Source organism: Choristoneura fumiferana, chromosome 5, assembly GCF_025370935.1.
Source record: "Choristoneura fumiferana chromosome 5, NRCan_CFum_1, whole genome shotgun sequence".
Taxonomy (NCBI): Eukaryota; Metazoa; Arthropoda; class Insecta; order Lepidoptera; family Tortricidae; genus Choristoneura; species Choristoneura fumiferana.
In genome coordinates this window covers 16,818,061-16,883,798 of record NC_133476.1, presented here as the reverse complement: position 1 = coordinate 16,883,798, position 65,738 = coordinate 16,818,061, and the positions used below count along the sequence as shown (strand labels likewise).

Below are 65,738 nucleotides of genomic sequence, written 5' to 3'. Positions count from 1 at the left end.
CCTGTTCTACCTATCGCTCACAACATATCCTAGTGTGGGTAGTTATTCTGTATATCCCCATTATACTATAGCAAAAGGAAACATTATCTTATTCTCATTTGTTGTTTTATCAAACTGTTTTCATTTGGCTTATTTTACTGTTTTTATTTTACACTGTGTTTTTACTAATCCTGTGTTCTTCCCTTCTTAGCATTTTAGAAATCTTGGTTTGTTATTATAGCTAGGTGTTTAAAAGTCATGATTTTAATAAACTTCACAGACCTATATAATCACTAGGTTAATCTCCTTAAATCATAGATATTACTATGTTCTACCATAAGCATTTATTAATGCGCTTTATTTCAGAATGTCATACCTTATAGCTATACTTGTTTCTCTCAAGTAATCATGGATACAACTTGCCCTGTTCCCCTAACAGCATTCCATAACACACTACAGCATTCTATGTTCCTAGTCAAATTAGTTATTTTCTAGTAATGTGTTCTTAGCTGCGTTATAGGTAGGTAGATAATTAGTTGTAAATTCAGACCAACCAATCTTTACTTCTTCACTAAAAGTACCGTATGGGTTACCTAGGACGGACACAACGAAGGGTCAATCATTTTATTTAGGCACTAGACAACCACTAGACGATCACATGGCCAATTCACATCTGCACGCTATCATTTAGTAGGTTTCAGACATCTCAGTAGGGACTCATAAGCTCTTTTATATAGGTAGGCTGTACATAGGTAGGTCATAGCTTTGAGCTTAGGAGTTTTGATTTAAGTAGCAGTTAGCTTTAGATTCAGGAGTTTGAACTTTTAGCTTCAACTTCAGGTAGGTTGAGCTTAGTAGCTTTAGGTTTTGAGCGGGTAGAGTTGCGTTAGGTTAGCTGAGAGAAGGAAAAAGTTTTTTTATCGGGGGGGGGTTCGTTACATGGAGCTGCCGTTTCCAGGATTTATGATCAGTTGAATTACTTAGCAGTAGGTTTACCTTTAGTCTTATGTAGGTTACTATTAGGTGTATTGTTAAAATCTGGTAATCATTATCTTGACTTTTTATAAAATTATTTCTAGAATTTATTAAGTTATTCAATCTCTTATGGTAACAGATATTCATATTTTCTAGACAGGCTGGGAAGAGATCGCTAGGGCACAGGGTGATTAGGCAACTTATTGCTTACCTTCTCTACCTCGTTTTCAGTTTTGCTTATATACTCAGCGGCACAAAATTTGGCCCACCCTTCGTACAAAATTACCGATTCTGCATACATTTGAGGGCCAGATTTTTGCCGCTCAGTATAATATTGTGATGTTCAATAATGAGTCACTGTATTGTATTCGTTATTAGCTCGCATGTCATTTCTATTCCTCCTATTATCTATTGTTCTATGTATAGCTCTCTAAGAACAAGGAAATTAATAATCTCCTCGTCGACTTGTAAATCAAACACAATTTCTGATCCATTTACCACTTCAATTCTCTTCGTAATAAATCAGGCACGTCTCTCTTTGAATTTGAACGTTCGAAACAAAAGAACGCTCGCAAACGGTGAAAAACGACTTATTGGTAGTAAAGGCCACCTGCCGGGCGATCGCTGTGTTAAAATACATTACGGAGAGCGCGGCAGGAGCCTGTCTCATCGGTTTAACGAAAGGCTGCTTATGATGTATCTTTTATTGCCATCTCGTTTTGAGAAATGGACACGGATTCATTAAAGCACCGATGGCAAAGTAAGGGCCGTTACAGACGGACTGCTTTCTAACTGAAACGTAACTGCAACTATTAACTTTCAATCGCAACTAGGGTTCAGTTTGTTTGCAGTTTTGCCGACTATACCTACTGCACTCTGTAGGCAAAAGGCGGTATCTCAAAAAAAAACTTTTTAATTACCTACCTACTCATATCATTGTGTAAATACTGTACTTACCTAGTCATTCTACATCAGATGGTATAGAAACTTAAAAATGTTTTTTTTTAGATACGCTATTTGCCGCCTGTTACCTTGAAGGCATTATAAAATGTAACTGCCGTGGAAAAAAATTGTGCAGTCGGCAGGGGACAGTTATTATGCATATGGAATGCAGTCGTTGTGCAACTGCCCTAACATAACATTTGATGCTTACATAATATATATATATGCAAGAATTGTTTTAAATATAAAGTGTGCAAAATTTTACTGCCGTCGTAAATGTCGTCGAACCGATGGCTATTCACTGATGACACGTAGTAACCTGATGTTTTACGTGCGCGCACGCACCATGTTAGTAAGATGAGATCATTTTACAACGCTTTTATGGAGCTTAATTTTCAATTTCTTGTACAAGAAAAACATATTTTTTTGTGTAAAACTTATATTTCTAAATGGATAAACAAAAAATAAGTTTTCATCTTTGTCAACGAAGTTATTTTTTGCGGTTCGGAAGTTTTCAGAGTTTGCTCAGCCTGTTTTGCAAGCCTCTTGGCAAAATTTCACAATTCTATGTCACGAGATTCTTTTATACAGAAATAAGCTTGTGTTTGACCACAATCACGCCTGATGGTATGCGAAGATGTGGGCTAAGATGGAGCTCGCTTGCCCAATAAATGCCGATTCACCCTAGATTTGAAGACGGCCAGATTGTAGCGATCAGGGAACACAGACGCAGGCGGGGCATTCCACTCCTCAGCTGTCCGGATAATTATCTGGGTAAGTAACCATAGCGTGTGTCGTGTGTTAGCATGATAAGTCCTGTTGGTGGTATTTTGGCTATAAGTAACCATAGGTTTTGGTTTCCACTGTTCGGAAGAAACTATCCTTTCAAAATGCTCTAATCTTTTGATAGAACCTAGGAACTCAATTTTTTTACCACTTTATGTAATTTCCCCTTGGAACGTAGCGCAGTTCCCAAAGGAATACCGTGAAACGGGATGAAAAGTTTAAATAAAAAGTAAGAATATAATTGTGTGCAGCAGTCAACTTTCCAAGACACGACCTAATTACTTTAAAAATCCTTCCAACTGCAAAATTTTCTCGGTAGTAAGATTGGTTGCAATTTCTCCCGCGGAACATAATACCGTTTAATATTCTTCCGGGCTGTCTGAATGGAGACAAGTGAAATATACTTAGCTGCAGAGCTGCATTCTTATTTCTAAGACTGTTTTAATAATTGACAGTATAAAATCTTTGTATAATGATGAACCAAGGACGTCAAATAACACAAAAATTAAGGACTATAATATCTGACTCGTCAGTGACTGCAATAAAAAACCAAAACCAAAATGAAAGATGGGAAATGCGGCTGGCATTATGGGCACCTTTGAGCCGGGTACGACGCGGAGTGGTGGTTTTTAGGTTGTAGTTTAGGTCTTAGTTTGTAGGTTATATTATAGGTTTAGGTTGATTTTATTTTGTTTATTTTAGTTGACATGTAATTTAATTATTTGTAATTATAATATTTTTTTGTAATTTGATTTGATAATTGTGATTCTTTGTAGTGTTTTTTTGTATTTGTGTGGCATGATAATTATAATCCGAGTTGGTTGAATTAAATAAATGGAATGATTAAAAGTAATAAAAATAATATAAATAGATGAAAAAAAAACAAAATAAAACTCTGGAATGATATTATCTTGTTTTAATAATCCATCCACGTTAACATTATAAATGTAAGCGTACCTAACTTCGTTTTTCTCTCTGCCTGCTACTACGAATTTCTAAAATCGAAGTTCGTGTCGTTCCGTCCCTCTGACGCTTATACTAATTAATTCGAGAGTGAGAGGGACGGTACGGTGCGAACTTCGATTTTCCCGAAATTATGAACATAATAAATTATAAACAGTCATAAGCTCTTCACGATAAAACAGCTGAATTGATTAAATCCAGCTAAAATAAGCTTGTACTTTGGGAATAAAATAGTCTTACTACTATCAGGGAAAATGACAGATTTCCAGCATCGTCATCGTGATCATATCATCCATAGGACGTCCACTGTTGGATATAGGCCTCTCCCCAACATATCATTCATAGATTTATCATGGCATTATATTTCCAGCCCAGCATAGGGATAGATGAACCAATCACGTCTACATAGCTAGTGCCAATTTTTTCACGGCTAACTGGCTTTACAGTACTTTAATCTATGTTACTCTAAATAAACTAGCAAATGTATACCGTGCCTTTAAAACGCATTCAATTCTACAGCAGGAACACTAGGGTTCCAACATCGCGTGACCACAATGCAGTTCCCAGTGGATTCGCTAATGACACCCACAAGTCTCCCAGATCTAGTTGCTCTGTACAATCTTGATAGCTGTGCGAGCGACTAGCCGTGGCTTGGAGTATTAAGCCAAACAGAGGCTCGCCTGGCAGCTCGCCCTCTCTTCGGTGAGCTGTAAAAGCCATCTAAGGCTAAAAGTAACAGTATTTATATTAATCGATACACACAGATACAATGAGAAGGAAAATTTGTAAAAGAACATCGAATAGTTGAAATTAAGCTCCACTCAGCATGTGTAGCGCGGCGCGCGACAAAAACACGCGACTGTAGTCGACTGTAGACTGTATATTTAGATTATTTTTCATTAACTGCAAAATTATATTTAACTTGCTTTTAAAACAACAAAATAAATTGGGTTTGTAAATAACTGACGTCGTAACTAGCTACTGCCATACAAAATCTATGGGAGGATCGTCTTTTGATAGGTCATAAAAAGTACACGTCAGTTGATTGTTGGCGTCGTCATTATACCTATTTTAACGGGGGACGAAGCAGCGTTTATTATTAGTTTTTAACCACGTCTTTGTGCGCGCAAACGACTAAATTACCATGTATTAACTTGAGCCTTATTATGTAAACTCATAAATTAGTCACACATACACACTGTCGGATTTCTTTTAATATAATATTAAGCCCGTCATTGATCTCTCCGGTTGGGTTAATACTCTAAGGATGGTAGCGTTCTACGCATGGATTGCTCGCTGGTATAAAATTACATTGAGTTATGTCTATTGTGTGTTCTCATTGACAGAATTATATGCAATATGTAATACCGGTAGCGTGGCGCCATCATAACTCGATTCTGACCGGGTCGCCTAAATGTTTTACATGACATCAGTGATGACGAGCACGGCAAAGGTTGTGAATACTAACAAAAAAGTGTCGTCGTTGTGTATCCGAAGACATACCTAACTCACGCTTCTCCCACTTTTGGGTATGCTAAAGGAAAATATTCACTCTACGTCACTGGTACTGGTACTGCTCTACAGCTGACCAACTGGCACCCGGTCGCAGGGACAAATGGCGAAATTCGGTGTCCGAGGCCAAGATCCAGTCCGTATAGGTGAGCCAGCGCGGTAAGTTTGTATACATACAAACAAAAGTCTTACTTATTTTATTATATTTATCTTTTTGTATTTTTTATTTCAATTCCAAATTTTTTTGTTACTTTTACGGTCATCCCGTAAAATCTATATCGAAAATACAAACTGAAATATAGATGCACAGAAAAACCAGAAAAATAAGACCAGCGCTGGGAATCGAACCCAGGTCCTCGGCATTCCGTGCCGTGTGCTATACCGCTACACCACCGCTGGACAACGATACAGACACGAATTTCTCCTATGCACCTCATATCTCAGCTTGTGTTGTTTCTTATTTAGCCACTTAACATAAACTCAAAAAATATTCAGCAAACCTTATTACCGTGGCAGTAGACCGCTTGATCTATACATATTTTAGAGACTTTATGCTAGTAATATATGTCCCAGATAAAGAAACTGGTTAAATTTTTCGTTTCTATTCTTACATACACATATAGCTTATGTACAGTTCAGTTGTTCATGAGATTTTTATTTCGTAAAACACCAGCAAGTTTTTACATAGTTAGGCAGACAAGTGACGCAAATGGTGTAAAACCACAATTAAAATAAAATTGCGCAGCTTAATAATAGAGCTGAAAGTACTCGTTAAGTTCAACGTTGTTTTGCATGTCAGATTAAGTATACACTATAACAAACAGTGTCGTAATTTATATTCGAGCTTGCGAACCCTGTCGATACTTTGAGTGATAAGTGGTCAAGACTGTCAGTACAACGAGGTATAAATTACTCGATGTAGCGGACAGACTTGCCAAGTTGCGAACCGCCATGGCCCGCGGTGAAAGTACAGAAAGGTAATAACAGTTGAAATGTTGTTGCTTCCACTTTCTCATTTGTATCCAGCATATCAGATCAGATAAGGGAGCAATTAGATCCATTAGCAGAACTTTACGATTCGCTATCGGCCACGGCAATGAGTTTTCTTTTCCCACCGATTCGTTTTCATGAGAAATATGTAGCCGAAATACTGTTGGTATAGACCGGCGCCCCGGGTTATTGCTTGGACGTTTTACATGTTTAACCGAGGTAAGCTTTTTGGCTTTAATTGCTGCCTCAGGCTTAATAACTTTTAAAACGCTTATGACACTTGGTATGTGTAGCGTGATGAATTAAACGACTATTAATTTCTTCCGTGGACACTCTATCATTTTTATGGAGGTTACGCAATGCGTGGACTAGTTACATTGGTAATCGGAGAACATTTATTATTATTTGTTGATTTACTTTCTTTTATTTCGGCTTTGTTTGATGTAGACTCTTTGTTCGATTACAGTTCTACTTTCGTACATTTAGGGGCTGTTTCACCATCTACTGATTAGTGTTAAGTGACGGTTAAATGCGATGCCGTCTCCGTCTATTCGAACAAAACAAAAAGACAGCATCGCATTTAACCGTCACTTAACACTAATCAATGGATGGTGAAACAGCTCCTTAAACTTAAAAGGAAAAGAAACCTTTATGCCGAATCATTTTGCTATCCGTCTGTTTGTCTGTTTGTTTGTCCTTGACCCTGGTTTCCAATAATATACATTTCTCAGGACTTCAAGTATTTTGAAGCTGTAAAATAATTGAGTACTTATCTAAATTACGCAATTAAAAGACGTATTGTACCTAAGTGTATTTTTGACTAACACCGTACTGATCAAAACCTAATGGGTACGTTCCGTTGGCATAAAATTGTAAAATTTGACCAGAGGTTAGGTAATTGTATGTAGAGTGAGCCAAATTTTGTGCCGCTGACTTATTTTTCCGACGAAATACTTTGACATTAATATATTTTTTAACTGCAGTATGCTCAGTGCGAGAGTACCCGCACTCGGACATTTTTTAGGGTTCCGGAGCCAAAATGGCAAAAACGGAACCCCTATAGTTTCCCAATGTCGGTCTGTCTGTCTGTCTGTCCGTCCGTCGCGGCTTTGCTTGTAGGGACTATCAATGCTAGAAAACTGTAATTTGGCACGGATATATTATGTAAGCTATGACGACAAAATGGTACATGTAACCGAAACTTACGAAATCCTTAGAAAAATATTAAATATTTTTTCGTAATGGCTACGGAGCCCTATTTCGGGCGTGTCCGACACGCTCTTGGTCGGTTTTTTATTTTTCTTGCTAATGCTACCGTATAATAAGTAATCGATAAAGACACAATATTATTTGACTAACATAGTGAAGCTTAAGGTTTTTTAAAGAGGTAAGGCGTTATTACCCTTTTTATTGAAGCAATAAAATAAATACTTACGAATTTACGCCCCATACTTATTTGAATTCCTATTTTATCGTCTTAGTTTGATATCTCACTCAACCATGTAAGTACATAAGCCATGCAAATAGTGATAATATACTGGGTTTTAAGCTTGAGAAAGGTCGTTTAAAAGCCATAAAAGTACTGATTTGTAGTTAGGTAACCTGTGGAGAAGAGTCCGATAGCTTATGTTCCGATTCTAATTCCGAACATCAAAATGTCTGCGTTATTTTCCACAGTTAGTTTATTTTTATATTTTAAACGATAATATAATTTAAAGATGTAAAGCAAACATTTAACTTAATCATGTTTAAAGTTTTCAAGCAATGAAATATAAATGGCTTGTTAGGTTAATGACAAACGCTTATTGGAAGATTGCATGAAGTTTATGAACCAATGTTATTTTCTGTTAAAATTACTAGCTCAGTTTCATGTATCATATTTTATAAATGGAAACAAGTCTCGAAATAACGCATTCTTTAAGTCTTTAACGGAAATATTATAAGGCTGGCAACGTACTTGTGACTCTTCTGGTGTTGCAGGTGTCCATGGGCGACGGTTATCCATTACCATCAGGCGATACATTTGCTCGTTGGCCCCCTATTCCATAAAAAAAACTGTATGTACTAATATAGGTACTCAAGGGCAAAAAACCACAATATCAATTCCCCTACTTATTTTTTCCCCGACACTATATCCTATGATCCTTCATACTTTATCTTAAAAGCCGTGTAGCCGTTTAGACTATAGAGAGGACCTAAGAAATAAACATACATACATACATACGCTCGAAAACCATAACCCTTATTCGGGCAGTCGTTTAAGAAAGGATATTCGGCCATTTTAGAACCCCATGTTTAATGGCGCCGGTTACTAACTCAAAGCGTAGTGGACATTACAGACGAATAAAGAGCACGAGTTATAGCTGCCATTGCGCATGCGCAGGCCACCGGCGCGTCGGTAAAACACTGGCAAACGAGGCACTGTGTTAAGGGGACTGAGGTGCAGTCAGTAAAATCATGTGCATGCTGAGTTGGAACTATTTCGTAATCGAGATTCTGATTTTATCTATTTTCATGCTAAAATTCACCATTTCCGTCGAGCTGTTTTAGCATAAAAGAGTAACAAACGTACACACATGCGCAGACACTCACACACATACACGCGCTCATGCACACAGAGAAAGAGAGACACATAAGTACACATGGTTGAATAATATCATCATTAATCGACCCTGTCACAACCCTGCTTGCTAATAACAATTATCATTTGCATTGGATAACTGGCATCGACAGTATTTGCACTATACAGGCTGATTTAAATATTCAGCGGTCCTGAGCTTAAGGCGCAGTACGATCAGTGAACTGAGCTTTTGAAAAAAATTCAGTGTGTTCATTTGTTAATTGGGTTTTAAAAAAATAGTAAGACCTTTTTGCTAAGTCCAGACTGATTCGAAATATAAGTTAAAATTTGACGCTCGATAAAATAAATTTTGCACAAGTGAAACAGAGATCACTGGTCAGTTTTAAATAGAATAAACACGTCTATCTATTTTCACATGTTTGTTGATAACCGGCTAACTAACTGATATGTTCGCTTCGCTCGCTCGGCTCGTGCGTTTTTGTCACAGTTCAACCTAACACTCCTCCCCGCTTCATCTGATGTGTTTTGAATCAAAAATGTATTTTTGGGACATGAAAACTGTTACTGATAATAATACCAAACGATCTACCAGTTTTTCTACCAATATATGTGTTCTGTTAACTGTGACAGTTATAAAATGAATAATCGACTGAAGCTTGATCTAGCTAATAAATTTTCTGACGACTAGTTCACGAAACGAGTAAGTTGTGTAATGAAATTATGACAAACGTTATTCTGTCAAAAAAAAAATCTGCGAATAATTGTCTGCGAAACGAAAATCGTCGACGAATTGATCGTTCACCTAAAATAAGATACACTTTTTTCAATAATTGGAAAAAAGTTCTGTTGTGACACAAAAATTACCCACACATTTGTTTGATTACCTGTCCGTCTCACAATAAAATGTTTCTTACTATTTTTAGCTGCCAGTGTCAAAATGTCCAACTTTATGAATTTCCAACTATATGTAGAACCTGCGGTAACTTAATGCAGGCATATAAACTAGTTCGCGGTCGCGCATTCTGCGGTGGCCAGTTGACCACAGGCATCGGTTATAGAGTACTTTACGGAACTTGAATATTCAAATGTAGCAAGGGTATTTTTTATGAAATAGGGTTGCAACTGTATAGGTAAGTGCGTCGCCATAAATTACGACACACCAATTTTGATCATTTTTGGGCCCCTTGTCAGTTGTAGTAATAGTGTCAGTTGTAGTAACATTTATGTAGTAATGCGTGTGTTCATCCAAAAATTACATTACTCTAATTTTTATCATTTTTTAGGCCCCCGCCTTTTCTTTGTCAGTTTTAGTAACATGTATACTTACTAGAGGGTGTTTGGCAGATGGATAGACATATGTATATAGGGGATATATGGGGCAATATGCAACGTGGTCGAGCATAAAAAAAATCCTTGTTTTATTTTATCTTTATCAAATACTCGGTTTTCATGAATTAAAATCTTTAAAAAAATCTTTGGGCCAAAGTGATTTTTTTTATGCTCGACCACGTTGCATATGGCCACATCTATCCCCTATATATACGTATTTATTATTTAACCTATCATTTAGGAATTTGGCACAAATTTGTGCCTCTGGGAGAGGACAGGTTGTGCCTCTAAGAGGACAGGTAATTAAAAAACTCAAAAACTTAAAATTTACGCAAATTAGTATCCCGTGTAATTCCAACCGTCAATTTATCTAATACAGCGTAATACAGTGAGTCCCCTAACAAATTGCACTCATCTTTCACTGGCGTCGTTAGTTTAGCAAACCATTTTAGTGTGACCTGCCTCAGTGGTAGCTCTCGACATGCGTTCTTCGTGAAAGCGGGTCAAGTTAGCCTGGTCATCTGATACAACAGGATAAAAATACAAAATGTCCTGACTGACGTCCTGCTCGTAGCCTCGGATTACGGAATAATGATGTGAAGTGCGTACCTCAGGAAGGGGACCATTTATCAGTCAGTGGACGTCGAATATAAACAAATAAAGATATAAATAAATAGCACCGAATTTTCAACGGCATTTTTTAGTTGGACGTCGTTCGTTGGTCCTAAATTGAATGGCAGTCTTAAAAGTAACAAGATATATTATAAAAAAGTATGGATTAGCATGGATGCATAGCCTAATGGTTAATAACACTAACTGTGAAACTAGAGGTCCCGGGTTCGACCTTGGTCAGGATGGATATGTAAATAGGACAATTAATACCAATTGACTTATCGCTAACCAAGCAAAGCTTACACAATGGGTACTAGGTACTAGGCCACAAATAAACATATATTTACATATTTAAATATATACATATTAAAAAATTGTTAGTATTTTTGTCTGCCCAATCTTTAAACAGAATAACATACCCTCAAAAGGCTACTCACAAAGATAATTACAACATTATTTACATGAAAAATTATGCCAACATACTTCTACAAAACATCAGAAAATCGCGAGCACATTTTGCCACCATCACACATTTACCTTTCCAACGTTATCCCGGGGAGACAAAATGAAAAATATTTTTCATTTAATCACTTTTATCACATATAATTGCACTGAAAAACGCTAGTTTTTATTTTCAGCTTGTACATTGAGCGAGAATTCTAAAGCTAGTTCGCGTTAATTACCTTTTGTTTTGAAGGTTTCATAAAGCTTACAACTGTCTAGACATAAGCTGCACGTTGGGAGATTACAAACAAAGCAATGAATAAAAAATGTAAAACAGATGCGTCTTCCGTTTTATGTTAGTCAATATGAAAGAAGAATACAGATATATTTCAGAGCAATGAAGACGATTCAGGTTCTGTAATAATTACTTTTAATAATCCGGAAAAAAAAAATGTTGAATATGAAACACGAATGTGCAATCCCCACTTACTAAAAATTTACAGTTCTTGTTCACTTTATCTGCTTGCTAGTCGAAAGTTAAATTCCAGCAACACAGAAATCGTTTACCGTTACAAAAGATATGTTAGTGCGTGACATTTCGGAAATTCAATTAGTTTTCATTGCTTTGAACTATAGGTAGTCTATAGACATTACTCATATTTTTTATCATACAAACGTGATGCTTTTGCATGATGGGGCTGATGCGTCTCATATTATACGAAACACGTTCTTCAATTAGATTTTAAATGATATTGAAATAACTAAAACTAGATTTCGGCTTGTAAATATTCCAGAGGAATAAAATGTGTGTAAACTTTCAATTAAGTGCCCCATCCAGACTTCTTTAGATTCGTATCACGTAGCAGACCTACTTAAATTTATGATGGCTAGTTATTTTATGATCAATTTATACTAAAAGCAATTTCAAGAGCTAAACTTAGGGTCTCCTCAAACCTATCGACGCGGAATCGACTTTAGCTGATCAAAAAACTTCATGTCGATGCAATAAGAGCGAAAAAGACGTCGATTGGCTCGGCCGACGCGAGACGACGTTTAACCGCAGGAAAATGTCTTTTCCGCTCTTATTGCGTGAACATGAAGCGATTTTTGGTAGGCTTAAGCCAATTCCGCGTCGATAGATGTAGGGGGATCCTTAGTTTTCTTTTGTATACTCCCTGTGTGTACTGATTTGTAGTGTTCGATAAAGTATAATAATTATAGTTTGTTTGTTTATTACTTAATCACTTCAAAACCGCTGAACAGATTTAGATTAAATTCGGTACACAGATAGTTCGAGTCCGGGGGCCTATCGGGATAAACCGGGATTAAAACTATCCTCTGTCCTTACATAAGATAGTTTTTATCCCGGGATATTGCATAGTTCCCGCGGGATAGCGATAAACGAATACTACGCGGACGGAATCGCCGGTAACGGGCTAGTCTAAAATAAATCATAAGAAATTGTAAATGGAACATTATGGAAAATCAATTCCACATTTGAAAAAGTTGGGCTTCGGGGTACTAACAAAAACCTCGAAGTGCTTGTGAAACTATTTGAACTAATGGTGCTCAATTTTACCTCGCGCCGTTATAAATTTTGAGTGATCCGATAATAAATTATAGGAAGCCGTGGAACAAGAGATGGGTATTTGGGCCCGTTTACCTTTACTTGCTCGAATTTCATTTGCCCGAATTTCACTTGCCATACCAACGTTTGCCATAAAATATATAGAACCGTGCTGTTTTCAGGTTTTGTTTTAATGTCATCATATAGAATGCAGTAGGTAAGGTTAGGTTAGTTTAATATAAACTCTGAAGAAATTACTATTTCAGAAATAAATTACTTTATGGCAAATGAAAATTCGAGAAAACGATACGGACATATGAAATTCGGGCAAACGATAGAGAACCATTTGGGCCAACATTATGCACTCCCCGTAAGTTTTAGACAACTTGTTTTTAAAGTTTGCTAGGTTTCGTCCTATTCTGTCTGCGTTGAATTCAGTTCCCATCAATACGTTGAACAGGTTATATGTTATTAAACGCGGTGAGATTCGCTTGTCAGTGTATTAATTTCAGCAAACAATGAGTTTAGATGGGAGAAATATCGTGTCCTGAAATGAGAAAGATTGTGAAGATGTTTGTTACTCAATCACACAATTACGTCTGGATGGATTTGAATGAAATTTGGCACACAGATAGTTCACAACTTGAATTTATTTATATAATTCTAATACTTACTAAAACTTCCTTACTGAACTTTTCATCCCGGAAAATTGCATATAGTCCCCTTGAGATAGCGAGTGATAAAATAATTTTCACAGATTAAGTACCAGGCAATAGCTAAGTGTTAAAAATAAAAATAAAGTTGTGTTAAATACTTGTGATGTCTACATTATCATTTAATAATATTGTAAATCTGTTAAAAAAATATACCTCGTTGAGTTTCTTGTCGGATTCTTCTCGGCAGAGGTTTTTCCGAACCGGTGGTACATTTTTTTTTTGACATTCATTGTTATGGCCTAAATTGAATAAAGATATTTTGACTTGACTTTTGAATGGATTTGTAAACTTTTCGACCATCGAAGGAAACGTATATTTACGTGCACAATAAACAATAAATAAAATGAATAAATAAATACTTGACACCAATTGACCTAATCCCAAACTAAGAGAAGCTGTGCTATATCCATAGTACAGGCAACTAGTACACAGTACTAGGCAACGGATAAACATACTTATATAGATAAATACATACTTATGAAACAGCCAAGACCCGAGAATAAACTTTCGTATTATTCATACAAATATCTGCCCCGGCCGGGAATCGAACCCGGGGCCTCAGGTTCTCTAACCACTTGGCCGTTCAGACAGACATTGAATGCAAACAAAAAAATTGAGTTTGGCCGTAACTTTGCTTTTACATTGAATTAACGTACATCTCAAACATTTCAGCAGACTAACGCTTTGCGCTTGCAAACAAACATCTAACATCGTCATCTCTCAAAGCAAATAACGCAGTAACTTGAACTGACAATTTTGTTACGTCTAATGCGGTAGAGAGCCAGCAGAAACAAGTTAATCTTACAACGTAAGACGTGCCTTGCCTGCTGGCTCCGTACCGCGGTACGCCATCACTCTCCTCTAATCCTGCCATCGTTTATTTGAAGAAACTGCACAGGGATTTTCGAAACTGCCACTCACGTCAATTTAGCAGGTAACGTCACTCGAATACTGCGTACCCTGAAGAGTTAGAGGTGATGGCTGTGGAATATTTGAATAGAAAACAGTTACGAAAGTTAAAAAGATCTGGAAGCTGTGTTTATCAAAAACATAGAAAATTTGTATAACAGAAAATAGCAGTCATTCCAGCCTACTTACATACGTCCCACTGCTGGGCACAGGCCTCCTCTCAGAAGGCTTGGGCCTTTCCCACGCGGGCCCATTGCGGATTGGGAACTTCACACACATTCACTACATAGCAGTGGTAGCCTAAAAAATTGTGATAGGTAGCTTAGTGATTTGACTTGACCTCAAGCAGAGGGTCGTAGGTTCGTGCCCGATCTCACAATATCTCATATAATCAAAGTATCTGTCGGCTGTCATTTACACATACTTGTCAATTTACTTTGCTGTACATTACTGGCAATTATAATTTTGTTAGAAAGTAACAAAGTTAAAATTTTGATTTATTAATTAAATTAATGTCATAGTTAAGTTACATAAATACGTTACTCTAACCTCCTTTAAAAAAGCCTGGCTGTCGTTACCACCCTGTATAATAGGTACTTACGTCGAACCTAGACCGAAGACGATGATGATCGACATATCCGGGGTAAACTAAAACACGATAACAAAGCTATTTAAACCCAGAAGGCTTCGTAAATATTAAGTAAGATTGGATACATAATCTATTTGCTATCTTGTTGTTTGATGTTCAGAATGAAAGTTAGACAATACCGAAATAGAATTAATATGCAAGCCACAGTAGCAAGCGCTGCATGTGTTTAACAGTTTATATGTAGGAATTGTTTTTGTTGAACGTTCCTAGCTTTATTTCGAATACTGAAAGCTAAGTAAACAATTTAGTTTCTACTGCAAGCTAGCATTTACGAACATTTAATTTGAGGAAAAAAACATTAAACAATACTGTACTCGTATTAAGATTTCCAAGTTATTATTTTGTCAGTTTTTTTTTGAAATTTCACGATTTCAACTCGCATGAAGATTTACATTTGGTTGGTCCTTTGTGCCTACTATTATTACAAATTAACATTATTATAAATAATAATGAGCAAAAATCTTAACTTCGGTTGCCATCAAAGTATGAGATATCAATTGACAGTAGATAAGCCGGGCTTGCGCGGAACAAAATTAAAAATATAACTCCGGTTTGTCTACTAATCTTGGATTAGTTAAGTAGTGTAAAAATGCATAGAACTGTCATCCATAAACCAGGGTTAATGATTTTTATTAACCGTAGACCGCGCAAGCGACCCTAAGGGGTTGTTTCAGCATCCATTGATTAGTGTTAACTGGCGGTTAGATGTGATGCCGTCTCTATTTGTTTTGTTCGAATAGACGGAGATGGCATCACATTTAACCGTCGGTTAATGCTAATCAATGGATGGTGAAACAGCCCCTAAGAGTCTTAAAAATTACAGAAGGGATTCGTGGCATCAGAACCTATTTACGCGATCAACCCTTGCCAACTTATTTAAAATAATTGAACGCGAAAAAAGTACAGGCCGACCAGAAGTAGGCAGGATCTCAACCCTTATTAACCCCCTGTTTCACCGTCCACTGATTAAATTTATCTGACGGATAAATGTGATGCCGTCTCTGTTTGTTTTGTTCGAATAGACGGAGACGGCATTACATTGATCCTCAGTTAAAATTAATCAATGGGTTCTGAAACAGCCCCTTAATGTTGTCAGTATCTCTAAAATTAGAAACAAAGAGTTCTTCTTTATTATCCGGATAACTAAGGAATGGAATGCCCCGCCTGCGTCTGTGTTCCCTGATCGCTACAATCTGGCCGTCTTCCAAATCTAGGGTGAATAGGCATTTATTAGGCAAGCGTGCTCCATCTTAGTGCACATCTTCGCTTATCATCAAACGTGATTGTGGTCTGGCCTATTTACACGACCGAATGGCCAAGTGGTTAGAGAACCTGATTGCGAAGCTTTAGGTCCCGGGTTCGATTCCCTGCCGGGGCATATATTTGAATGCATAATACGAATGTTTGTTCTCGGGTCTTGGACGTTTAATATGTATTTATTTATATACGAGTAAAAGTATGTTTATCCGTTCCGTAGTATCCATAATACAAGCTTTGCTTAGTATGGGACTAGGTCGATTATCGTGAATTGTCCCATGATATTTTTTTATATGTAAAAAAACGAACGCACGAACTGAACAAGCATTAAAGCAAGTACAATTTGTTTTAGAGCTCAAAGCAGATGGTCTAACTCACAATATGGAGCAGAGCGAGCGGCGAGTGAGCTGCGGAGATAAAACGGTTGTGCCTGTCTTCATATCACGAGATTGCAGGCTCTGCGGACGCCGCGGGCCAGGGCAATGCTCACAGACTGTATACACCTAGACTGGACAGATGGGAATAGAACGATCACAGGCCGGCCGCATTACTCATATTTGTATACCCGTAGATAAGTGACGGAAATAGATACGCGAAAATTATATAAAAGTGCCACCCTAATGGTCAAGATACTCGATGACACTAGACACTCAGACATTCAGTGTAGACATGAGTATTTACGTGTGTCCGTCGCCGTAACATCAATGTCCATGAAAGTTAAATCCGGGATTCCCGAAATAAATATACCTACAAGAATTGCTCGTTGTAATAAATTTAATTAGATAGATAGATTTTCATAAGTCTGACCAGGAGGCACTTTGGAATTATTATAGCATTGTTTATTTAGTTTTTTATGGGTAATCTAATGCCCTGTCTGATCTTAAGCCGTATTAGTTGCTCTTATAACACAGATGCTCTAATTCTACTTCCATCATTCATTCAAAGCGTAGTAATGAACGCCTTTGGGAGTCTAGTTTTGTGTAGTTAAATGCACAATGAAATTAGTTTAATCTCGGCTGTTTCCAGAGAACTAGTAAGAAGAATATAAAAAATATCACTGTTGCTCTCTCACAATCGATGTTGCAAATTTTTTCACCTTTTGCGCTTTCAATGGGCACTTTTTTTTCGTGTTTAATATTTAATTGGTTAACGTAATAATGGACGCCTTTGGGAGTCTAGTGTTGTGTAGTTAAATGCAGAGCATGTCGGGACGGGACCCTTGGATACCACAAAATATGGGACCTCATTGGAAAGTGTCAATTTGAATGTCACTAGCAGCAAGGAATAATATAGCCTCCTGAGACTCCACGTCAAATTTTTATTATGATGCGGGATTTACACTCTCGCCTCGTGCCTCACCTCGCGCCTCGTCTCGTATCTCGGCCGGCGGCTCGCGTGATCGATGGTAAATGCGCTTCCTGTTTATACACTCTCGTGGCAAGTTCAGTTGTCTTTGAGCTTACAACCTGCGCAGCACAAGGTTCAAACTCCAATAAAGCGAGTGCGCGAATGTAAATACCAAGCTCGCGTTCGTCGCGAGGTCCTTTGACTCGTGCCCAAAAACCGCTCTGCAGGGCTACTACGAAACTCGAAACTCGAAGTTCGTGTCGTGCGGTCCCTCTGACACTTACACTATTTAATACGAGAGCGAGAGGGTCGGTACGATACGAACTTCAAGTTTCGAGTTTCGTAGTAGCTCTGCTGGACGCGAGCGCTGCGAGGGGCGAGGCGAGGCGCGCTCACCTCGTACGTACGTCGCCTCGCGCCTCGTTTCGCGACGCGAGGCCGGAAGGGTGTGAGATATTTTTACACGCTCCGCTGTGGCAGATATTAATGCTGGTGACTGTACATTTAAGGCCTCTTTCACCATCTATTGATTAAATTTATTTGACGGATAAGTGTAATGCGGTCTCTGTTTGTTTTGTGCGAATAGACGGAGACGGCATCACATACCTATCCGTCGAATAAAATTAATCAATCGGTGGTGAAACATCCCCTTAAACAAACTTTTATTCTACGTCAAAATTATATACTCCTACAAAAACTAGCTCGACTTATTAAGTTCGACCACGTTATCCTCGTAAAACATAAATAAAAGCTAAGAAAAGGTCTTATTGAGTCATAATTTAATTATAATGTTAATATATCGTCTTCAGATTTTTTTTCGAGCACTCACCCCGTAAAAGCACTCCGCTGATGAATATTATCCAAAACATTACGTTACGAGACGAGGCACGCTGAAAACTGAAAAGATAACTGGAAAAGTTAATATCTTGATTTTTTTTAATTAAACGGAATGCTCTCGGTGGATGTTTTTATAATATTTTAGTAGAAAATTTCTCGCTCGAGACACAATATAAGGCCGCTTGTGATGTTTACCTCTTTATTACGTTTTATAATAGGTAGAGATGATTTAATCTTAACCCATAACTATATTAAGAAAGAAAAATAAGTATTGCCTCAGAATAAGTTATGTATTGCATGATAATATTTAAATAATTTTAATTCTACCAGTGTTTTCACATGATCTCCAGAATGTATGCATAATAAAAGCACCTAACACCTTCGCTCTAAGTAAAATCAACATTAATTCAAATAAGCATTTTTTTGCATTAAAAATTAGGTCAGGTAATTTGCAAATATATTCTTCAATAATCCACCAAAATTTATCACCGCGACAGTTACATTTTATAAAAAATAATCTTGAATAATTCTGTAAAAAACTGGCGAAATTTCTATAAGCCTATTTACTTCATAAGTTACTCGTTTTATTTATGTTCTTTGTAACACATGTAAAATCCACTTTGTTTTTAAAGGAACTTAAAAAAAGGCTTCATATTTTCTAAAGTAAAAATTAAAAATTAATTACGACAGTGGCATAAAAGGTAAGTATAGTATAAGTAGTTAAGGTTTACAGTGGATAATGGAATGGTATGTCTTTTTAACGTGCCTTGAGACTTATGTACTTATTTTTGCTGCTCAAATTATATCGGTTTAACAAAATACGTAATTTCCAATCATATCTACTCGTATTGTTGGATTTTAAAAGACAATTATTTAAAATCCAATTTCTTGATAATGTGACTTAAAAAATCTTAGTTTTTTTTTCCTTAATACAAATTAGAGATATTACGAAACAATCACTTTAGTGTTTTTTTTTTACATTTCCTGTTAGATATATTGGTGGATTCAGCTTGCGGGTCTAAAAACTGAATTATTCAGACATATTTTGGCAGTAAATTTACTGATAACATTTTTGCTAAAAAAACACCTATTTTAGGGTACAATATTTTTTACCATCTTCCGGAACCAAATTTTGGTGGATTTGAAAATATAGGTTCTTAACACGTAGGTAAAAGCCAAAAAAAAAATATCCTTATATCGAATTATTTCCAAAAAAACTGTAGAATGGCTAGGTGTAAATAAGAATTCGAACACTTGAACACAACTCCCCAAAACCTAGATTCCCCTAGCCACTAGAGGAAGCTAGGTTTTGGCGAGTTTGTGTTCGAGTTGTCTACGAATGAGCTATATTCGGGTAAATAAAATTATGCGAAATAAGTGTGTACTGACGACCCAAAATAACTGTAAAAGACAAGAAATAATAATAACCTAGTTTCTTGAGCAACATTTGCATAACCCATAAACCACTGTAAAATTGATATAAATAGTCGTGAGAAATTCCACCCTTGACTTCACAGCTCTCCCATAGAATCACCAAGTGGGCGGGCGCGGGTACAAACAAAATGTGCCATTGTGACGTCACAAAGAGTCGCGTGCCGTTTGCGAAGGGGGATTTTTCCCACAGGAAGCTTCGCCCTCAGGGAATGTATACTGCTATTTTGTGAACTGTAATAATAAATTTCAATGGCTATTGCTCTTTGATAAGGACGCGAGATGGGAAGATTTGTGATTGGATAGCCCCAAAACCATATTAGAAAATTGTTTTGAATGATTTGTTGGCCTTAGCTGAGGTAAAGAACACTTAGGGGTATTGAGTGTTCGAGACAAACGAAATCAAGGTGTTACGCAGTCACGTACACGGAAAAAAAGGATGTCTTATATTAAGACAATATACCCTTGGTCAAGACAAAAATATTTCGTATATAGCCGGACGCCATATTGTGTTGGATGAAGACAAATATTGTCTTGGGTTAAAACTATTATCTTACTTAAAGAAAATAGTTACTTGAATTTAAAGATTTAACAATATTCCTGAGACTATGAATATTCTTGGTCAAAGAATTCCTTTTTTTCCGTGACGTGTTGATTCTTCATATTTGTCAATCTTCAAATCTTGCTATGAGGCTATGTTATTTTGAGGTCCATGTTATTTTTAACCACTGACGTATTTAGAAAGAGGGGTGTTGAGAGTTTGACGTCGATGTCTGTCTGTGCTATCAAACTGGCGGACCGATTTCGATGCGGCTCTTTAACGTAAAAGCGAGTTTTCTTGCGGTGGTTCTTCGCTATGTTTTTCAACTTTTTTATGTTAGTTTTCTATGTAGGTTGTATCTTGTTGGTCAAATTATACAAGGAGACTCTACCCATAGGGCTTTAAATCCTTGGTTCGATTCGACTCGCATAACTGAGCGATTTTTGTTCTGTAATTTTATTAAAATATAATCTCTGTCAATTTAATGCTTTTCATAGAGATCAAATCTAAGTTTTAACGGCTTATATAGTATTGGTACGTCTAATTGCTGGACACAGGCTTCCTTTCAGAATGAGAGAGCTCAGGCCGCAGTCCCCATGCGGGCTCAGTGCGGATTGACTTCACAGGCTACATTGAATTGCTTCGCAGGTTTAGCAGGTTTCCTCACGGTATTTTCCTTCACCGTAACGCTTGTGTTGACATAGCCAAACGAATTAGCTCGATAAAGTGGCAATGGTTATTCCATATACCACGGAAAACAGATGGTCGTTGGGGCCGAAATTAAAGGTTCTCGAGTGGAGACCGCGGATCGGCAACCGCAGCGTAGGACGTCCACCAAGGAGATGGATATGACCTGGTTAACGTCGCGGGTTCTTGGTGGATGCACGACGCTTCCAACCGAGGCAACTGGAGGTTTATGAGGGAGGCCTATGTCCAACAGTGGACGTCCTAAGGCTGATATGATGATGATGCTGAACGCTTGTGCTAAATGTATTTTCGCACACGTATTTCAAAAAGCTCAGAGGTGCGAGTTTGGATTTGAACGCACGATCCTCCGCTTTGTTACGTACTTAATTTGTCACTAGGTCCAAAGATGATTCTCATATTGGAAACGAAGATAGTTCATAATCCGCAATCATAGATGAACTTTAAATAATACCCCATTTTAATTTAGATCATCCAAAAATTGAATGAAGTCTTAATAAAAACGGGGTATCATTTTAAGTTGCTATTTATTTATTTTATTCTTGATCTAAGAGTGCAATTTGTAACAATTTTCATTATCAACAGAAAATCCCGTCAAAAATGTTGCCAGCTCTGCAGCAACTGCGAAACATCGCTCCCAACTTGATTACCGATCGGGAATATTGCATCTGCATTTTAATAATTCCCATCGGCCGTCACAAATATCAGATCAGACGGGCGTCCGTTTAATTAAATTCGGTAACGGCGGTGGATTGTTCAACTCGGCGGATATTAAAGCGTCATCGGGTATCAATTTCGTTTGTGAGGGATTGTGACGCTTGCAAATTCGCAGCGGTGCAATTTTCAGCTAAGTCGCGAAAGGTTGGACAGTGGAGACACCCGTTTTTGGCGAGCGTCTTGCATTTATTCAGTATCAGTTTGGTCATTGCCAAGAAGAATGCGCCGCAAGAAACTTGGCAGAAAGCGACAGTATACTCTACAGGGATGTAGACGAGGCCTGTGCCCAGCAGTGGGACGTAAATAGGCTGGGATGGTGGTGGTGGTGGTGGGGGTCTTTCTTTGAGGATGCTCTTTGAAATAAGTTTTTTTTTGTTCTACTGGATGGCAAACGAGCAAGTGGGTCTCCTGATGGTAAGAGATCACCACCGCCCATAGACACCTGCAACACCAGGGGATTGCAGATGCGTTGCCAACCTAGAGGCCTAAGATGGGATACCTCAAGTGCCAGTAATTTCACCCGGCTGTCTTACTCTCCACGCCGAAACACAACAGCGCAAGCACTGCTGCTTCACGGCAGGATTAGCGAGCAAGATGGTGGTAGCAATCCGGGCGGACCTTGCACAAGGTCCTAACACCTGCTAAAGTTCTTAACTTACATCTGTTTGTTACACAAATAGTGAATTAAAAATGGATAATTTAATTCTCTTATCGAGTTTAGCTCGACATGTTTCGGATTAATTCGTAGTCTTTCCTCTAGGAGCAAGCTTTGCTGCTCCTCTACCTCCTACCTCTACTTTACCGCTCCTCGTTGATTATTTATCTTATACTAGCCTGTTACCCGCGACTCCGTCCGCGTAGAATTCGGTTTTCACTATTCCGCTGGAACTATGCCATTTTCCGGGATAAAAACTATCCTATGTCCTTTCCCGGAACTCAAACTATCTTTATTCCGAATTTGATCTAAATCGGTTCAACGGTTTAGACGTGATGAAGTAACAAACAAACAGACTTACAAACTTTCGCATTTATTATATTAGTGGGCCTTTAGCAGATTGTTTAATGAAAAATCTGTCTTAACAATTTTTTGAAAAATATTAAATTACTTATCGATAATATCGCGCTGAAGCTGTGAAATCAAATTATCGATTACCTGTATATATTTTAAGCATTCGGTGCAACCCTATCATTTAGACGACGTCAGGCAGATTAAATACGATACATTGCCATTGATGGTCGATCATTAACAATCCCCCACCACGCGGCCCAGCAATGTAACGAAACCCGAATGATATTTTAAGCACTGTCTTGATAAGGCTTACAAATTAAAACGAGAAATTCTTGTACATTTACCAATTTTTTTTGGGGATCACGACTGTGAAAAAAGCTCGTATCTCAAAATTGATACTTTTCTAAGTGAACTTTATGAACATTATTTCAAAGGTCAATTTTGCTGTCGTATTGATTTGAGATACGAGATTTTTTCAAAGTAGTGACGATATTTCCTCCTACTTTCTTCGTTTGCCACGAATATTTTTCATCCAAGCACCTATCGACCGAAGCACCATTGACGCAAGCCGAATAATAAATCGTTAACCTATCACACAATCTAACCAATCACCCGTAACATCAAATTTGTCATCCCGAACAATTTATAAACCTGCATACAATAGAGACGTATCTCATTGCAATACAGTGATCACTCGAATCAATCGTCGGTGCATCGATTACCACACGTTTGTTTCCGATGAATAATCGATGGCAAGTATTCCACGATGACCGGGAATATTGAATGAGCTGCAATTACTCCGAGCACATGGACACAGAATAAGTATAGTACAAGTACAGCCGTTTTACTCCCTCACAAAAACAATCTTAAACATAAGAAAACGTACCTACTATTCACTTCTGTATCTAACCCGTAACTCGAATCTATTCGCACGTGACGAGTGAAGTCATTGGGTTACCACGCCAGAAATACATCAATGAGTGAAAGAAATACTTTGGCTCATCTGATTTTGCTTAAAAGAGTATAGTTGCCCTTACACTTTTAGGTAGGTATTAAATTTTAGCGTCGCAAAATAACTTCAAATAAAAAATTGATCTTGTGGACAGAGTTCAACACACACACATACACATAAACACCACGCCTTTATTCCCAAATGGTGGTAGGCAGAGCACACGAAACGTTACCGCTTCGGAGCCACTTTTAGCAATTTTAGGTTTTAAGCTTGACAAAAACGGTACAATAGTGACAGATTGCTAGCCGGTCGCCTACTGTATACCTTCGCCTCTTATGACAGAATTTAACTATTGAAGTTTTTATTTGTAGTAGATGTGGTTCCATCGGCGGGCTTGATCTCACTAGCTTTTGAAGATGGACTTCAGTCCAGTGAGGCACCCGGCCTCATATATAGTGGTCCGTTCATATTTGTAGCCAGCATACGAAGCCACTGAGAGGCACAACCGCCCCATGCAGCATCCCTGTCCCCTTTTCAATGGACGAGAAGAAACCTCTATTGAATCTCTTCTACGATGCTGTAACAGTGGAACCGTACAGATCCATGGCAAAACACGACAACGTCAGCGGTTTCCCGACAAAGTATGGAATGGGTGTAGAAAATCCACTTGTAACACTTGTAACGTACGCTCTTGAAACATTTCACAATTTTTGTTCTTCCGTGCGTGGCAGTAATTTCCAAGTAAAAACTTCAGCGTAAACAAAAAATTCAGAAGACTTACTTAAAGGAACAATAGGAAGAATAGGTAGGTACTTATCTAACTTCGCTCGGTTTGGTCTTTAAGAAGTTTCGAAACAAACAAACTTTCAATACACAAAAACAAATTGTAACACACACTCTACTCAAAGAAACTTCGTGTAAGCTGTTTCTTCTGGATAAATTTCCTTTGTAATAGGCTTTTGATTTCTGCTACAATTTATTACGGACTTTGCGAAACCTGTTTTGTGAAATTCCAGTACAAAGAAGTGAAGTAAGTATATTTAGAATTTAGAACGAGGGATAACTCAGCAGTAATATTTAATTATGTACCTAAGTCAGATATTTTATCGGATAAAAAAATATCTGTAATAAAAATTGACAAAAACATCAAACTAAAAGCAAATCAAATGTAAGTACCTATCTATACGACGATACGTCGCACCTGTTTATCTTATAACAGCAATGAGAGATCAGATAAGACAAAACGCGTCTATTTGCATGTTTTATACAAAAGGCGGCAGTGAGAATGCAGCGGTCCGGGTCTGGACTGCAGATTGGCATCGATTCTCCAGTTAATGTTACAGGAGCACGAACTGCGACTTATCGACCAACCGGTTGCAGAATGTCTAGCATTAGTAAGACTGCGTCTTTTTAATTTATAGGTACCTATTTAAAAGTAAACCTGTAATTTACTGTGGCCGTATGGTCTAACGCTCCATCTAACCTTCGCGATCGCATCCACCATCTCTTTCTATCCTCATCTTACACAGTGTGACAGAAAGAAGTGGTGAAAATGATCGTGACTCCTAGTGCGTTAGACAATAAGGCCTCTGGACACAAAAAAACATCACAAATATGCTAAATTAATTAAATTCGGGCGTGTCAATCAGAGAAGTGAATCCCTCTTTATTCTCGAGGGGCCTTATTCACGTCTGTGGTTAGCCACAAACCTCACCTTAAAAATTTTAAAACTGAAATGAAAAGTATTAATTTCAGTCTGAAACCTACGTATTGTACAAACTTTACGAAGATAACAATCAAATTGAAAAGCAATGCCAATTTATTTAGAGCTTATTACAAGGTCGAAGCACCTATTCAAATTTCAAATCCTCGTCCCAAAAACCTGACCTTTCTCGCTTCCTAATTAATAGTCAGCCTTTTACCCAAAACATTTTCTAACTCAAAACTGTCTGGCTTGAATATAAAACCTCACTACACATACATCATTTTATTTTTAAAACCACGTATTTATGACTCGTTTTGTATTCCGCTCGCACTATTACACCCCCTCTGACTTTCTCGCTCCAGCGGCCATAACATAGCAAAATCTAGAGGGAAATATTATCCGATATTCGCCGAAGGATATTCAAGTAGGTTAAGGCTATACTCTATTTATAAAAGGTCAGTTCAGCGGCGACGGGTCAAAGAAAAATACAAGAACGAAATTAATGCTCGCCCCAGAAGCGCAATGGCTACTTTTTGTGCTGCCGACGAAACTTTTTTACTTGCATTCAAGTGTGTAACTTAAGTGCCTAGTATAATTTTAATATTCAGAGGCAAACAAACTTAAAAATCTTCATTATATATTCTGCTGCTTTGGTATTTCTTGTATCTACAAGTTGTTAATTAAATAACTGAAAACCTCAGACACCCCAAAAATATTTTTTCATTTTAAGTTTGAATATCTCCATTATTTTAAATGCTATTCGTGTGTTTTGATAAGTCAGTAATTCTACTTCATTCCTAACTCTACACTCATAATATATGTATTTGTCAGTTGCGCTTTGACGTCTTTAAATTATCTAAATAGTATGCAACCTCGCTAAAATATTTAATTGGCGCATGTTGCAATCGTAACTTTTAGACTGGGCACAATAAAAAAGGGATTTAAAAACACAAACACAGCCTGATTTAAAGCATAGTGTTATCGAATCTACTCTCGATTCTGAGCAAACTACTTTCTGGTTTTCAGTTATTTAATTAACACCCTGTATAGTACCACAGTGTTCGTGTTTATATTTAGCAAGTAATACATGTAAAGTTAAGTAAGAACAATATACAAGTTTTTCCGGATGAGCGGCTTAGATAAAAAGATTATCTGATGGAGCTAAATATTTACAATTAAAGATTAAGAAAAGTCAATGCTTTCCCTCTTAATAGTTGACTTCTCGAATCGTTTCATCATGGTGACTCGACAATATGAACAATTCCTCGGTTGCCAGTAAAGTAAATTATATCATAGCGACTTAAACCGTACCCCGTTTAATTCAATGGAGTATTATAAATGGATTTATTCTGATGCCGAGATATTTGCGCTTTGCTCCCGGCTTGTAACATTCGTATTGTATTGGCAACGTTACGGAACAATAAAGTAAACAAGTTATTGGGAAATATACACATTTCTCGTCGTAGTAAACAGAATTCATATTACTTTCCTTTCGTAAACAAAAACAAAAGCTGTGATAAAACGGTTATGCCCTTAGTTCCGTAACGAAAGATGTTAGGCGAGATAATTTGCAAACTTGGCCTTTACTAGAATGGAAGCGGATTTTTTCCTGGCAACAATAAGCCGTTTTATAAAAGTGAAAATGTCTTAGATAAAACATTCATACATAAGCAATAAGTATATATTTCGCCTAGCAGATACGTGAAATGTTTAATAGTACCTGTGTGAAGATGATAATAAGAATATGTTTCGCAATCTTTTGGCGAATTGCAGTTGCTTGTTTGCTTAACATTGTGTAATGCTACGTGCATATTACAAAATTCCTCGAAATATCTATATATACAAATTTTGGTGAACAAAAACAAAGAACCAAATGCATCTTATGACTCATACCTACACGTAAATCATTATAATTTGGACTGCATGGAATGAATTTACATATAAATGTAATTCTAAAGTTGCATCGAGACAAAGAACTCGTATAACGGCCTCATCGGAGACAATAAATTTATTTTATAGCATTGAACTGCGGTGACTCGTTTTTGTTCATTAGGTTGGTAAAATTTAATAACTATCAAAAAGTAACTGTATTCAAATAAAGGCACCCACGCGCATTGTTAGTTTCTACGAAATTGGTTATCCCATATTCGAGCTGCGGGGCTACTGCGAAACTCGAAACTCGAAGTTCGTGTCGTGCGGTCCCTCTGACGCTTATACTATTTAATACGAGAGCGAGAGGGACGGTGAGATACGAACTTCGAGTTTCGAGTTTCGTAGTAGCCCTGCCGAGCTTTTGTATGATAAAAAATAATATTAATTGAACTAAATTGACTAACTACTTTGCAGCTCCATGTCACATCCTATTAGAATGTTCTGGTGTGGTGAACTAGTAGCTCGGGTCTCCGGGGTCACTCCAGGAAGTCGTCGGCAACGTAAAAGGCTTGCTAGGTTTCAGGAGCTAGACTGACACTGACATGAATAGTGTCTACCGCCAATCACGAAAAACTTACGCACTAAGTCGAGTTGCGGAAATCAGCCTCTCTACTCGTATACCTAATAAGTCATGTTAACAAATGACAGTCTCTACCTTTCACACAATAGGTACCTATTTACAATACGTCTTTTTTTAATTGTACTTAGCTTTTAAACATCCAATTATGAGAGTGAAATTCACGCTACTTTTGTTAATGACTGTATGTTTGCACGAGCACTTAAGTAGCTAGTGCTCCAAATAGCGATGAGCTAACGATTTTCACGAGTTTTTATCACTACACTAATTAATTCGGCGGAAAACAGCTACCGTGTTGCGTGGGTGTGGGAATACGAGCCTTGGTGAAATCTCATCATGTTCTCGTAATAATTTCACATGTTTCATTTTAACGTGGTGAAAACTGATGAGCGAAAACAACGCGCAGGATTTTTTATCCAGATAAGCTTGTTTTGGACATTGCTTACCTTGTTTCCTGTACATAACCATCTTACATACTGTACTGTCACGTGTGTAGGTGAGTATTTAAAAGTAAATTCGGCCTAGCCAGCCATATTAGAGCAGGGGGTTGCTCTTCCATACAAACCTACGGACACCCCGCATAGCTTCCACGGACATGTTTTCTTAGAGGATTTTTTTGAGAATAGTAAATTATGGATATGCTCTTCAAGCAAAATCCAAAAAAAAGTAACTTTATTGCATCAAAAGTGCAGCGTGATGCAGTAAATTTTGATGCATTTTACCATTGTATGAGTACAACTGACAGTGTTCGCAGCGAGCATGTAGTGACATCTTATATGGGTGCGTGAGTAAATGTCACAAAATCAAACTATTGTAAATAGGTATCGACTATTTCGTGTGGTCACGTGACCATCACCTTTGGCTCAGATAATACGACAACTAAATGCAGAAAGCATGAGATCACTGAGAGATCAAGTTCAAGTTTCTGAGTCTAGTATCTACTTTTTTTGTTTTTAAATCTGTTATTTTCGGAAGTTGAAACGCCTAAACTATTATTTCTGATTAATGCAAGGACGCAAACTGTAAGTAAGACGAAAAATAGGTAAGTTACTTTAAAAATTGACATTTAAAATAATATTTTTTTAAGTAACAGACCCAGTCCTCGGCAAAAATTATAACATTGCATACTTTACATACATTATAATGCGGTGCTTCGATCTAGGACAAGTGGTTTAAATTCAACTTACAAATTCTGAACAGATATTAGTTATTTACTCTTACGTAGACAGTAGCGCCACTAATTTAAATAAAGCATATTTATTCTCACAATAAAAGATGCTAGGTGTAATCACTAAACTAATTAGTTAAAAAATAAGGTCTACATTCAACATACATTGCATGTGTATGTATGAATATCAAGTTTTACAGTGAGGCTCAAATAAATTCCTACATATCACGGCATTTTTACGGCCGCTAAATCTAGGCTCGGTGAATAAAAAGGTTTTCACAATCGAAGTAGTTTTCGTACCTTTTTTATTATTATAACTGGCTAGATAAGTAAAATTTAAACGTCATTATAATACATTTTTGTCACAACGTCAAGTCAATGAGATTGATATTCAAAAGCAATTATGTTTGAATAATTATGGTTTGAACACAAATCAAGAAGTCAAAAAGTTGGCGGACGAGAGGAAATGAGCAAGAGTGCAACTCTTAAACTATTTATGTATGTACGATTCGATGATGAAAAGAATACCTATGTAATTGGATACACGGGTATGTTTATTTTATCATTTTTGTCAGAAACATTAATATTTGTTACAAGAACACCAGAGGCAGGGCTGTAAGAATTTAATTCCTACTGGGTGGCCAAAGTATGGCTTATCGTGTGTACCAAACTTGTGGTCTGCAGCAACCTACTACGAAAACTCTTAGTTGCGTCGTGAACATTTTCACTCCATAGAAGTAAGTCGCTTCCCACCGTCTGTCTGCATATGTACGAGTATGTACTGTATGTACTCTATTATGAAGTGATTCAAGATTTTTTATTTTATTTATAAGTGTGAGAAACGGCAGGGGTTATGGTTTTGGAGCGTATGTATGGTCATTTCTTTCGCACGCTATGCAACAAGGCCTTGATGCATCTTAGCAAACAACAAGACAAGAGCAGAGACAAGAAAATAAGTCTTTGTTAGGAGTGACACAGGTTGTTAATTTTATGCGTATGTTAGTCTGTCTGTGTATCTTTCGGTCGGCCCATCCGTCCGTCCGTCTGTCGATCCGTCCATCTGTCTGTCCGTCTTTCTGTCTGTCTGTGTTTCGAAGTGAACACTACATCATTATTGTCCAGTGATGACATATGGATCCGAGACGTGGTGCTTTACTTTAGGCCTTATAAATAGGCTCAGAGTTGCTCAGCGAGCTATGGAGAGAGCTATGCTTGGGGTTTCTCTACGGGACCGAATCAGAAATGAGGAGATACGTAGAAGAACAAGGGTCACCGACATAGCCAAGCGAATCAGCTCGTTGAAGTGGCAATGGGCGGGCTATATAGCACGGAGAGCGGATGGCCGTTGGGGCCGAAAAGTTCTCGAGTGGAGGCCGCGGATCGGCAAGCGCAGCGTAGGACGTCCACCAACAAGATGGACGGATGACCTGGTTAAAGCCGCAGGTTCGCGGTGGATGCAGGCTGCTGCCAGTTGAAGCAACTGGAGGTCTGTGGGTGAGGCCTATGTCCAACAGTGGACGTCCTACGGCTGAGATGATGATGATGATGATGGTGAATAAAGTTGTACCAACTGTACTTTAGTCGAAAATTTTACTATGACCTTTAAAATTTATAAGTATTTTATTGATAATTAGAAGCAGAGTCTTGAGAAATAGCTCATGTTAGGAGATAAAGAGATCAGAAGAGGCATCGTTAGATTTGTCTCTGTTAGGAGTGACACAGGTTGTTAATTTTATGCGTATGTGAGTCTGTCTGTGTACCTTTCCGTCGGCTCATCCGTCCGTCCGTCTGTTGATCTGTCCATCTGTCTGTCCGTCTGTCTGTCTGTCTGTGTTTCGAAGTGAACATTACATCATTGTCCTATTTTTTTAATTATTGTTTACCAACGCACACACCAAACCTTTTATCCTAAAAAGCTGAAATTTAAGATAAGGAAAAAATGGGATTTATTATGTAGGTACCTACATAAAATTCTACTGGTTCGTAACTATTATTTAGTTTTTAGGGTTCCGTACCTAAAAAGTGCCAACGGAACCCTATTTCTGAGACTCCGCTGTCTGTCTGTCTGTCTGTCCGTCCGTCTGTCACAGGGCTCTATCTCTTGAGTCGTAATAGTTAGACACTTTAAATTTTTACAGATTATGTATTACTGTGGCCGCTATAACAACAAATACTCAAACCAGAATAAAACAAATATTTAAGTTTTTTTTTTGCTAATGTCTAATGTTGTATAGATAATGGTACGGAACACTTCGTGCGCGAATCCGACTCGCACTTGGCCAGTTTATTTTTAATACCCAGGGTATTCAATGTTAAATATTTAATTTTACAACTCTATCTCCATATCACTAATCTCTGTAAATTTTACATGCAGGCAGAAAGGAATAGCAAAAATCTAAATTCAATATCAGGATATTTTGAAAAAGATAAGTATTGTTCACAAACCGATCTTAATGACGATGATGATGATGATGATGGTCGTATGTCATCGCTGCCGAATTCTAACTTTATTCAATGAAAGACATGGAGAAACTTTGTCACAAAGACATAGTTCAGATAATTTGATATTACGCTGTCCGTCCGTCTATTTCTATAGGATTACTTAAAACTGAAGCAAACTGAAGTGGCAGTGGGCCGGCCATATCAGCCGAAGAACCGATAACTGCTAAGGTAAACGAGTAAAAGCCTAGCGTGGCGAGGGACGCCCTCAGACTAGGTGGAGCGATGATCTTCACTGGGTAGCTGACAGTAACTGGATGAGAGTGGCCGAGGGTCGTGCTCAGTGGCGTGCAATTGGAGACGCCTATGTCCAGTAGTGGGCTAAGATAGGCCGATGATGATGATGATGATGATGATGACTTAAAATAAGACAATAATCCCACTCATATTATAAATGCGAAAGTTTGTTAGTCTGTTTGTTTAATTCTTTATTACCTTTTCACGTCTAATTCGTTGAACCGATTAGGATGAAATTTGGGATACAGATAGTTTGAGTCCCGTAGAAAAACATAGGGTAGTTTTTTTTTAATCGCAATATTCCCGCGGAATAGCTTATAAACGAATTCTACGCTGACAGAGTTGCGTGCAACAGTATGTAGGTACATTAGGGGATTTACCTACTGATAGTCTGATTTACGTCCATATGCTGTAACTAAAAAGCATCGGTCACTTTATTCGTACACCTAGGTATCTTATAGTCTGTCTGCTAATACTATTTCTGTATTTATTAATACACAATTCCTTTCAGATTCAATGCTAACTAACTGCATATAATTTTGCCTGGAATCATTATATTGCTGAAGTAGCCTAGGTGCTGTCATGCAATATTCAAGGTGAAGAAAAGAAGAAACGTTGAATGTTGATATGCAAGAAATTAAGGAATATCTGACTGATTAACTATGTTTGATTTATTTATTAACGCTGTGTTATAAAGTTTGTTCTAAATAAATATGATGTACACAACGAAATAAAGTCTTCGTAGGCATCTTTTTTTTAGCGTTCCGTGGGTGGAAATTTTAGTGGAGCTTCTAAAAACAAGAATACCAACAGGTATGTAGTTTTTATTTTTTGACCATCAGTGGTGTAGCGGTATAGCAAGCGGTACGGATTACCGAGGACCTGGGTTCGATTCCCAGTGATGGTCTTATTTTTCTGTTTTTTCTGTGCATCTTTATTTCAGTTTGTATTTTCAATTTAGGTTTTACGGGATGACCGTAAAAGTAAAAATTTGGAATTGAAATAAAAAATACAAAAAGATTCCAAAAAACCAATCTTAAGTTTTTATTTGTCGAATGAAACTACAGTAATATCAGATGATGAGATAATAGGGGTACATATATATAAAGTACTATAAAACCGTACAACTTTGACCTTTGAGATAACTTTGCCCAAGTTGTCATTTTTTAAAATATCTGAAATAAAACAAAATTGACTGATTTGTGACCACTTTGTGACATGCACATTTCTAAATCATTTTTGTATATTTTTTTCCCTGTTGTCACGAATAAATCTTTTCTTTTCCCTTTATATCGGAATATTTCTTTATTCCTGACGGGAGTTGCTTCTCCTTTTTAGGGTTCCGTACCCAAAGGGTGCCAACGGGACCCTATTGCTGAGATTCTGCTGTCTGTCTGTGTGTTTGTCTGTCTGTCTTCTACTGGTTCGTAACTATTATTTAGTTTTTATAGTTAGGCCAACGGGACCCTATTGCTGAGACTCTGCTGTCTGTCTGTCTGTCTGTCTGTCTGTCCATCCGTCTGTCACAGGGCTTTATCTCTTGAGCTGTAATAGCTACCCGTGTGATGGGTTAGAATTAGACCTCTCCATTTCTTCCGTGGATGTCGTAAGAGGCGACTGAGGACCGTAGGCCACAGGCTAGCAACCTGTCACTATTGTACCGTTTTCGTCAAACTTAAAACCTAAAATTGCTAAAAGTGGCTCCGAAGCTGTAACGTTTCGTGTGCTTTGCCTACCCCATTTAGGCATACATGTTTGTGTGTACTAGACACTTGAAATGTTGACAGATTATGTAGGTATTACTGTGGCCTCCATAACAACAAATACTAATAATAAAGTAAGTAAAATTAAAAAATAAATGGAGTTGTCATACAAGAAACGTGTTTTTTCCCAGCGTTTTTTGGTTACTAGGCGTTGCTAAAACTTATTAGTGAACTGTTTTAAAAACATTGTACGTACGGAACCCTTCGTATGTACGAGTCCAACTCGAACTTGACCTTTTTTTATCCTGCTAAGGCCTTTTTGTTACAGCTTATATTTAACTCCGCGGGCAAAATATATATCACTAGTAACGTGCTAGCACAAGTCTTTTCGCGATAGTTTTAATCTTCTTCTGCGTGAAACATAAACATTGTAGTAGAAAAATAGTAGAATTATTATATGTTCAATTTTTTTAACAAACGAGTTGGTGTTATGCTCTATGTCACAGGATGACTAAATATTGACTATCCATATCGATAATAATATCACTCATGTTTAGACTTTGCTCATGTCTAGCTTTAGAGACATTCTTGACTGAGCCGGCCGCGATAACTGTAGTAGGTAGTATGGCGTTCTTTTTCGAGTGTCATTGCTACTGAACTGTCAGGTTGCCCTTCAGAAGAAAAGGAAACTCGTGTAAAATGACAATCTCGCATACAGATACCCAGAATCAAGAACCAAAATCAGAAGAATTGTATAAGCTCATATATTGATATTTTTTATTGTGAGCTTACTTTTTTTTTAATTATGTGTAACTATTATTACAAATTATATATTTTTAAGCTTCTGGTACCTTGACTTTTGTATTTAGGACTATTGCATGGTAGGTGCACGCGGCTATTAGCTAGTTTTATAAGATCTCCGCTTACAAATTGTATCTTTCGCGTCACTGCTTTCATTATAGTGGCATCATAATAATGTTTGATTTTGAGTTTGCATTACATTATAGGCACTAAGTAAGTATAGAAGTTAGGTTGGTCAAAACTGTCTTATTGGCTGTACATTTATTTTCATCCAATCTAGTGTCCCAAATTTCAAATTTGTCAATTTTCAAAATCACTCAATATGCTTGACTGAAATGTTTTGAATGAAATCTGGGCCATATTGTCCGAAATAAAGGTCTTTACTTATTATTGTAATAGCTGGTTCAGATTTTCGATCACGAACCCATCTGGACCCGGTCATTTGAAAGGCATGGGACCACAGCCAACATATCTAATATAGATGAGATGAGCAGAATTTTGGAGGTCTATCCCCTAATACACTATTAGGATGTGCTAGCGGACAGGCCTCTACAGTTGTCAGATCCGAACAGTAATTCACATGGAGTGGGCTATGGCGTTATAGGATGTCGCATACAGCATTACCGAGATATGGAGTGAGATAACGGATACCTACCATTCCAATTTTTCCAATATCATATAAATTGTACTTTTAGTAGACGATGACATGCCGTTCACTAAATGGGCCGCTCAAACTATTGACCCCCCGGAACAACGAGGTGTAGTATAATATAATGCTTCAAAAATGTGTTTTACATACTTTTATTCTGACCTAGAAAGACTTGTAATAGTATGTGATATTTTTGATTGGTTCGATTGTATCTGTCTTGTCTTGAGTGGATAGAGATTAACGAAATAAATACTTGAATAATTGAGTGGTTTCGGTGTTACCAGGTTCCTTGACCCTTGATGCGTGGCTTTACTGGTATGTCCATGAGGCACATGTGCTGTATGACCAGTGATGTAAATAATGGAGTTGTTCTTTCAATAAATAATAAACTTTATTACATACATTATAATAATTATTTTTATTCTTGGACCACATTTAGATTAACAATGAAAATTGCTACGGGAATATTATATTACCTTATCATTACTATGGCGACGTGTCAAAAGAACGCTGCACATTGCTTCGGGACAGAGAACTTGTTAATTTGCGGAACCTCATATAAATTGATAACAATATTTTTTACTTTACTTCTTCGCTACGAACCGTGCCCCACAACTACGTCCATGTGAAATATCTATACAATAAATTTACATACACGCCCGCTCTCTTTCTCTTCCATGTAAAACAATATGTTATTATGTATGTATAGTATATGTCACACAAGCTAGACTAGCTGTCACAAATACCTACTATATAAATATAACTATTATTAGGGTTATTCGCGCTGTCATCGTTCATCCACCATTACCTCTCATATTTCGTTTTCTAGAATTTTTTTACCGTACAACGGCAAAAACTACTAGACACTGGCAAAATTGTCCTCCGATGGACAGAGCCATATTTTTTTAAAGAAACAACAACAACAACAACTATTATTAGGTATTGTGTGATATATATATTATTTCATGTAGGAGGAGGGAGGTGGAGGAGGGCGTGTACTGCATGTTATTATATTATGTAGGAACGTATCACATAGATCTAACTGTGCCGCACGGTTGACAGCAGAGAAACCTAGGGCAAAATTAAATACTGTAGGTTCTAGAAACTGACTAACAGTCAATCTCAAAAAAAAATATTTGCTTGGTACGGTTGGCTTGTTGATTGACTGGACAGCGGGCATATTTAACTTGTATCACAGTTTATATCTTTTTTTTGTTCTCAAAGTATTAGCTGAATCTAATGCCGACGTTGTTCACTAGCAGACCTGACGCCCTGATTCTGATAATTATTCTCAAACGCTGTCTAATGCGATATACTGCATTTTACTTACCCCAAAGAAAAGATTGTATGGTAGAACTGCAACTGTCACAGGCGGAACGGCAGTAATGGGCCTGGTAATTGCAGCCTGCTCGCGTGCTTGGACAGATGAGAGGAATAAAGCAACATAATAATTAAAAGAAACTGGAATTAATCAAAATACCACGCACAGGACTTATCACGCTAACACACACGAGTAATATTTACCTCGATGTTTCGGCAACATTACAGTGGCCGTGGTCACGAGTAGACTGAAGTGTGGGGTGTCTGTGTGGATTTACTGTACCAGCGGGAAAATTACAAATTAATTATACCCACTGCCCGGTCAACCAGACTAGTTAGCCGTAGATCCTACAGGCAAAGAGCGCTCAAAAAGTAGCAAAGTAAATACATTCCCTTTTTACTCTTAGTATTTGAGGACATGTATAGTTATTTTCACACCTCTCCTTCAGAAAAGTAACTTTTCCTCCCTGACGAGAGGGAGCAAAGTGGAACTTTTCTGTTCAAGGCTTTTCTAAGTATTTTATTGCAAATGCAATTTTTTGAAGTTGATAATTGTAAAGCCACGCCATTTTCTATGCTGGTTGTTCTTTAATAATATTTAGAATTTACTTTTTTCAAGTTTCTTAATGCTCGGTGTGAAAAGTTGTATGAGCGACTCGGGAGCAAAATTATTTTCATCTTGTGCGTTAACACTTGAATCCCTCATTACGCTCAGGATTCTACTTTAGAATCCTTCGCTACATTCTGGATTCAATGTACGCCCTCGCCGTAAATACACCATTTTGCTCCCTTGTGACACAATAGTTATTTGTGTCACAAGGGAGCAAAATGGTATAGAAAATGACGTGGCTTTCCAATTATCAACTTAAAAAAATTGAATTTGCAATAAATCACTTAGAAAAGCCTTGAACAGAAAAATTGTACTTTGCTCCCTCTCGGTAGGGAGGAAAAGTTACTTTTCTGAAGGAGAGGTGTGAAAAAAACTATTTGAGCATTTTTAAATAAAGTTTGTACATTTGATTTGCGACTCCTATTTGTGATAAAAAATTGCAGGTATGTAGAGTGAACGATACTGAGTCGTAATAACATAGTCTCTCAAAATGTCCCAATTGGTTTGTATGGAAATTTCCTTTTTTGTTACCAAAACTATGGATTTGCGGTAACAAAAAAGGAACTTTCCATACAAATTAATTGGGACATTTCGGGAGACTATGTTATTTAAACTCAGTGAACGATTCACTCTATCTACCTGTAAATTTTTCCCAAATCGGAGTCGAAAAAATCAAATGTACAAACTTTTTTAGAAATGCTCATTTTAGCACTGTAGCTTGCTGTGACAAAGTACCAAACTGTTCAGCTACCTATGAGCTTGACTGCTTCGAATTGGGTTTGATGCAACATCTGTCTCCGATGATGACGTGTCAGCTAAACTGAACGTGCCCGTAGTCTGCAAGTACGACGGATTATTTGCGGTAGTTCTAGTTCCTTCACAAGACCTTGAAGAAAGAACTGCGTTATTTTTCCGCCTTTGTACCTTTGCAAGAACTGAAGATGCTACTGCGAAAGGAACAAAGGCAAAAAAATAAACGCAGTTTTTCCTTCAAGTCTTGTAAAGGAACTAATGCAAAAAAAACGCAAGTTCCATCGCACGAACATCCAAAGGAAACACTGCCAATAATCCAGTACACACGACTACAAGCCTGCTGGATCGGAAAAAAATCCTAGCAGATAATACTTACAATAGGTAGTTATATGATACGAATCGACAACTGTTTTCGACTCGAAGGTAACAAAGGGAGTGTAGATGATTTTGGAACTGCTCGTAGTCTTCTGCTGATTGTGCCAAATCATCGGTTATGATATCCTAACAAAATCAATTTATAGAGATAAGTAGGTACAAAATTAGCACGGGATAATTTTTACCGCAATTTGATCGGCGCAAGTTATCGGCGAGTGGGTGAACTTTTGCTGTTATGTAAGTATTTCGTAAGTATTTATTTATACCTATAAAGGCAAAACATGGCCTAAAAATGCATGAGATTTGGCAAACGTATTCCTTGAGGATCGCAGAGGTGCAAGAAGTTTTTTTTTTAATTCGAATACCTACACTACAGAGTAGATTTTTTTCTTAAACGGGAGCGAAGCCGTAGGATTAAGCTAGTAATTATATATACGAACTGAGAAATCCAGATGCAGAAGCCTAGATAAACTCTTCGTCAACTCTTTTCATGGTTAGCAACTTATTAATAATTTATATTAGCAGTTTATGATTACTAATTCTCTACCAAAAGTCTTACCACAGAAATTGAGTGATGATGATGATGATAATTAGGATAGTAAACTCTGTATGGATTTTATTACCTCTTTTGATAGAAAGAGCTTACACGAAGCACTGTTCATAAAATATTAGGTATGTCTAAAGGCACTGTTACACATGCTCGTTACTGGACTGAAGCAAACGCGTTCACACTTGCTTATTACCTTTCCCCCTTCCACCCCGTCTCGAGCTTGCCACTAATAAGCATGCTCGATAGTAGCATGTCCTGTTCACACATGCTACTAGCTAGCATTTGTTCAATAGTAGCATGCTTTCTTGCTACTAAAGAGCATGTGTAACAGTGTCTTAAGGGACTTTGGCTTTACGGATGCCCTTGATAAACTTGATTGCCTGTGCATTCCTGTGCGTGTCGTACAAGATGACTAAGAGCCCTGGTGGCAGCGCTCTCTATTGCCAACTACGAATTCCAAACTCCAGCTCTGCGGCGTGGAAGGTAAGGACAAACCACCGCACTATTTTCCCAAGAAACTCGTCCTGTAGATTTGCTACCGATTTTCAACCGACGACCATGACCACTTTAGCAAGAGTAGTAACTACGAAAAGTAACTATAAATATAACCTGAATAATAGCAAGACCATCAACCAAGACAAGAAACCGTGGTCAGAATCTCGGTAATTTCTCAATTTATCGTACACATATTATGACCACTTGAAAGGCGTTTGGCTCGTATTATAATATGCGAACAGTTATCCAAGACCCTGCTTCTAATTATCAATAAAATACTTATAGATTTTATAGGTCGTAGTAAAATTTTCGAGTAAAGTACAGTTAGTACAAAATTTCGTGACTCGATAAAAAAATGTGAATATTACTCGAAGGAGTACCCCGATCGGGTAGCTAAGTGTCGCAATAGACTTTCGCTAGCTGGCGCTGTCTATTTGAGTGTGTGCGTGAGCTCCTAGTGTCCGTATACGGCCGCAATTGACGTTCAAAGTAAAGCACCTCGTTTGCGGCTTTGGCGGAATATTTCATTTCGAGTGTGGGGTCAAAAAATCGGTTACGCTTAGATACTCCCGCCACTAGTTTTTGGTGAAATAATTCTTCATAATTTACGAAAAAAACCTGAAAAAAGGAACTATTGATAACAGCGCCATCTAACGGGACATTGCTCATGAGCTAACCAGGAGCAAACCCCTTAATCAGTTTTTTTAGGGCCGGCGTCATCGAAATCAATGACGTGGACTATGTATCTACCTATATATTCTAAGCGGCACAACATTTGGCTCATCCTAAGTACATACAAAATGACCTATAACTGCATTGCCTACGTTTGAGGGCTACATACTTTCCGCTCAGTATATTATATATTGAGAAAAGAATGAAAAATAAGAAAGAAGACATTTATTCACTAATACAGAAGACATACCGGACATACTGTGTGTACAATTCGCATTATTGGGTTTGATTGTAATGTACATAGGGAGGTTTGTTTGAATAAAAGCCCGATAGATGTCGCTGTATCGGTCTCGAACGAATCCTACATCGCGCTGGCAAGAGTTTTCTTGCACTGTATATAAGGCATGTAAATTGGAAATAAATTGTCATTCGACCAGGAACCGTGTATTCATTCACGCCTCGAACATGGTCCATCGAATCGGATTGGTGCAAGTGTCACCAATAGTGTCTTCAAAATAGGCGTGTTTTTGGCCGCGGCATCACGTGGTGACTGATGAAGGTCACCGAGGATTCGCCACCACCGGAGCAGTGGAGTCGTCGGCAGGGAAACATCGGTTCCAATCATCGGGACTGACGAAGCAACCATAGACAAGCTGGATGGACGTCGGATCAAGGAAGGTTTTAAGTGCAGTGTTAATTGTGGATTAGAAGAAAGAACTGTGAGTACTGTCATCATTAATTAATTCGGGCGTGTCAATGTCAAATCGAGACTTAGAAAAAATAGTGTATTTCGTAGTTTGAATTTTAGAAGTGTTTATTTAGGACTTAGAATAGTTTGAAGAAAAGTGCAAAGACGGGGAATCCATGCCGAATTTCCATTTGACATAAGAAAAGTCAAACACTTGTAAAATTTTATGAAATTATTTGGGACTTGTAAATTTTACGGATTTTGGAACTTGTGATTTTGAATGAGGTAGTAGCCGAGTATTGTGCCTAAACAATGGAAGGTGAAATTAATATACAATTGGATTTATTTGAACGAATCACCAAAGCGTACACAAACTTCAAAAAATCACCGAAAGATCGGATAACCATCACATACTTGGAGACTCGGTTGGAGAGTTTAGAGAAGTTATGGAATCAGTTTTCTTCGGTACACACGTCATTAATTGAAGGATTAACGCACGCTGGGGTAGCAAAATCAGTTTATGGCACAAAGGGTATTTATGATGTAACGGATGAACTGTACATGGATTACAAATGTGCTCTGAAAACTGCAATTAGTAAGTTAATACCACAACAACACGCAAGTTCATCGAGCTCATCATCACCGGCTAGCAAATCATCACAAGTCAATTTACCAAAGATTACCATTCCCATATTTTCGGGTCAATATACAGAATGGATGAGCTTCAGGGATCTTTTCATATCACTCATTCATGATAATGCAGACATTGACAACGTGCAGAAGTTACACTACCTCAAAACTCATCTCAGAGGAGAAGCGGAACAACTTTTGCGACATGTACCCATCACTAATGACAGCTACCAGGAGGCTTGGAATCTTTTAAAGGCGGTACAACAACAAGCAATATCTCGTCAACTGCATTCTGAAGCGATTTTTTGCCCAAAGGAGCGTAACGTCTGAATCATCCAATGCCATCAAGGAGCTGTTGGATTTAACAAACGAGACGTTAAATTCATTAGTTAATTTAGGTATTGACACCGGGTCATGGGATATCATAGTAATTTATATTGTTAGTCAAAAGTTGGACTCTGAGAGTAGGAAACAATGGGAAACGGAAGTCAGCAAACTAGTCACTGCCTCAGACCAATTGCCAAATATCGCAAAATTCAGAGAATTTTTGGAAACAAGATATCACTCGTTAGAGTTTTTAGATTCAAAGCCTAGTTCAGCATTTGGTCAGAGACAGCGAACTGAAACTCACAGTTTTAATAATAATGTTGAAACAAACCCAATTCACGCATTGCATATTACTCAAATGTCATGTGATTACTGCAAGCAGGATCACAATATTAGGAATTGCAAGGAATTTATAAGCATTGATTTTAACAGCAAGCGTGACTTTGTCCAAACTCACGGGTTGTGTTATAATTGTTTACGTAGTAATCATTCCGCAAAGCACTGCAGAAACACCGCGTCTTGTCAAATATGTCACGGGAGACACCACTCGTTATTGCATTCAAAGAGTGAGGAACATGTAACTGAATCAAACGGGTCAGTTGGTAATCAGGTTGTTAGTCAAGTAAATTCAGTCAAAGCATCAGAGGAAATCAATTCATTCACATCCACAAATATAGCGAGTCATTTCGTGAAAGGAGTAGCGCAGGAAGTTCTACTAGCCACAGCTATGGTTAAAGCTGAATCACGTAATGACGGGGAATATCAGCTCTTAAGAGCTCTCATAGACCAGGGGTCTCAGGCCTCATTTATTGCAAACGCGGCAGTTCAATTACTTGGACTGAAATCCACACCAACCAAGGGGATTATTTCAGGATTGGGGGGTGAACAGGACCTTATTTCGAGGTCCAAGGTAGAGTTAAAAATCAGTTCACGTCTCAATCCAGGTTGTGTGTTCCAGGTGTCAGCATACGTTCTCGACAAGCTGACTGCATATTCACCTTCATCTGTATTTTCAGTCACTTCATGGCCGGAGCTGAAAAATGTTGAGCTTGCGGATCCAGAATATCACACTGCTAATAAGATTGACATCTGACTATAAGGTACCGAGGAGGTTTATATCATGAACTTTTTCAATTTTGAGAATTTAAGGGTAAAAAGAGAAGCAGTTACATAATGTAAAAATACTGACCTCGAATATCTACGTATTAATACAAGCTTGCAGCGTTAATTAAAAACTTAACCTTGGTCAAACCCCCGCCTTTTGACCAGTGCACCTGCTTGTAAACATAAAAAAACTTGTTTATCAGTCTGTGGCATCTATTGCACGGTCACTCCTCTTAATTGGTTCCTCTCCTCCAGTTAAGGCGATTACTCGAAAGGGTATCCTTATTAAAAGGGTTCTGTGATTACGCGGTTAATAAGTTCGATATAAATTACTGATTGGTAGAAGTTCGCTGTACCCTGGAATGCTATTCAATCAATTTTAAAGTTATCTTAAAATGAATCGATTTCCACGCGTTCGTTTTTTCGATTGATTGAATGTTCTGCGATTGATTGAGTCTACAGCGGATTATATTTCTGATAGTAGTAATGGCGGTGCATTTATTATACTAATAGATAAAATTTTAAGTATAGAAACGATGGGGATTAAATATTCTTAGATGGTACGTCATTCACCGTTATATTTACTAATCCATTTATTCACAAAAGGTTACAAACCAGTAATATAGGAGAATGTACATTATGTATGTACCTATACTGTCTCGCTAGGCAAACGCATGTTCCAGTCTTGTCTCGTTTTTTAGTTTGGCTGCAGATCTATGCCCTCGTGGACCAATATTTAAACAAACACGGGTGTTTGTCAATATTTTCTGTTTTTGACAGTGGTGTAATTTTAGATGGTTTTAGTGTGACAAAGATCTCAATCAACGGGACAAAAAACGGAACTAACGTGACAATGTATCTTGCTAATCTTTACTTTAAAAGTCCACAGTGAATGTCGCTCTTGGTATCTTTTGTTCGTTATTTTTAGACTATACTATTTTGAGATTATGCGCTAATAATATAAAGTTAATAATAAAAATAAAATAAAGCGCCCTCGTTCGAACGTCACCCACGTTTATTAAATTTTTGTCGCACATTAAGTACCTATGTGACTATATATACTTGGGGCAAGAAGTAAAACTGGAGAAGCCTCTTCTGGACGCTGAAATTGATAGACGCATACAGCTCGGATGGGCAGCTTTTGGCAAGCTTGACGACGTTTTCAGGTGTAGGATACCACAAACACTAAAAACAAGAGTATACGACCAATGCGTACTGCCGGTGATGACGTACGCTTGCGAGACGTGGACGCTTACCGTAGGGATGATGCACCGTCTTAAGGTAGCGCAAAGAGCGATGGAACGCGCAATGCTAGGTATCTCCCTGCGGGACAAGATAAGGAACGAGCACATTCGCCAACGAACCAAAGTTACCGACATCGGTAGGAGAGTGGTACAACTTAAATGGCAATGGGCCGGTCACGTCTGTCGCGCGGGGGATGATAGATGGAGCCAGAAAACGCTACACTGGAGACTCCGAACGGGAAGCCGAAACGTAGGTAGACCACCAGCTAGATTTGCCGCATCTAGGTCAACATGGAAATCCATGGAAGAGGCATATGTCCAGCAGTGGACAAATACATGCTGAGAAGAAGAAGAAGATTAAGTATGTTGGTTAGATGCTACAAACTCCAAAAGCGGAATAAGTAAAGCCTTCAAAACCTCTTCTAAGAAATGAAAATGCGTAGCAAGACTCTATTCCCTATTAAACAAAAAAAACTCATTTTTAACCGACTTAAAAAAAGGAGGAGGTTCTATGTTCCAATGTTTGTATTTTTTTTAGTAAAAAATATCGTGCAATCCTACTTCAATAAAACTAAAGAGTAAACAGCACAGAATCAAGTTGGCCATTATTATCCACTCCGATTTATCACCTCCACCATTTTTCGTGGCAATTCCCTAGTAGGTATTCTGATTCTCTAAACTTAAAGTATTGAACCAAGATTCAAATGAGCCAAGTTAGTTTAGTACGTTTAGACGATTTTTAAACCAACTTTTTATTTTAAGGTAATGCTTAGGTACCTACATAAATTCGTTAAAATACTTTAGAGAAGCAACGTTTTTAAGGCTGAAGTATAAAATGCGATAATAAAGATACAGAATTCAAATTCTTTGGATATTCAACAGCATCTGAAATCGCTTTGATCAGACCGCCAATTAAAATGCCAATCCACAAACCTTCTGACGAATCCCGAACCAAAATAAACGACAGCATTATTAGTAACTCATTAGCGGTCAACAACGTTTGTTAGTTACGAAAATAGTTATTTGTGCAACAAGAGAGCAAAGTTGTTTTTTGTTGCGAGTGTTGATTTTGAATCCCGAGTAAGCGAAGGATTCTATAATTGAATCACGAGCGTCAGCGAGTGATTCTAGATTAGAATCCTAAGAGCAGCAAGGGATTCAAATACACGAGATGCAAAAAAACTTTGGTCTCGTGTGACACATACAATTTTTCACCTTAGCAGCGAGAACATCATTTAAATGTAACTTAATAATAAAACCACATTTACCTACCTGTTTACAAAACAAACACATTTTTTAAAAATATAATCCGATTATTAAGAAACAAATATAATAATCACATTTAAAACCATAAAAAAGTGTTCAGTAGATACAATACAAATCTCATACTTCTTGTGCTGGGTATGTCACACTTATTTTTTTAATACTGCAAACAGCCTCATCTTGGAGTCATTAAAAAGGTTTGACCAATAAACGTATAATTTATTACAAATGTTATTAAACCTTTAAATATGACTTTTATTAAGATTTCCATCACATAAACATAAATAGATTTGTTAAAAATTCATTCAATTCAACAAATATTTATTCCAACTGAAGAGGCAGTATACGGAATTATTTTATAAAAAAAAAAAACGAGAGAAGCGGCTTTCGCGCAACGAGGTTGCATACTTTATTAAAAGATAGGGAAAATTTACATTTTGGAAATATTTAATTGTCATGTAATTTATTATAATATTTATTATATATTTTTAATATCAAAAATTTAATTTAAGATTGTAATCAACACATTTGATCCTATCTCTCGCTATTTTCGTGTTGAAGTGAAATGACAGATCAAAGTAAAGTTCAAATATTTGGAATTCAGTAAGTAGACCCAACACTGTACTCAGCATTTAAAAAAAATAATTAAAAAGTTACTTTGTCTCACGGAGTGAGCAAAATGCGATTTTGCTCACTGATTTCTCATAGCAAAACCTGCCTGTTTGAGGTGCTGAGGTGAAAAAGTTTTTTTATCACTGACTAGGTATTATGCGTTTCAATGAACGTTAGAAATCGTTCTGCTTACAACTTCACTCTATGCTAGTGTCAAATATCATCATCATCATATCAGCCGTAGGACGTCCACTGCTGGTCAATGGCCTCCTCCATTATATTAGCAGGATTAAAAGTCATCCGATTCTTTTTGCAATGTAAGCAGTTTAACACACGTTTTTGCGGACAAGCGCTAAACCCTTCGATGTCGGCAGGATGCCTTACGCGGTAATAAATTCTCATTAACGTCACAATAGTTCGTTTTCTTTTCCTGTTGTCAGTCAGCCAATTAATTCAGTCGGGACACTCGATTCGTCGCTGGATGGTATGCGAGGGAGCCTCGCTATTCGTCGTTTTGGGAAGCGTTTTTGGTTGAGGGGTCATCAATAAAGATTGCGCAGAACACTGTTACTATCCATTATTACGAATATTACATAAATAAATATTATGCATCTTTCTTCAATAATCATTTGAGGGCACTAGTGCCCCCGCCAACACGAGTGAAGCGAAGCGCAAGGGCACTACTTACCTTTTCTCGAAGCGCTTCGTCGTTTTTTATAACTTGGGTTTGGATTATACCAGATAAACAAAATTCTCGGGATATGTTGTCAATAGTGGACTTATTAAACATAATAAAGCTTTAGTTGCATAGCTTTACATTTTAAAAAATTAACTAATTTCGTCACTGACTCACTGATGATCATCAAAATTCTTTGGGTACTTCCAAATGTCCTAGAAAGCTAAAATTTGGTGTGTAAGCTAGTATTAGTACACAAACAACAAAAACATTCTTAAACTTGGAACTTTTATCCCCCAACAACAACAACTTAAACTAGGGGATGGAAGTTTGTATGAGACTTCCGCAATTTTGCCGCTAGAGGTCTGTGAAAATGGATATAGGGACTTCTTATTATTATTAATACTAAAAAAAAAACTACTAATATTATAAATGCGAAAGTTTGTGAGTGACTGAGTGAATGAGGGAGCCTGTTTGTCACTCCTTCACGCTAAAACGGCTGGATGGATTTGGACGAAATTTAGTATGTAGATAGATGGACATCTGGAATAAAACATAGCTAATTTTTATTCCCACGGCATAGGGAAAAAATCTCGAAACAACAACCGCTGGGCTTAGAGTCTTTAAATTTGCCGTGATTGTCTTTAATGTAACGTCAATGAAAACCACGATTTAATTTTCGGGAATTCCCACGGGAATTGTTAATAATCCGAAATTTCAATTCAGCTGCTGGATCTAATGATTTACGTGAGGGAAGCCGTGGGTATACACTAGTAAAATAAAAATGTATGTGATGTGCGCAAGAAATACACCCCAAAAAAATACAAGCAACTTATAAAAAGAGGTAAAATTCCACCAAAAAAATTTTTCATGTAAAATGTTGTCAAGACGAGACCATAATGACTCGTACTGTCAAAAATTTATCAGATAACATGTAGAGCCAAGCTTCTAACTCTACACCCCGGAACTCTACAAGGCCTAACTTTACAAACTAAATTTAGCCAAAATATGTGGCTTCTTGCTTTATTTCTACAAGGCTTCACTTCACAAACTCTACACCTTACTTAGTCAAAATATGTGGCTTGGCCGTAGCGTTACTCCAAGACCTATTGTATAACAGAAAAGTTATGAACAAGGCATACATTTTTCACCTTATGCCCATGTGAATTTGCCGAACTGGTCAAGCCACATATTTTGACTAAGGTAGAGTTTGTGAAGTTAGCACTTGTAGAGCTAGGGCGTGTAGAGTTAGAAGCCTGCTCCGATCAATGATTAGTACGTTGATCGGAGGAAGCCTGGCTCTACATGGGATCTGAAAACTTTCTGACAGTGCAGTTTCCAGGTGGTAGGACCTTGTGCAAGGTCCGCCTGGATTGCTACCACCATCTTGCTCGCTAATCCTGCCGTGAAGCAGCAGTGCTTGCACTGTTGTGTTTCGGCGTGGAGAGTAAGACAGCCGGTGAAATTACTGGCACTTGAGGTATCCCATCTTAGGCCTCTAGGTTGGCAACGCATCTGCAATTCCCCTGGTTTGCTGATGTTTATGGGCGGTGGTGATCTCTTACCATCAGGAGACCCACTTGCTCGTTTGCCATCCAGTCGTATAAAAAAAAAAAAAAGTGCGAGTCATTAGCATTATAGACGACCAGATGGCCTAGTGGTTAGAGAACCTGACTACGAAGCTTGAGGTCCCGGGTTCGATTCCCGTGTTGGGGCAGATATTAGTATGAAAAATACGGATGTTTGTTCTCGGGTCTTGGGTGTTTAATATGTATTTAAGTATGTATCTATCTTATATAATTATATTTATCCGTTGCTTAGTACCCATAACACAAGCTTTGCTAAGCTTACTTTGGGACTAGGTCAATTGGTGTGAATTGTCCCGTGATATATTTATTTATATTTATTATGGTCTCGACTTGGCAACATTTTACATGAAAATGTTTTTGGTGGGATTAATGATTATCTGTGGCATATAGCTGACTGCAAATCATTTCACTTATATAACCTCAAAAAATGGACAGCGTAAACGAAAACAGCTTTTTAGGCTGGGATAAGTGAACCTGCTACTGTCAATGCTAGGACAACTGTTATGAATAAACACAAAAAAAAAAGATCTTAGGCGTTACTAAATTAATTCGAGATATTTTAGGCTGATATAAACTCCACTCTATTATTTCCTCTATCCAATTCCTGCGATATTCACAAGTGTATTTATATACCTATCAGGGGGCACGGTAGTGCCCCTGCCCACCCGAGCACAGCCGTGCTTTTTCTGAAGCGACTCACGGCACTTTTAACCCTTCTTAGTTTTACTTCGTTGCGTATTCAGCAATAAGTTTAAAAAATCTAGCTACAAAGGATACCTACAAAGATACAAATGTGACACCAAAGTCACATTGCTTAAAGCAAGTTTTGCGGCGCATTCTTCTTGGCAATGATGGTCTTTCTGAAAGCGCTGGTAGTTTAAAAAAATGACGTGTAAAAGTGCCCATTGCGGCCTATTTACCTACTGAATAAATGATTTTAATTTCAACTTTCGTGGGTTTTTTGACGGTAAATTTCAAAAAAGGTGAAAAAAAAAGAACTACATGAAATAGTGTTGTACCTGAGCGAACAATTCGCAAGCGTAGCTAGTAGGTGCATTTTACATTTAAATAACCTGAACTAAAAGTATAATCAAAATGTTTTGTTATGTTTGTTATGACATTTTGTACAAGAATTTTTGGGGTAACATTGTAATTTTATATCCAGTTTAAAGGCTAATTAAACACGAAACGGAACGAAGCTGCGGTGCAATTTTAAATTATTTTAAACACGAAGAGTGTCAGGCAGCAGTCGACCGTAAATGCAATTATTCAACAAAACTAATTAGTATTTCATTCATTTTATAGTGACTTGAAAAATTATAGCAGGATGCTATAATCTCACCATCACCGCATAAATATTTAGGATTATACAACACGACAACAATAAAACAACTTGTGTATGTATTTCGTATATGTAAAACGAGCCTTTCAGTCTCTCAGAGCCGATCAGCAGTATCTCAAAGGGCCAGCAACGCACCTGTGATACCCCGTGTTGCTATTCCATGTGCTTATAATTATTTATTCCAGGCTTGTTTTTACAAACTTCTAATGAATTACTTTTTGTCGAAAGACGAATACTTTTAGGTAAAGTTATCTATCGTAAGACTTTCTTTGCGACAAAATTTTCCCCTAGGGAAAAGACCTTCTGTTATGAATTTCAGACGTTATGTTAAAAAAGTTCCGACATAATTATAACAAGCAATGTTTTACCATGAAAGCAGAATGAATGTTTAACAAAGGATGGATCCTTTTAACCCTGCTAAACTTTATAGCACCCCGTGCGCACTTTGCTTTTATAAATAAACAGGCGCTCAGGCAAAAAAAATGTTTGTCTAAACCTTTTTATGCAAACCAGTAGCAGATCTGTTTTTAGAAACTTAAAAACTGGCATATTTTATTGTTTTTACGTATTTAAACGGATTTTGTATCTAATAATTTCTTCCCTGAAAATTTAAGTATCAAATTGTTAGCGTTATGCAAATGGTTGCAAACTCTTATTGTTTTCAACTTACTGGAGGTAAAGCAAATTGGGCGATATAATGTACTTATTTTGGTACTTTTAATTGTAACTCTAAAAATAAGACATACCTACTTAACAATAATACATTGAAATAAAAAAAAGAAATTAGGTTATCAATAGGTAGGTATTTGGTTTTGTCAAAAATATTCCGCACTTTTTCATAATTATAAACCAAATGTTTTTTAATTGGCACTTGTTTATACTTTGCTGTTTTGCTTCAGCTTATTTTACCCGGTAGTGTTTTGTTTAAGTATACGAAATGAAACCGCTGCTCGTTGTTTTAATGGACTGTTTTACTAAGTGCACAGAGCACGGTGCACAGGTAGTGCATATTTAAACAAGGCAGCTTAAGCATCAGATGTCGGACTTTAATTAACAATGTTCAAGTTTCCAGAAATGTGTCCCAACTGTTTGACTTGCAATACTCCACATTAGTAGGTATTTTGCTCCTAAATTTTTGATTTGATTTTATTTTTATTATTTGTTGTTGTAGCGGCAATAGAAGTAAGCACACATTGTTCCATGTATTTCAGCTGTCTATTGATTACGGTTCATGGTGCAACCCAGACAGACAGACAGTGTAGCAACATTAATAGGGTTCTGTTAATCACTCTTCGGGTAGGTACGGAACCTTAAAAACTCATAATTAACATCTTACGTGTAAAGAAAGGTGTAGCTTGAAAAAAACTAAGGGTTTCTTTTTATAATGGTGTATATTTTATACATAGATGCATATATTTCTTTCATTTATTCAAAACTAAATGCTTAAAATACTGCTGAATTGTAAGTAAACTTTTATCGCCACGTGTAGATGAATCCGGAGACCGCAGAAGATGCCACGAACATGAAGAAATACAGAAGCATCTGGAAGAAATAGATATTATGTGTATAATAATAATAATAATAATATAATATCTTGGGATAAATTACACCAATATACCTAGCCACAAACTAAGCAAAGCTTGTACTATGGGTGCTAGACAACGGATAGACATACACATATAGATAAATATATACTTAAATATAATATATACAAACATCCAAGACTCAAATACAAACATTCGTATTCATTATACAAATATTTGCCCGTCTCGGGGATCGAACCCGCTACCGCTAGCTTCGTAGTCAGGGTCACTAACAACTTGGCTAACCGGTCGTCAAGTTGACAAAGGAGAGAAGTATAAGAAAATACAAACTGAAATATAGATGCACAGAAAACCATAAAAATAAGACCAGCGCCAGCGGTGGTGTAGCGGTATAGCACGCGGCACGGAATGCCGAGGACCTGGGTTCAATTCCCAGCGCTGTTCTTATTTTTCTTGTTTTTCTGTGCATCTATATTTCAGTTTGTATTTTCGATATGGGTTTTACGGGATGACCGTAAAAGTAACAAAAATTTGGAGTTGAAATAAAAAATACAAAAAGATTCCAAAAAACCAATCTTATTGAGAAGTAGACAGTAAGTTCCAAATACCGTGCCTTATCCAATGATTGACGTATAAGCTTCGTGGAAGCTTCAGACCTACCCTATCCTGCCACTTGCGGTTCTTGACGCACTGGCTGTAAGGCATCGTGGTGAAGGTGACAGAGTTGTAGAGAGGCACCCAGAAGTCCGGTAGCAGCCAGAAGATGAAATCGTCAACCGCTTTGCGGAGGCGGTACGACGGACGAGTCACAAGGTCACGCATCTGAAAAATGTTTAAAAAATAAAAGCATGAATGAAGTTAGAGTTTTTATTGCATTCAGTTCTGTTGATATGGTGTGGATACAGACAGACCTAGATAAACATACTATCAGGGTCTGACTGAAAATCAGCGATGTAGCGCTCGGGACTAATAACAGCCTATTCACTCGGATCTTGAATAGTTCTAATAGTATTTATCCGGAAAAACAAACGACCGAAGTGAACTCCATTCCTTAGTAGTTCACATTACCAAAGTTGGTGAAATAACCCTAAATTGTATAGGACATCGGGAAAATTAGACAGAGGAAGTGAATTCCATTCTCACTCACTCCGTATTACAAAAAATGAAGCAAAGCAAAGAATAAATGATTGAAATATGAACAACATAATAGTGGAGTCGCTGCCCACATCTGGCGGTAATCATTCATCGTTATCACACTACACTCGCCTACTGGTTAATAAGGGATATACTCCTATGCTTTATATCAGCGACAAAAACTATTCCAGGCCCAAAGAGCCTAGTTCACTTACCTCGATATAATTATACATGGCCAAATCGCTGATCGCGTGCGTGTCCTCCCATCTGGTCTCCGAGAACTCCTCCAATATTTCCGCCAGGCTGTCGTTATGCTTCTGGAACAGTCTGTCCAGCAGCGTGCAGTCTTCGAAGCCTGCGTTCATGCCTTGCCCGTAGAATGGGACGACGGCATGTGCGGCATCCCCTATTATTAATGCTTTATCTTCTACGTGGTAGGGACGACACTGGAAACAATATGTACGGTGAAAAGTACACTTGTCAGTTTTATATCAGGGAAGTAAATCAGGTTGATTATATGTCTGAGCCCTGAAGAAATTAAGGCCGCCTTTTTACTGTCAATTTCCAGCGTCTTAACAGAGAACAAGAAGACAGAGACGAAGTTCAACCTTAGACCAAATTGCAACTTTGCTGACACTATTTTAACAATACAATGAAACTCTAACTTCACTTATTTATATAAAGTTAGATACAACCCAGTTAATGTCTTATTGTGCGATAAAGATGGAAATTAAGTAAGCGCAGCTAATGCATAATTTTGAAATAAGTTCTTTAGTTTTTACGCTTCACCATGCATATCTTATTCTTTTCAGTTTATATTTTGGGATTAGCATTAATAATATAAATGTAATAAAACATATATAATATATAATAAAGCGCCTACACCCAAGTTCGGTCAGATCAAATACCAGTTATACAGTGTGTCACCGGCAGCCAGGCTTTTTTAAAGGGAGGAAGTAACATATTATTGTAACTTAACCGTGACATTAATTTAATTAATAAACTAAAATTCAGACTTTGTTAACTTTCTAACAAAATTATAATTGCCGGCAATGTACACCAAAGTAAATTGACAAGTAATAATCAAAGTATCTGTCGGCAGCCGACAGCCGTGTCATTTACACTTACTTGTCAATTTACTTTGCTGTACATTGCTGGCAATTATAATTTCGTTAAAAAGTTAACATTCTGAATTTTAGTTTATTAATTTAATTAATGTTATGGTGAAGTTGCAAAAATACGTTACTTTAACATCCCTTTAAAAAAGCCTGGCTGCCGGTAACACCCTATAGATAAAGAAGAACGTTAAGTTAACTAACATAAGCTCCACCCACGCGATCATTTATCTCGCAACACTTCTCATATTTCATTTTCGAGATTTTTTCGAATTACTTGAAAATTCAGTACTACGCTGGCAAAATTTCCCCCTTATGGAGAGAGCCATGTTAAAAAAAACTAACTAAAGTTAAAAAGTACGGTCAAGGAGTTTAATTCATTGGCCACCGTGGAACCATTTCACAGTAAACGTCATAGTGACAGATCATCGCATTAACAAGTATAGTCGTAATGACTTTTCCTTTGAAAAGGTTCCATGGTGGCCCATGAATTAAATTCCTTGACTGTACCTAAGCGTTTATGTATGTAAGATAATGCTACAATATTTTTAATTTTGCAGACTTCAACACTATTTATTTTCTTACCTTTACAGCAACTAAAGCAGACGGCGATCCTGCAAAGAAATCGGCAACCAAATTTTCTTTTCCTAACAACGGGATTGAATCAGGGAAATATTCTTGAAAGAATGCCAGTAGCTTTTCCTCGTTGTCCAAGTTCTTGAAGTGGTAGAACGGCATGAATAGAGTCACGGTCCATGAGCAGTCCTGATTGGGCAGCGCGATCATCATGAAGTTGCCCCGAGGCCAGATGTGAAGGTAGTTCGGCGGCATCTGGAACTGTATTCAGAGTTGGGTAAATAACTGTTTTATTGGTTGAGTTAAGGTTATAAATTTATCATCATCCCAGCCTATATACGTCCCACGGCTGGGCACAGGCCTCCTCTTAGGATGAGAGGGCTTGGGCCGTAGTTGCCACGCGGGCCCAATGCGGAGTTATAAATTTAAGCAATGTTATACCATGAATAATGTGGATTGACTTATGACAATGGTTATAAGTTCATCATTTCCTGGAGTCAAATTATCAAACATGTTGAGAGTAATCTGATGTTGATAATTCCAAATAATATTAGTTATATTATACCCAAAGACGCTGTAAATACAATTTTTAAGACTATAACAAGCGGCCCTGTTTGGCAGGTAACATTATGTCACTGTAGATTTATTATCCAATCAAACAACACTCAATGAAGATATCCGAGATGAGGCTGAGCCTAAAGATAAGAACATTTACGATTATGTGTTTATCGGGTTTTATTAGGTATTTAATCCGAGTTATAAAGATTTAAGAAGTACCTACCTAATGCATAGTACGTAGCGTAAATATAATATTCCCAGAGCTGGAAGACATTTTGCAATTGAGGGACCGAAAAACAAACAATAGTGGCTTAGGGAGCAAAGTGGTGACGCAGTTGCTGTCCATCGAATAGCTACAGTCTACAGTCAAGGGCAAAGATATCGACACGGGCAAAGTTGCAAAAATATGTATACACGGCCTTAACGTTAAGTGCATAAAGTCGTGTATACATATTTTTGTAACTTTGGCCGTGTAGTAGACTAATATTTTTAACGACTTCAATTGCATTTGTACCATATTGAAAGTTTAGCAAGGTCGAATATTTGTATACATTTATGTGGTCGCTATATGCACTATGCCTAGAAAAGGATTAAAAACACAAAAATACAGACCGCACTCTAAGTACAAATTGTCAACTCTCTCATACAAAAAGTAACAAGCATTGTAGTAGGTAGTAGGTACCCAGTTTTGGTCACTTACAATACTATCAAATGGAAAATGGTGGTATCTCAAAAAATCACTTTTGACTAATTAATTTATTCATTTATACCATTGTGTAGGTACCTAATTAAGTAATTCTGCATCAGATCAGCTAATATAATTTATACTATCCCAAAACCCCAAACCCCACCACACCATAACCCAAAACTGTTTTTTGAAATATCGCCCATTGCCTAAACCTTTTTCCAGGCATAGTGCATATAGCAACAACATAAATGTACACAAATATTCGACCCTACTATGTACACCATATGGAACAAAATCATTTGAAATCGTAAAAAATATAATTCGTTTTCAAATGAATCCATGAGGGATTCATTTGAAAACGAATTATTATGTTGTTAAGCTATGAGAGCTTAACAACATAAAACTATGATTAATTTTATCGCAGTACATCTAAGTTCGCGGGGCCTGGAAAAAGGTTACGAGGCGGAATAGGTCTCATGCGAAAGCTCAAAGTCACTCAAAGAGCGAGCTATGTTAGATTCGAAGTTTCCCTGCATAACCGGATCAGAAATGCGGAGATCCGCAGGGGAACTAAATATAGGTCTATCGATATAGGTCTGTGGAGTTGCCAGACTGAAATGGCAGTGGTCAGAGCACATTTCTCATAGAACCGACGGCCATTTGGGAAGTAATGTTCTGGACCCAGTTTCTTGCAGCATATTAGTCTAATAATATTAGTGTTTTGTCTCATATTGTCATACAATTTATGACACGAAACACTAATTGAGACACAGGGCCCTGGAGTGAGGACGCCAAACCGGAAGACTTAGCGTGGAAAGGCCCGCATCAAGATAGACCGACGATCTGGTGAAGATTGCTGTTGGATACGGCAACGCATAAGCGATCGTTGTGGAACTTTTTAAAATGTTAGTAACTAGTTAGGATACCAACACAAATCCAGTCAGCTATTTTTTTGTGTAGATACTTACTCCTCCATTATTATCAGCAGGTATGCAAAGCTCCATGTACCCGTGCTCAATGTACTTCTGGCTGTAGTCGAAGAGCGGCTGCTTCATCATGGACCTGCGTACTGCAGAGAACGCCCCATCCGCACCCAGGATCAAGTCAGCAGTTACATGGACGGTCTCTTTATCGGGCCTGAAATCATAGGGACTGCGGTGAAACTGAGCCACGGAACTAAATATATCTAAATAATAGAAGTATTGAGATAACTTGAAGTTAATTAATGACAAATTTCTTTCTTATAGTTTGTATAGTATAAATAACTAACTATAGTTTATTATATTAAAGGTTCTATAAAAGTAATAGGAAATAACAGATCGTGTTATAGTCTTAAGAAACCACCAAAGACCAACATCTACCCATTTATTTACAAGATAAAAACTATTTTATACCGGTAATGGTAAACGTTGAATTGGAAGGTAGGCCTTCTACGTATCTTCTACTATAAAGTTAATCTATTCGTGCAATAAACATAGCGGAAGATCAAATGCGTCAAATGCATTAGATTAGGAGCATTAAAGTTTAATTATGTCAATATCAGTTATATTTATGTCTATATTCCCAACGAGACTGACTAAATGGACAGAAAATGTTTATACTCACTTTTGAAATGTTAAAGATCCCTTCCGTAAATTGGCTTCTACCAATTTGTGATTAAAATATCTTTGGACGTTCTCGTATTTCTCAGATTCTGTGAAATTAAATGGACAATGTCGTACAGTAATTTTAAAAATTGTATATATATAATAAAATTGTAAATAGCGCTTGGGTTAGATTAGATTAGAGTATATTATGGTCAAGCACGCGTCGCGGATTCACGAGAACCCAGGTTCGATTCCCAGACATAGCCGCTCTTTTCAAGATTTTTCAATGTGTTCTGGTTTCAGTATAATTAGATAAAATAATTCTTAACATGAAAACTTAAAATAAATACAAAAATTGGGAAACAAAATTTCTGGAGTTTGAATGTGATAAATTAGTAGAAAAATCTCAAAGTCACATACCTAGTGTGCCGCTTTTAAGTGAATTTACGTTTTTATACATTTTTTTACCAATTTTGAATAATTTTGTATTTTCTATTTGGCAGCCTCAACGTACCAGATAACACGTGTTTTGCATTTAGTAGGCTCGCAGACCCTTAAGGCCCAGTTTTACCCCTTAAGGCACCAGACCGTAACACCTAGGTTTTACTTATTTACTCCCTTATTCATAACGCTTCTATACTTAACATTCGTTTGTTTTTATCTGCCACTTTGACATTTGCCTTTGCCAATTGCAGACAGATGGCATGCTCTCGTTTCGGAGGCCAAGACCCCTCTTTGGGTCCCTGAGCCAAATTAGTTAGTTAATTGCAGACAAAACATACATTTTTAATTTTTAATGAATAAGGGAGCTAGATGTCAGTGAAAAATAAATGCATATTATTTTGTTTTTAAACTTGGCTATAAGTTATTTACCTCGCAATAGTTGTGCGTTGAGATAATTTCTCCCAACTGAGTAAATACACTGTAAAAAAAATGAAAATTTAACATCCTGGGTGCTTAAATCAGTCTGCAGAAACATTTTACAGAAAGCAATGCAGTTTCAATCAAATTTAAAATAAACAGCCAAGTGTGAGTCGAACTCGCGCACCGAGTATTCCGCACGAAGTCGTAGATTCCTAAGAAAAATATAAGCAGTGTAGGGTCATTTTAGATTGGTTACTGACATAAATAAATAAATATCATGGGACACTTGACACCAATTGACCTAGTCCCAAACTAAGTAAAGCTTGTACTATGGATACTAGGCAACGGATAAACATACTTATGTAGATAAATACATATTAAACATCCAAAACCCGAGAACAAACATTCCTATTATTCATACAAATATCTGCCCCGGCCGGGAATCGAACCCGGGACCTCAAGCTTTGTAGTCAGGTTCTTTAACCGCTTGGCCATTCGGTCGTTAACAGCAACATAGGCAGACAGACATAAAACAAGCTTCATGTTGCCACGAGTAGAGTATAGAGTCAACTCGCGACCTTACCCACGTTGAGGTATTATTTGTTAGTGTGATAAGTTGTGTCCGGTTGTGGTAGTAGTAGATATGAGTGAGGATCATCATCATCCATCATCATCCCAGCCTATATACATCCCACTGCTGGGCACAGGCCTCCTCCCAGGACAAGAGGGCTTGGGCCATAGTTCCCACGCGGGCCCAGTGCGGATTGGGAACTTCATGACGCACCATTGAATTGCTTCGCAGGTTTGTGCAGGTTTCCTCACGATGTTTTCCTTCACCGCAAAGCTCGTGGTAAATTTCAAATGTAATTCCGCACATGAATTTCGAAAAATTCAGAGGTGCGAGCCGGGGTTTGAACCCACGATGCTCTGCTTGAGAGACGATAAGTCGAACCACTAGGCCACCACGGCTTCTACTAGGCCACCACGGCTTCTACTAGGCCACCTCGGCTTCTACTAGGCCACCACGGCTTCTACTAGGCCACCACGGCTTCTTGAATTATCACTAGTAATTATCACTTGAATTATCACGAGTGAGGATCACTAAAGTTTAAAGGTTTCTGCCCATCATCCACCATACCATCATACCATGAGTTTGTATTTGTAATAGCAGCGTTTCAGGCAAAAAAAAACTTTTTATTGAAAAGTATGAAAGTATGCCCACTAGCACGGTTCTTAACCAACGTTAAACTCCGTGTCTACCAAGTTCCTATTACGATCACGGTATGATACAGTGTACTGAGTAGATACTTTTAAGCATTACGTACCTGGTTCGTTCTGGAATCGTACGGTATGGCGTACGTAGAGCCGTCCGTGCGATGAATCATGCGCGCTCGCATAGGGATCCCGTGCTGATTTATCATCAGGTCCTCGAGACCCACATCCTTAAGCGCTGTGCGCCCGCGCAGGGAGAGTGCGAGGTTGATAGACCTGCCCCGAGCTTGAGGGGTCTTCTGTATGTCTGTAATAATATGGTAGACACAATACAATACAATGACTTATCATTGTACATTCGATTTCAAATATATCTTTACACTTTAATCTTTTGTCATCGCAACCCTTCTGACAATTTTATACAAAATTTCAAACACGAAGTGACAGCGACAAAGTAGTAAAGTGTAAACATATCTTTGACCTCACTTGAACATCACAATAATAAGCGATACAGAAAACAAGTATGGTCAAGGACTTTAATTCATGAGCCATCATGGAACCATTTCACAGTAAACATCATAGTGATATTTCATTAATTACCAAGGAAAATTGTATTAACTTTTCCTTTGAAAAGGTTCCATAATAAAACAAAACAAAAATGAAATAATTGGGTAGTTTCCTCGGCAAAAAATATATTATTCAATCAGTGTTTTTCAATCTGTGGTTCGCGACCCCCTAGGGGGTCGCAGGTGCCTTTTAAGGGGGTTGCAGTATCCTTAAAATACTCTCACCATTATTGTGTATGATTATTCAGTGCTTGTATTATCAAAGTAAAATAATACAACTAACAAGTGGAGGTAAGCAGGGGCCACGGAATGCTAAGGACCTGGATTCGATTCCCAGCGCTGATCTCTTTTTTTCTGGGTTTTTCCTGTGCGTCCATGTTTCAGTTTGTATTTTCATTAGCAAACTAGTTTAATTGTGCCTACCTACTTGTACGTTGTATCTAACATTTAATGACAGAGGGAGAAAAAGTTTTTTCTAATCAGTTATTTAAATAACAAAGTTTGTTTAAAACCATTAAGCCAAGTCACGACTAATGGAAACTTATTTAAATTTTATGATAACAACTAAGTTACCAATGTACCAATTAATTTCGTAATCAATTTAGTAGAATATATTAACCTAACATCATTAAATGAAAATAATTGATTCATAAACAGAGTAGGTATGCAATATACAGTAGGGTGGGTTCCAAACGAAAATCAAATCTTATAACTAGTACATGACGATGTAGAGTTTAATGTCATGACATATATTTTAGGATTCTGTTTTAGGTACTTTTACTATGTTCGTCCTCTGAGTTTTTCGACTAATGTGCGAAATTACATTTGAAATTTACCACGAGCTTTACGGTGAAGGAAAACATCGTGAGGAAACCTGCACACACCTGTGAAGTAATTCAATGGTATGTGTGAAGTTCCCAATCCGCACGGGCCCGCGCGGGAACTACGGCCCAACCCTCTCATTTAGAGAGGAGGCCTGTGCCCAGCAGGTCGACGTAAATAGGCTGGGATGATGATGATGATGATGACTATGTCCGTCTGTCTCTCCATCCTAGCTAAGTAGCACTACATTACAGTTATGCATGGCTTCACAATTATTATCATACTAGCGTTTACCCGCGGCTTCGCACACGTAAACCATTAGATCCAGCAGCTGAATTGAATTTCCGGGATTTTTAAAAATACCCGTTGTTTTCATTGACGTTACATTAAAAACAATCATGACAAATTTCATAAGTCTAAGCCCAGCGGTTGTTATTTCGGGATTGTATCCCTATCTCGTGGGAATATCGGAATAAAAATTAGCCCATGTTTTATTCCAGATGTCCAGCTATCTAAATACCAAATTTCATCCAAATCCGTCCAGCCGTTTCAGCGTGAAGGAATTACAAACATGCTCACTCACTCACAAACTTTAGCATTTATAATATTAGTAGGATTAGTATTAGCTAAGTTTTTGTCGATCTTGTCATCATCAAAAAAAATTATTATTATGATGACAAAGATTGAGGTTCGAAATTTTAGTCGCTTGTCTGCCATAACCGTTATAAAAATCATCTCTATCACAAAAAAAAATCCACGACATCGTGAGAGTTGCGGTCAACCGGTGGCTGCAAGTGGCGAGTTGTCGTTCACTGTGGCATTCTAAGGGGGAGGATGATGATGATGATGATGAAAAAGTCTATAAAATCTATACATATAACACAGCTGAAGAGGGTCGAAAGTCTGTACATGGAAGATATTCGAAAAAAAATTGGCTGAGGATACTTAAGAATCGATAACAGCATACGTTAAGGACCTAGGTACAACAGTTTTTAGATTTTTGTCTGTTTATTTGACCGCGCATCACGTGAAAACCACTGAACCGATTTAGATGAAATTCGGTATAAGGACAGTTTGAGTCCATAGGAAGGAAATAGGATAGCTTTTATCCCGGAAATTGCATTGTTCCCGCGGGATAGCGATAACCGAATTTTACGCGGACGGAATCGCGGGCAACAGGTAGTTTAGCATAACAACGCCTTTGTCTCTTTACTGAGTACAGTTATATAAATCTCGCTTTATGTTAGAAGTTAGATTCACTTAATATGGACCGATTAACATAAAACAACGTTCTAAAAATACAACATTGTACCTACTCTTAGTCTATATAAATAAAAATGAATCGTAAAATGTGTTGCTAAGCGCAAAACTTGGGAACTGCTGGATCGATTTATTTTTGTTGTGTGCGTTACTGTCAGAAGGTTATTATGGAAGAAAATACAGAAAAAATACAACGGGGGCGAAGCTAGGGAACAGCTAGTTACCTACCTATAATCATCAATTAATAATTCACAATATTCAAACGCTTACCTTCTCTGTATTCATAAAGATGAACTTGATGACCTCTTTTTGCCAAATAAAGAGCCTCCAAGGATCCAACCTACAAAAACGAAGACTGCTTAGCAATTGAGAAAAATAAATAATTAACAAGAAACACGAGTTTAAATCGCAATTAGGATCCATTTTGACCACAATTACCAGAGACATAAAGTAATTCCCAGTTTCATAGTAATTTTTCAATTAATTTATCTACCCTCGGAATGATTTAACTACTGTCGAAAAAGGAGGTACTTACTAATCCACCACCGACAACAGCGATATTCAGCTGACTTTTTGATTTTCCGTTCTGAAGTTGAGCCATCACTACGTCACTAATCTATTCACTGATTCAAAATAACATAAAACGTAAGTATGATGTAAATAATCACTTTTAGTTATCAAAAAAACTATTGTTTAACTAATGTTTGAGACAGTTTATCGCTCGGCCTCGATGTCAGCTAAGATCGAAAGCTCAAACTCGACTAAATGTGACTAAACACAACAACTCTGTTTAAATGTTACTACATTTTACTATCAAACGATACTGTTACAGAAGAACCTATCCATTCCACGTTTTACTTTGCAGTACTCTACTCTAGATCAATGAAATAGAGCAGTGTATGTAACTTAATAGTAAATTGTCTTGTTAAATCTGATTTCTAGGCCAATCATCGCTTTTCAATATTGACCTAAAGACATTGAGGTTTAATTTTATCTCATACTTGCTGATTTTCATTGTAATAATAGTAATAAAACGATGTAATATCTAATCACATTGATGTGATTCGGTGTCGTCAAGAAAAATGTATGTACTTAGTACGAAATCGAAACTGTTTCAGAGAGTTTGTTATTATAAAACAGTCTAACAGTTTCAATGTATTAACGTTTTCATTGGACATGTTTGGCACGGGATATTATAGCCCGCGACTGCCTTTGATAAACTTACGGTATGTCGCAGCTAATCCTTGCTAATCCATACTTACTATACTTACTTAATATTATAAATGCGAAAGTGTGTGTGTTTGTGTATGTTTGTCCGTGTTTCACGTCGAAACACATTTTTTTTTTCGTTATAATATATTTGTATACAAAATCTTGAAATACATAAAATAGGGTTATTTGTGGAATAATACGCCAGGCAAATGTCCTCCTAGGCTTTGCTGGCACATACGCACTCTTTTGTCAAAATTTTCTATGACCATTTTGCATATGTGCAGCTGAATTTCTCTAATGCAGCGTCGAATTTCCTCTTTTAAAGCAGTGCCATTTGAACGGCTTGTTTTTGGACGACCAGTGGAATGAACATCATGAATTGATCCACTCTCCCTGAATTTTGCAACCACTCTGCTCGCTCACAGTTGATGAAGTCAATATTCCGACCATATTTTGCACGGAATTTTCGAACCGTACACGCCAAACTTCTTTTGATATATTGTTCAATAATAAAAACGTGTTGATCTTTCGTATAACCCGCCATTTTTGCAAACCCTAAACATTCAGCTGTCAAATAGTTTTTTTTTAGGATTGCCAGCACTAAAATGCAAAAATGGCGGCAAATTTAAATCTTGCGTCCTTTTTAGGACACCCGATAGTTTTTTTCCCGGAAAAACTCCACGTAAAAATAACATCGTTCCGGCGAGATACTGATAAACGGTTTCTTCGCATATACGGAGTTGCGAATAAAAACTAATATTGAAATAAATCTAATGATAACTTTAACATGTCCTAACTCAAATGATAAACATTTATCTGGAAATTTATATATTGATTAGCTTATTTTCCCTAAACACGTTATCTCTTGGTCACAATATAGACATATATATATATTGTGTCTTGGTGCTCTTAATATTGAACTCCACACTATATCATATCAGTATTGAATTAGGTATCAAATAAAAGATACTTTTCTACTAGCAAATAGAACAAACCTTGAACAATAAAAATATAATATATCAATTGCCTGTTACCTACTGTAATTTATGAAATGTTATGAAACGAACTAAGTATACCTACCATGTACATTAGTAACGAAATGTGTTTCAGATTTTATTTGTGGTGATGTAGATGTAGAATAGAATAGAATAGAATAGAATAGAAGACATTTATTCACATTCACAAAGACACACAAATACAACCAAACTAAAAAACAACAACAGCAAACACAAATAAAACAAAAAAAAGAAAAACAAAAATGTATGTGGTGAGGGTGGTGTATGTAATGTAGGTGGTGAATAATGTTTTGCCATCGTATTTTGTCGGTAAAGTTCGTATTTATCTTGCTTTCTCAACTCGCTTACTGAATTATGATTGTTTTTTTTTGAGTCTTTTTGTATTTTTGATTTCAACTCCAAATTTGTTACTTTTACGGGTATCCCGTTAAACCATATCGAAAATTCAAACTGAGACATGGATGCACAGAAAAATGCTATAACCCCTACACCACTGCTGGACAGGAATCTAGACACTAATTTTTCCTGTGCATACATATCTCAGGTTGTAATATTTATACTATGCTACTTAAGCAGCAGCACTAGCGACATCTATGTTTCGTTAAGAGACGTCAGATTCTTTCGGAACTAACCGCTCACCCAGACAACTCAAGTTGGTGAATGCACATTGCTAGTGGTTACTATTGATAATCATCTAAACTGGAAAAAACATATTGAAAATTGTAAAACTAAACTGTCTCAATTTATATATGCTGAGCATTCTCAAGGCCAATACCAGCACGGCTTGTGCGTTGGCAGCGTACCATGCGCACGCGTCCGCCTGGCTGCGCTACGGGCTGCTGCTGTGGGGACACAGCTCCGATGCGCACCAGCTCTTTATTATGCAGAAGAAGTGTCTGAGGATCTTAGCCAATATCCACCAACCGAACAGTTGCAAACCATGTTTTAAAAAATTTAATATATTGACCCTTCCATCGCTATATATCCTGGAAACAGCAATATTTGTTAGAAAAAACCTACACTTATACCAATTTTCAAAAAGTGCCCGTCGAACCCATAAACTTATCCTTCCAGAACCCATACTAGAAATCTACAAAAACAGCCCGTATTATAGAACAAGTAACATATACAACAAATTGCCGTTAAATATTAAGAATATAAATAGTAATACATTATTCATAGCTAAATTAAAAACAGATCTATTAGAAAAATGTTATTATTCTACTAAGGAATTTATGGATGAATGAAAATATCATTCAATTTAAATTATATTATGTTACTATACGCATTTTTGTAAACAGGATATTATTGTGCCATAATAGTTTATAAAGCCAAATGACTAAGTTGAAGATCGACGATGGCAGTATCATTTCATCGAAACCGGAGTTGTTGAGAGAGCTCGAAAGGTTTTACAAACAGTTATATGCCTCGACACAGAAGCCCGTTGTAGGTGCAGCTCAAGATACCAGAGCTAAACTAACCCGTCATTACACTGAAGACATCCCAGATATCAGCCTGTACGAGATTAGAGTGGCTCTCAAACAACTTAAAAACAACAAGGCTCCGGGGGATGACGGAATCACGTCAGAACTTCTGAGAGCGGGTGGTAAACCGGTACTTGTAGTCCTCCAGAGGTTATTTAATTCCGTCATACTTGAGGGTACCACGCCGGAAGCATGGCACAGGAGTGTGGTGGTGCTCTTCTTCAAAAAAGGCGACAATACCTTATTGAAGAACTATAGACCCATCTCACTCCTGAGTCATGTATACAAGTTGTTTTCGAGGGTCATTACGAATCGTCTCGAGCGAAGGTTTGATGATTTCCAGCCTCCCGAACAAGCTGGATTCCGTAAAGGCTTTAGCACCATAGACCACATTCACACGCTCCGCCAGATTATACAGAAGACCGAGGAGTATAATCGGCCACTATGTTTAGCGTTTGTGGACTATGAAAAAGCCTTCGATTCAATCGAGACCTGGGCTGTACTGCAGTCCCTTCAGCGATGCCATATTGGCTATAGATACATCGAGGTGTTAAAGAGTTTGTACAGCAGCGCCACTATGTCGATCCGGTTGCAGGACGAGAGTACACAACCAATCCAACTGCAGCGAGGTGTGAGACAGGGAGACGTTATTTCTCCGAAACTGTTCACAAATGCGTTGGAGGACGTTTTCAAGCTCTTGGACTGGAACAGGTTCGGCATCAATATCAACGGCGAGTACATCACCCATCTTCGTTTTGCCGATGATATAGTCATAATGGCGGAGTCGCTGGAGGAGCTCAATACTATGCTCAGTGACCTCAGTATCGTCT

General features: G+C 37.5%; 1 protein-coding gene and 1 long non-coding RNA gene across 4 annotated transcripts; one reads left to right on the top strand and one right to left on the bottom strand.

Annotated features, from left to right (window-relative positions):
• The first annotated feature begins 28,763 nt into the window (after positions 1-28,763).
• Positions 28,764-34,264, top strand: LOC141428279 (uncharacterized). Its single transcript, XR_012451413.1, has 2 exons — positions 28,764-29,680; positions 32,380-34,264. It is a non-coding gene; the product is annotated as an uncharacterized lncRNA (long non-coding RNA).
• Positions 34,265-50,643: 16,379 nt separating this feature from the next.
• Positions 50,644-61,970, bottom strand: cn (Kynurenine 3-monooxygenase cn). 3 transcript variants are annotated; one of them, XM_074088176.1, is made up of 10 exons: positions 61,732-61,970; positions 61,467-61,536; positions 58,662-58,855; positions 57,346-57,394; positions 56,492-56,579; positions 55,855-56,023; positions 53,650-53,901; positions 52,165-52,395; positions 51,424-51,637; positions 50,644-50,813 (listed from the first exon to the last, which is right to left on the bottom strand). In XM_074088176.1, exons 1-10 carry the CDS (start codon positions 61,795-61,797, stop codon positions 50,707-50,709), a joined length of 1,440 nt encoding a protein of 479 aa, XP_073944277.1. In that variant the 5' UTR covers positions 61,798-61,970; the 3' UTR covers positions 50,644-50,706. The 3 variants fall into 3 exon arrangements, with proteins under 3 accessions (XP_073944277.1, XP_073944276.1, XP_073944278.1); XM_074088175.1 differs by having other exon boundaries at positions 51,429-51,637; XM_074088177.1 differs by having other exon boundaries at positions 51,476-51,637; positions 61,732-61,967.
• Between the last annotated feature and the right edge of the window lie 3,768 nt (positions 61,971-65,738).

Coding starts and splice junctions, on each gene's coding strand:
- cn (XM_074088175.1), bottom strand. CDS start 61,797: ATGGCTCAACTTCAGAACGGAAAATCAAAAAGTCAGCTGAATATCGCT. Junction 58,856..61,466: donor TCTTTATGAATACAGAGAAG/GTAAGCGTTTGA, acceptor ATATTATTACAG/ACATACAGAAGACCCCTCAA. Junction 52,396..53,649: donor CTGCTTTAGTTGCTGTAAAG/GTAAGAAAATAA, acceptor TATTGTTTCCAG/TGTCGTCCCTACCACGTAGA.